We start from the raw sequence: 72,089 nt of genomic DNA, 5'->3' as shown, positions 1-72,089 counted from the left end.
GCAGGTCTTATTCGAACAGAGCTAAGAAAAGGCCATTGCTGGTATTGTACAGTATAATTCTCTCATAGAGAATTATAACATTTTCTTTGGGGGTGGGGAGTAAAGTAAAAAAAAATCACTGTCAGGAGGGGAAAGGGCCTGTATAGTATCATTTGTTCCTGTTGTTCTCATAGTAGTGGGGGTGGGGGCGGCAGCAGTGGTCTGTGCCTGTGTCTGCGTGTTTATGTATTTTGCTAGTCATTTGTCATCAAGCACTCCTTGCCCTCAAGCGACTGTTAGAATATCTGGTTTGATGAACGAAGCTAGAGATATTACCAAAGGCCTTATGGCTTCATGGTTAAAAAACACTGTCAGTAATAAAATATTTTTCTTTTATAAGGGTCTAAATTCTTGGCACCCAAGCCAGTGGATTGGACGAGTTCCAAAAAATCATTTGTTAAGCGGGTCCCTTAGATCATAGGTCTAACACCCAAGCACCTACAGAGTTTAGAATGGTACTATTATTGAATGAATCTAGCTAGATGAAGCATTGGGAGCGGTAGGAGCTGCAGAAAACTGAAAAGCACACAGGCCCCATATGAAGAAGGCAGTGACTGCTGGGCTGAATGCCCTGACTTGTGAACTCTCACTCCAGTCCTGCCTCATGCGTCTTAACTTTACTGCCTTCTGGGTTTCTGGGATTTTTGCTTGATTTTGACCTTTGAATCCGTGATTCACTGATTTAGCTTATCTTTTGGTTTAAGACAACAGCTTGCATTTTCTTTTAACTCCTCTGAGCACTATCTTAAAACCCCAGTCTCTTGAGTGAGTGAAAGAATGAGTGAATGAGTGAATGAATGAATGGTCCGCTTTTGTTCAACACTAGTATGTGTACTTATTTTCCTCCCTCCCTTTTTCTTTCCTTTGTTTCTTCTGCCTTCCTCCCTTGTGTCCTGGATATAAAGGTAAGCAAGGAATAGACTCTCCACGCTGTAGGTACTATATAACCTACATAATCTAGAGGGGGTGCAAAAACATGTCCACAAAAGATGTAACATGAGGGGAGGTGCCTAGTTGGGACACACACAGAAGCCATCGGGAGACGAAGAAGAGGTGCCCTGAGTCTTGCCAATCAGTGTTACGGAAAACCTCACAGACCATTGAGTCTGTGTTAGATTCTGTGCTGTCATTTGCCAGGTGGCAATGTTGAGAATACTCTATGTGGTTAGGACAGCTTGTGCAAGGGTGTGGGGGTGTGAGAGTATGACCGTTAGAATGTTAATAAACATAGCTGTAGAGTGAGATGCTCAAATGTGGCTTGACCCAAATGTAAAAAGTTGTCTCCCATTGGCCAGTTATCGGAGCCTAGACCAGGCTAAACCCTCTGGCCATCTTTCTGAATGATTCATTTTTCAGGGGCAGCATTTGGCTATTTAATGGACACTGATACATCTAAGGACAATGCTTATGTTTTTGTCATCTGGCAAATATTTTTTTCGAGAATGTTCAATGTCCTGCCAGTTCCAATCATTCCAGTATGCCTTACGCAACACCTACTAAGGACATGGCAGTGTGCCATGGAAGGTGGCATCACAGAGGCTGTGTGTTATCACCTCTCTTTGAAGATTTAATAATCTCTCAAGAACCTTGAAAAAGGGTTGGTGGGGGGCGCCTAGGTGGCTCGGTCAGTTGAGTGTCCAACTTCCGCTCAGGTCATTATCTCACGGTTCATGGGTTTGAGCCCCAGGTCAGGCTCTGTGCTGACCATCTACTTCGGATTCTATGTCTCCCTCTCTCTGCCCCTTCCCCGCTTGTGGTCTGTCTCTCTGTCTCTCTCTCAAAAAACAAAACAAAATAAAAACAAAAGCAAAAAACACATTTAAAAAAGAGTAGAGGGAACTTTGGGGAAAAATTCATATTTTTATTAAAAAATGCTTTCGTTTTGTGTAACTTCAAATTTAAAATCAGAGATTTTTCTTATGAACAAGTGGTTTAATGAGTATTTTCTCATTTAAAAAAACAATAAAAAGATGCAAAGTTTGGATCAAAATCGTCTTTGGGACTGCAGGGAGGAAGGGCTGGCTAGAAATTCTAGGTTAGGCTCTTTAGGCTTCATTTAGTCTTTTCAGTGTCTGGAATTGGCTATGTTTATAAATTCCATAAATTAAAGTATCACTAAGTGGCTTTGAGTATCTCAGAAATTTAATGCACAATTCTAACATAAGGCCAGCATTACAGGGGAAAAATGCTAGTTTACCACTGTGCCTGTCTTCCGAGAACTTAGATGTACTACAAATGATACAATCAAGAAAGGACTGTATTTTAAAATCTGTTATTTTCATTATTTCGTTTAAGACTGTATTTTACTTTTTTTTTTTTTTTTTTTTTACTTAAAAATATTGCTCTGTGGCTCAGTCAGTTCAGAATCAGACTCTTGGTTTCAGCTCAGGTCATGATCTTACGATTTGTGAGTTCGAGCCTCACATCAGGCTCTTTGTTGGCACTGGGGAGCCTGCTTGGGATTTTCTCTCCCTCTCTCTTTGCTCCTCCTCAGATTACTCTCTCTCTTTGTCTCTCTCAAAAAAAGAATGAGTAAACATTAAAAAATTTTTAAAAATGCTTTGAATTGTGGTAAGGTACACATAACATAAACTTTAACATTTTAACCATTTTTAAGCACATGAGAGTGATTTGCTTTTAAAGGGGGAAAAGCTTGTCTCAAATTATTCTTTGGCAGAGGTAATTTTTAAATGTGTGTATATAGTTTGGAAAATGGAAAAAGTCCTTTTTCTAATAAAATCAAAGGAGGGCAAGATTGGAACTTTACCGTACTAAATAACATATTCATTTTGAACTTCTTACTAACTAGGTCAAAACAAAGTCCAGTGGGGCGCCTAAGTGGCTCAGTCAGTTGAGTGTCGGACTTAGTTCAGGTTATTATCTCAAGGTTCGTGAGTTCGAGCCCCATGTCAGGCTCTGTGCTGACAGCTCGGTGCCAGAAGCCTGCTTTGGATTCTGTGTCTCCCTCTCTCTCTGCCCCTCCCCCCCCTTACACTCTGTCTCTTTCCCTCTCAAAATTAAAGAAACACTAAAAAAAATAAAAATAAATTGAAAAAGAAAAACAAAACGCAAGGCCCAGAAGCCAGCAGATCTTGGTCCTAGAATGTCAGCCCATCGTGGAAGGAGCACGTCAACGCCCACGGAGGAAGTGGGGACCCATGTTTGTAGCTGACTGGTTGGGTTTGTCTCTAGCTGAGCTATGGCCACGGATCTGTTTGGGTCTTTTCATGGGTGGTGGGCAATATTGGGTTATTTATTCTGACAGGAGGCTAGATGCTATTTCCATCTGCCTTGGTGTATTTGAGGAGATAAATGTCTGCCACAGCCTGATAAATGGCCTCTATGGTTTGCTGCCAGAGAAACTGAGTTATGGCTCCGAGATTTCATTTCAGAGAAAACTTCAGCCATCCGAAGTGTGCAGTGCAGCTTTCCATTTGACCAGGACAGCAGAGCATTTCTCTGTTTAAAGGACACGGTGTGTACAGTAGCTCCGTAGGGGGATTGGAGGGTAGGGGATAAATAGAAAGCACTCGGCAAGTCAGACCAGTAAATCAAGTGTAGTCAATTCAAAATATGAAAAAGAATCCAGGGACTGAAATGTAATACTTCTATGTCCTGGCCAGGTTTAAAATCATCTTTAGTTCAGCACTCACATCCTCAGGCAGTTAAAATCATTCTAGAGCACATTACCTTTATGACTAACAAAGAGAGGGTGGTGCATATGCATTTACATGCTATCTGGAGTATCACAAGATACTTGTTTTCATAAGAAATATGAAAAAAAATACAGGTTTTGCACATACACCAATTACTTGTATCAGTGGGTTGAATGAAAATTTATTCTAGATACTGATTTTCCAGTACCCAATGGCAAGGGGCTTATAATTATAAATAGGTTTGTCATGATCTATCTAGTATTATGCATATTTACAGCCTGCTTTCCCCTTACTGATATGTGGGCACCTACATATGTTGACTGGCTTGTACCGATGGGGCGGGTGTCTGTCGTACGGAAGGAGGGGAAATGCTTCAGGATAATGAAGCCAATGGAATGTGGAAAACCAGTCCCTCTAGGGCAGCATGTGGCAGTCACCATGACCTTTGGGGAAATAGACAAAACATGGAGGGAAAACTCTTTTATACATTCTTGTTAGCCACAGAGTGAGGTGAGCCAAGAACTCACTTGGGATTTGACCAAATTGAGCAGAGAGCACATTATATGCCACACTGTGTCTCTTCTAGCTGCCTGGACACTGGGGCCATGCTTTGTGAAAAAGCCATTAGGATGAGACAAAACCACACCACATGAGCAAATGCTAATTGCAGGTGCAGCCAAGTGGGGTCTTGTTACCTCCACAATGGGGCATTGTCCGGAGAGGGGTTTTGGAAAGTTTTGTGCCTCTCAGTTAGGCCTGGGGGAAAGAGATGGAGTTATGTATAAAAGATTTCTCACTGCGACTAAGAAAGCTCCTGGGCATGAAGCTCACCTATTCTTTCTCTGACTGACTTTGGTCAGTGGTGAATTCCTGTTGCCTTGCCTGATTTAAACCTACTTGATTGTTCTTGGAGGAAAACTGGCAGGAAGTAGAAGTTTGTCCCCCTGGGGCACCATGTGAGTTTGGAGCAAGTGAAGCAGACAGCTGCTCCAGCCAGGGAGAGGTGGGCCCACACAGGAGGCATGCTTAGGATGTTCCAAATAAGTCTTAAAGTTTCCCATAAATTTGACACTGCTGAGAAAAAATCCAACCTCAGAATACTTTTTCTTTCCCAAGACGATAGTACAGTATAGCCTGGCACAAATGTTGGAAAACTTACACACGGAGACACACATGGAATCAACCCTGAATCATGAACATGGTCCATGCAATAATTTGCCAAGGTAGAGAATGTCTAATTTTGAATTACATGTAACCTCCCCTAAAAAGCCTTCTCTGATACCTTCAACCACCTTTCCCCATCTTCACATGTTGAGTTGTCTGCCCTGTTTCCTGTCCTTAAAACATTCTGTTCATACCTCTATCATTAAACTTATGAACTAATTGAAAACATTTGCATTCTATAGCATTGAACATACTAAGCACATAGTAAGTGTTCAATTAATGTTGAGTGAATAGATGCCTACAAATAAATCCTAGAGCTTGAAATTAAAAAAAAAAATTGTTGTTGCTTGCCCTCCTCAAGATTGCTGTTTCCCAAATAAGTGTAAAAGGGTTATTCCAAAGCAGAGGCAAAATGAAAAAGAAATTGGATCTGAAGATGGGACAGAGTTCTAGTTGGTGAATGATAGAAAATAGTGAGGATGTGTAGAAGAGGAGTCACTGACTGTAGAGTTCTGCTAATTCTGAGAACTGTGGACTTAGAATCTGGGCTCATTCATGCATTTGGCCGAGTCAACACTCAAGGACGGGCTTAGAATGACCACAGCTCAAGCAAAGAACAGGCAATCCACATGGTTTCAGAGCAAGTAGGAGGCACGGAAGCAGCAGGTATCTCTGAGTTGAAATCTTGATATCACCACTTACTTACTCTGGGATCCTGAATAATGAAAATAAAGGGTCCAATCTTCCATGGCATTATAGATGTTCAAAAGCATAATTCATATACAGAGTATTAGTTCCCTCCTTCTATGTGTCAGAATGTGGTTTGGATGATGTCGGGTGTTCTGAGAAGAGCAAAAATTCTCCTCTTGGGCCACCAAGCTCCTGTTCTATAAAGCAGAGCCCAGCATGACCTCGCAGGGAAAGACAGTGATCCTTTGCACCAACCATGTCATTACATGAAATTCCATCTCTCCTATAGAACACATGGGATCCTTCAGTGTCCCCCTGTCCCCCGACCTCCCAGTCAATATAAACTAGCTCTATGCTGAAGGACACTCCCTTTGCAGAGAACTGAGGTACGTATTCTCTTCTTCTGATCAGCACTACTTTATTTTTATTTATTATTTTTTTATTTTTGAGAGACAGAGAGAGACAGCACAAGCAGGGGAGGGTCAGAGAGAGAGGGAGATACAGAATCTGAAGCAGGCTCCAGGCTCTGAGCTAACTGTCAGCACAGAGCCCAACACGGGGCTTGAACCCATGAACCACAAGATCATGACTAAAGCCGGATGCTTAACTGGCTGAGCCACCCAGGCGCCCCGACACCACTCTTTCAGGCTCACTGGCTAAGCTTTTCGGAGCCATCCCTATTCCAGGGAGAGAGTAGATGGGTCTCACTGAAGAGCGAGAGGTGCGTCTTTGAACTGGATTCATATTGCCCGGATTGTGGCCACGATCCCTCAGGACTGAAAGATGCAATTTGAATATTGTAACTCGAAGCCAAACGCATTAGTGGTAATGTTGCTTTACATCCATCCATTAGTACAGATTAAAAAAAAAAACCTATAAGAATGGCTCTAGAAGTAAAGCAGAGTTCACTATAACTTCTTTCATTGCTACTAGTTCGTTCCAGGAGCCAATTTGCAATGTGTTTCCCTATTCTTTTGAGTTCAGTTTTTTTGAGGCTCTTTTCTCATCGGTTATGAGATTCCAAGTATAGACATTGACCTATAATCACTTAGCTTTGCCTTCACGTTGCACATAGAAATAACCACATTAAGTCAGATAAAAACATATTCCATCATACTCCTTTAAAAGCAATAAAAAACTTTTTTTCTTATTTTGCAGGGAGGTGAGCTTAGGAGTGTTCCTGCTCCATCTCCTGTTTTTACTTTGTTATCGTTGTTGTTGTTTTTATTGGTTTTTTGGTTTTTGTTTTTTTATTTTTTATTTTTTTGCCTATCATGAGGCCAGTGATGCACCAAAAATTATAATTATTTATAAAAGGATCATAAAGGATCCATTATATTTTATGCCACTCTTGTTTGAAAGCATAGGGTTTCTCTACATCCATTTGAATTAGACTCTGCTTTAATAACTCATCATGGATTGGATAAAATTTCAGTGGAGTAATGCTAATATAAAAGTTGGAGCCAGGCCAACATGACTTCAGTGTCAGGGAACCACACCTAATTATTGTGACCCAACCAGAGATGTGATGCCTTGTCTTTTGAAACCAGATAAACTGAAGGGGATGTAAGCCCAGGAGAGGGTATGTCAGTTTGGCCTCACATGCCCTAAACTTGCTGTCTAGGTTGATTCAGTGGAAAGAACGTGAGCTTTGTAGACAAACCTCAGATTGAATTCTGGCTGTTGCACATATAACCTGGAAGCCTGGAGCATATTACTTAACCTCTCTGAATCTCAGTTTCCTCTCCCATAAAACAGGGATTATATCTCCCCTGCAGAGCTGTTTGTAAAGATGAAATGAAATACAATAACTCATGTCTGGTCTCTGGGCTAGTACACTGTGGCCACTCCAGAACTATCCGTTTCTCTGCTCTTCATTCTTTCTGAGCATGTCAGATTAATGGCGAGCCATGTTTTGGTAAGGTTTTGAAAATAGCTACTTCTCTCTAATGATGCTGACATTCACTGGATCTTTAATGTTGAGAATAGAAATGTTCATGAAAGTTCTAGAGGAAGTGTATGAATTAGAGCAAGATCCTTTCTTAGAACATTCTTCACATTTTTCTCCTTTTTAGGTCAGAGAAGGAAATATTAGTCCATGGGCAGGGGGTTGGGGGAAAGGGATGTGTTCAGATTTCCCTTTCTCTTATTTTTTATTTGAATTTATATTAAATATATATATTATATTATCAATTTATTTCAGTTTAGTTTTTGGTAGAACAGAGAACTTGAATCCGATCTTCAGAGGATACAGCAAATTCACCACCATCACGCTTTCCCCTGGAGAAGATCCCAAGGTTCATACGGGCACAGCTCCTTCTCGGGCACAGCTCCTTCTCTGTGACCACCTCTTGAAACCAGGGAGAGAACGCAGTTGCACTGGTCAGCATGTAAAATAACCTGCCGTCCATATAGGACGCGATGTGCAAAGTACCAGTGTAACTTGACATTCAGGGCACTTTAACTCCTGTTTCCATAGCTACACTGTAATCCAGACATTTGAGAGGCAGGCCTGCCTCTGCCAGGCCTGTCATTTCAGGGAAATAAATTAAGAGAGCTGATGACAAGGCCTGGATTATACAATTTTCTTTAAAGTACAAAGCAGACCTGAAACCTAACCAGGAACGAACAGAGTTCAGACAAAATGGATAAAATCCATTTCCGGTAACCTTTGTAAGAAAGTTAGAACGCAGCCTCCTTTAGACATTTTGTTCCCCAGCTCCCAGAAGCCTCATCATATGTTACACCTGGCACTGGTGTTTGTGACACCATATTTTTCATAGCTTTAAGAGGCGCTACCATATTTTTTTAACTGGAAGTTTGGAAAAAAATAAACAGATGGGAAGATACTGGTGATGGGGAGGCATGATGGAGAGAGAAAGAGAGAAAGATGAGTTAAGCACGTGCGAAAGGGCAAAGCTTCGGTACCAGACATGGAGATATTTGCATATTCACAATATGTTTCTGGCCCAGAGCACGGTTCTCGGGAGTTCTGTGTGTATTTCTAGGTCTCTATATTTATCCATGTCTCTGGCTACATATGTAAGACTAAGTTTGGAGGTGGTGTGTTTGCTGGATGCTTTGCAGTGGTACCCGAAGAGTTTCATGTTAAATACGCACTGGCGGCAGACCAGCTGCTGTCATAGAGAAGGAGACATGGGGGGAGGCAGCGACACCGGGCTCAGTTCTGCAGCACCGCGGCCAGCGGTAAAGGGGGCCTTTCAACGTTATTTTCATCCAGGGTTTCTGAACCAGTTCATTTATTTTTGGATTTCCCCTTAATGCCAAACAAAGGAGGACTGACAATAAAATCAGACTGTGCCACATGGGGACAACCACCTTTCTCTGAAAGGCCCGGGCCAAACTCCTTTTCACCTCGTGTGCTAGTGCAACTCAGGGTGGAGTAATGCCAGTGGGAAATCAGATAATGCCCACTTGCCCGAATGCTATTTATTTCCTTATTTATTTTGGTAAACGGGAGAAGGTTGTTTTGGAAGGGAAGGAGTAAGTTGAATGTGAGTTAGAAGAATGGATTATGTCACTTCGAGTAGATCTGAAACGTTCTCACCACAAAAAAGAAACAGTAATTACATGATATGATGCAGGTGTTAACTAACACCATGGTGTTAACCTTTCACAATATATGAGTTTATCAAATCAATGCATTGTACACTTTATACTTACACAATGTTATATGTCAATCATATCTCCGTAAAGATGGCGGGGGTTCGGGGGGGAAAGAGAGGTATTATTACAAGGCTATGTGCTGGCCGTCAGGGGAACATATGCATGGTTAATAAGTTGACTTCTGTGCACTTTTTTTGGTGTCCATGCCTCCCGCATCATTTAGACCCTCTGGACCAGGTGACATTGATGACTCAGTGTGTTATTATTTCTAACCTCCCCTAGAAAATTTACTTTTGGGGAAATGTATTAAAAACATTTTTATTGGATTATGTACAACGCTAAACATTCCCTTGTAGTGATGTTTTAAATTGAATATTTTATTTAAAGCTGCTTTACACAGGAAAAACGGCCTGTGGGTTTGCTTCCAATTAGGTGAATTTATCTCTTCTCCCAAATTGAGAAACAAAAGATGAAAATTAGGAAGTAAAAATATGGATACATGAAGAAATGTATAGGATATCATTGACCTGAGGGGATCCATGTGGGGATGTCTGTGTACACACACACACACACACGCGCGTACGCCGTGCACGCTCGCACACGCGAGCACGGAGAGACTTTTCAGTTTTTTGTTCACACTGAAGTCAGCTACAAAGTTTAAGCTCATATAATGTGGATCACATTATATATTATTATGCCTTAGTCCTCTACCTTTGCAAGTGCAAGCTCTCAATCCTGTCCTCCCCAAGGCATCCATGTGGCACAGGGACTATAGAGAGAGGATAGAGGATCGTCCACATGCAAACAGTAGGCAGTGAGACAAAACCTGTAAGCCAGCATGTTGAGCTGAAAGGAGTTTTTCCAGTCCAGAGTAGAGAAGACCCCTCTTTAGCCCATGACAGCCTGCTCTGGCCAAGGTCAACTTTTGATCTAGTGGGCGTGTAAGTGATGTGTCCCCCCTTTTCAGACTGGGTGAATAGTACGAAGAAGAAAAGAGAGAGGGAGAAAAAAGAGGAGTGAAGGTAAGTGGGTCCTGATTTCTACCTTTTCCAGACATTTTTCTAGCTCGTTTGGGGTGTGGGGAAAGCCATCTTGCAGGGTGACCCATGCATTCTGCGGTGTCACCTTATCAAAGTACATCATGGTGGCAGAGGATGTACCAGGGTCCCCAAGACCACCCCCAGGTCTGATAATTCCCTAGGAGGACTCATAGGATTCAGCGTGTAGTCTTAATAGATACAAAGCAATATCGGCAAAGGCAAAGGTGTCTAAGAAAGTCTGGAGGAAACCAGATGCAAGCTTCCAAGAGGCGTCCTCCGTGGAGTCACACAGCATATGCTTGAGTCACCCCAGCAGTGACTGTGACAACACGGATAAAATGTCTTCTGGGAAGCTCATTAGACAGTCAGTGCCCCAGGTTTTTACTGGGAACTGATCATGAAGGCATCCTCTTCCTGGCATATACCAAAGTTCCAGACTCTCATAGGAAAGCAGGTGTTCAGTATAAACCCCATTGCTTCCACAAACCGTGTAGAGATACCAATTCATTCTTATCAATCCGTGTGGTAGAAAGTCTCCCCAGACGCCAGGCAAGAGCCACCATTGTGAGTGAGCCTTAGGGTAGGATAGCATTCTCTCAAGGCTACTGGAACTCTCTTTTGCACAGAGGATGATCAGGTGGAGAGGATCTGAGGATAGAGTCTCTTGGAAGCCTTTAGTTCTCCAGTGGTGTAAGTGCTGCCCTAAAAGACCATGGGAAGCAACGGGGTCCACTGTGCAAGGAGGGGTGACTCTCAGGAGGGGATGGAGTGGGTGCAGTTCACTGGTCCAGAGGCAGAATTTGGCAGAGTCAGTATCTGTAACCAGCAGGAGTTAGGGGAGGCCAGGTTGTTCAGGGAACCCGGTCCAGAGCATTTCCCAAGGCAGCAAAATGGACCACAAGTACATCAGTCTCAGACTCCCCCAGAGACCAAGAGGAGGCATGACTGCCGGCAAGAGAAGGGAGATCCTTCCCGAGGGCAAGTAACCAAAGACCAGAAGAAGCCCAGAGGTTCCTTTCCCTCAATGCTGGGGGGAGCACCTGGGACATCCTCTCTCCCAGGCATTCGGATGCTGTTTGAAAGATCAACAGAGGAGCAAGGAGAGCCTGAGCATTGACTAGTGGATGCCTCAGGTTATAGATTGTTGCTCTAAGCCAGATTGCATATTGAATACATTTTTTCCCCTGTTCACCAGTGAGTAGGCATTCAAAAATCAAGCCAGATTAGTGATTGATTTTTAAAATTACAGTTTTCCTTTTGTCTGCATTGTAGTATAAGTTGAACTCTGTGTCTTTACTACACTAGTAATTTCTGTTTAGTTTGTGAGGAAGGGTATTCTTTATCACCTAAAGATGTTTATCATTTCACTGCCCAAAAGATTTGCTTTGCCCTTTTAGTTACTTTCTAAATATAAGAATATGCTGCCACTTACATGGTATTTTCCAATGTGCTCAAGATTCAAAATCCAAAATGCACCCCAAATATAAAGCCCTTAAAGCCAGGTAGAGTGAACAATATATGATGGATAGTCTTCAAAGATCACCACTAACAGTCCCTTGCCTCCCTGTTTGGGCAAGTTGATTTATCCATTAAGAGGAAGTGTCCCTCTTCTTAAATCTGGGCTGGCCAGATTGGCTTTGATCAATAGAATACAGCAAAAATCACTCATGCCAGTTTTTGGTCTAGCCTTTGTCAAGTCTGACATTGTTCTCTTTCTCTAGGGAAGCCCTCTGCCATGTAAGAAATGCAGTGCTGTGAGTATGTCCACTTAGGTATGTGGTGAGGCCACAAGAAGGAATGCTGAGAAACTTCACCAATAGTAAGAAGTGAGCCCCAGACCTGTAAGCCCAATGGAACAGTCTAACTCATTCCTAGCCAGTTAGATCATCCCAGCTAAGACCCCAGATATCATGAAACAAAGACATGCTTGCTGTCCAGATTCCTGATCTACAGATTCACGAGCAAATGAAATCGTTGTTGCTATAAGTCACTAAATTTCAGGGTAACTCTTTAGGCAGTGATAGATGGATAATCGGAATACCTTGTAAGTTACAAACAAAATTAAAAAGGTAAACAGAGCCCGAAGTGGGGTCCGAACCCACAAACCGTGAGATCATGACCTCAGTCGAAGCCGGACGCTTAACCGACTGAGCCACCCAGGCGCCCCAAACACACAATCTTTGTAACCTATATGAAATAGTTTTAAAGCAGACTTTTGGAGTCAAATTACCCTCCGAATAGCATATGATTACCAAATCTTTAAGTCATTTTGACATTAAAATTTCTTGTGGCTTTTGACAGTACACATTAAGGAGCATGAAACTGTACTGTTTTTTTCCTTTTCTTTTTTAATGCTTATTTATATATTATTTTTCAATGTTTTTTTTTTAGAGACAGAGACAGAGAAGGAGCAGGGGACAGGAAGAGAGAGAGGGAGTCACAGAATTCAAAGCAAGATCTAGGCTCTAAGCTGTCAACAGAGCCCAAAGTGGGGCTCAACCTCATAAACTGTGAGATCACGACTTGAGCCGAAGTCAGACATATTGATTTGTGAGACAGAGAGAGAGAGAGAGAGGGAGAGAGAGCGAGAGAGAGAGAGAGAGAGAGAGAGCGAGCACACGCATTAGCAGGGGAGGAGGAGACAGAGAGGTAGACACAGGATCCAATGTAGGCTCCACGCTGACAGCGGAGAGCCCGATGAAGGGGCTAAAACTCATAATGAGATCATGACCTGAACTGAAACCAAGAGTTAGATGCTTAACCGACGGAGCCATCCAGGCTCCCCATACTGGTTTTTTTTTAAGTAGAAATAGAAAACATACCATTAATTCTATTGTTCAGGTATCATTACCAGCATTAGCTGCTTTGATAAACTGATTTTTGTCCACGGGAGCATCAAAAAGTATTTTTGTTACGGAAGTTTTTAAGATCATACAAACGTAGGAAATTACGATAATGCAGCCTCCAGGTATCTTTTAGCCAGTTTCAACTGTTACCAACATTCTGCTTTTTTTTTCCTGAAGAATAAATGTTCTGACCACTTTTTTCATAAGCAAATTTATTTCTGGGCACCTGTATCTCAACCTGATGGCAGAAATTGGAAGAGAACAAGAGAGAGAAGAGGGAGGTAGGAGAAAGACAAAAGCATCCTATGGAAAACTCGAGAATCCCCCATATTCACATCCTGTTCTTGTTCTCTTTCATCAGGAAACTTATTCTCCATTTAGCAAGCTAGTTAGAACATAGAAGAGTATTGACTCCAAGCTGAGCTAAAGTGATTAGCTGTGCTGAATTCCCAGCCATGGCTGGGGTTTGGACTTTAATAAAATGCCTCTGATGTAAACACTTCCAGAACCCATATCCTAAAAGGGCGTCCTCCTGCTGAAATCTTTAAACAAAATTCAAACAAGATTTTGATCACAGGTTTACAATAGTCTCATGACAAAAGCTTTGGCTTACAGTGTCTTAGGAGCTGCTGTGGGTTTTTGACTGAGAACAGAGTGTGTGTTATACATTAGCTGTTTAATGTGTTCAGTTGTTGAATCCAACATTGCTCGGAAGGTTTAAACATTGGCAGTCCTGACAACAAACACTAGTTCACGTTCCCAGGACCTAAAAAGAAATCAAAGCAAGCCTAATGGAAGGCAGGCTTAATCATTTTTCTTCCTATGACTAATAAAGATGTGACAAACTGACCTTCAGTTTTACATTTAAGTGGTAATCTTCCTAATTACATTTGGTTACAGAATGTAATGCTATGTTTCTTCTCCATAGTTGGAAAATGAAAACTGATCTTTTACATGTTCCTTCGTCTGGCTCATGTGACCATGGTGGGCTTAATGAGAATCAGGCAGAGGGCCAAGAGGAAATTTAATAGAGAATCTCTCTCTCTTTCTTTCCGTTTTGGGAATCTGTGTCAGAGTTGTATTTGTCTTCAGGTCAGTGTTTTCTCTGTCACTTTGTGGATATGGAGAGGGACAGAATGGAAGAGCAGAAAATTGGGTGCGTGTAGGTAGGTAAGGTAGGAATTTGCTGATAGAAGGTGGTCAGCATATTGGCAGGCTTACTAATTTTGGCAAGCTTTCGGTAAGGCTGAGCAGATTTTGTTTGTTGTTAAAACTGTTAGACCCTAAGGGGAGCCTAGGTGGCTCAGTCGGTTAAGTGTCTGACTTTGGCTCAGGTCATGATCTTGCCATTCCCGAGTTCAAGCCTGCACTGGGCTCTGTGCTGACAGCTCAGAGCCTGGAGCCTGTTTCAGATCCTGTGTCTCCTTCTCTCCCTGCTCACACTGTCTCTCTCTCTCTCTCTCTCCAAAATAAATAAATGTTTAAAACATTTGAAAAAAAAACCTGTTAGATGCTGAGTATTGAGACATAGGTCATAACTGTTTTATACATATTTCTCATTGAGGTAAAGGCTTATCTTCATCATATGTTGCTTTTCAAAGGTTGTTCTCTCAAGAATTCGATTCTCTTGGACACACAAAGAAGGCCATGGGATATCAGTACCCTGTTCTCTAACTATGGTATGAAAAGGACAGTGAAGGAGGATCTGGGTGAAGGTTTTAAATAACTTTTTTACTAGCCAATCGTTAAGTAGCTAAACATATGTAGATTTATCACAAGATGTCCAATAACCTACTTGCTTTATATGCAAAGTGAAGATAATAAAATCTGTACTTCCAAATGAGAAGAACATTTTAAAACTTAAATGGCATTAGCGGGTGGCTTGAAAACATTGAAAAAGTTCAAGTAGAGTATGGAGGCCTGATTGTTGACATTAGTGTTATTTATAGGGTGCCTACCTCATGGAGAGCAGAGCCTTCGGAAGAGAAGTTTCAAAGAAACATGCCAGATATTACTGCTAATATAAACAAGATTGTAATCCATAAGTAAAGCATTTGTTCGCGAGACTAGGAAGTTAGACAAAAGTAAAATAAACACATGGATTTTATTATCACTTTTCCTTGCAATTGGCATTCACTGGTACATCAACAGGTATTTGATCTTTATTCAAAGCATGTATATGCCTGATCTGGAAACCTGCACTCTCTCATGTGTGCGCGTGCACACACACACACCAACACAGTATTTCTAGTAATAGAAATGCAGTCTGATAACCCTAAATGCAATTTAAATGGGCATCGTTGATTGTGAAGAGAAACAGAGAGTTCTATAAAAGGCTGAGCTCCACCAGGGGAAATAAACCACCTTGAGAACTTACTAACACCTTCTGTTTCTGTTTTTTATTACTACATAATGAACCACGCCCAACTTGGACAGCCTAAAACAACATACATTTTACCGCATATGAGTCTATGAATGAGGAAGAATGGCAAAGTCGGGCAGAGGATGGCCTGATCCCGTGGCACATGGGTTCATGGCGGCAGGCTCAGTAGAGCTGGAAGACCAAAGATGGTCTCCTCTACCATCCAGGAGTTGGTGCTGGCTTTGGCTGGAGCTTAGGTCTCCTCCACACTGCTTCTCTCTCCACGTGGTTTCTCACCCGCCAGTGGCTCTCTTGTCCTGTGGCCTCTTCTCCAACAGGAGACAGACATCTTTAGTTACACAACAGCTAGCCTCCAAAACAGAAGCTGCATGATCTTTTAACACCTAGGCCCGGAAACAACAGCAGCAATTACCTTCCTCCTGACTTCTCATTACCTGAGGAAAATGAACTCCTGAATGTTTGTGCCATTCTGGTGGTGTATTCTGTTCTGTGGCTGCTTAATTCCTTTTGGTGATGACACTGAAGGCTGGCTTATTGGAGGATTGAAGCTTTCTCCCTCTGTCCCTTTTATCTTTAGCGTGGAGCAAAGAGTTTTCCCAAGGCAGGCAGGGTCATCACTGTCTGGATTACTATTTTAAATAAGACGTGGGAGCATTTTGCCATTTCATTAGCTTTATTTGGGAGTTAACTCCTTGTTGATAAGGAAATTCAATGAAAGAGAATATCTCTGTTGCCTGGACAGTTAAAATTCTTTCAGGTGAATTTGGTAAGAAGGGGCTGCCCTATGAGTTTCAAAATGGATACTGCAGAGAGAAACGGTACAAGGATACAGAATTAAGTGATAACAACAAGCATTAATATTCATGAACAGCTCTCCAAAGAACCTTAAAGAAAGGGAAGACAGTCAAAGCTAATGGATTATTTTCATAAATCTTTACCTCCATAAACAGTTGTAGAGAATTAATCTGCTATCAGTACAATCCTAAGATTCTAATCACACAATCTTCCTCAAATGTCATGGCTGAGAATAGGAATAAACCATAACTTCTTGCTTGAATACATGTTGGTTAATTCACATCTTAGTTGGACTGCGTGAAATCTGATAGGTTGCGAGATAGCAGATGTGTGTACTGAAAAATCAAAAGACAGAAATCAGCTACTACTCACTGTAGACTGACTTCCCCAGCCCTCCTCCCAAGGCTTCAGAACTTTGACAGGGATGTTACTTCATTATTAGAAAATGGATCCAAAAACACGAGAACTTAAGAAAAAACAACACAATGACAACGGACCACATGAAAATGTTTATCCAGGGTTCTTGCCATGGCTTGCTGTATGTGAAGTGATCAGCTTAAGAGGAACCACAAAGGAAGACACAGTGGGGACAAGGCCAATGGCATTGAAAAGGACAGTCTAGGGAGGAGTTCTGTCCCTTTCTCTTTCTTCCTTCCTCTTCCTCCCTCTCTCCTCCTCCCCTTGCAGAAGGCAGTTGCTTTTGGTATTTGTCTTCAGGTAGACTTAAGGATGTGTCCAAGCTGTCTTGTCTCATCTAGACTGGTTCATGGATTTCCATTCATGACATCCTCTTTATTTTAAGCAATGAAATATTCCAGCTTAATTCCACGGTGATCTACTCTCAAAAAGGCCTGGAGAACTGCAAAGATAAGACAGAAATCGCTGCTGTCAACATTGTTGAGGGAAAACCCACTTTCTGTTGACCAGTCACATTTTCCATTGATGACCACAGATGCGCATACAAAGTTATTTTTCCTTTGCTTTCTGTATTGGCTTTCTACTTATCTTTGTGGCTGCTCAAATATTTTGGTGTCTATGGCATGGAATGGAGCCCTCTTGCCTTTACCATTTCCTTGGGTGAATACTTTTAGGTCTATGACTCTAAATATCTATCTCTATTCTAATAACTTTCAAATATGGATCTCGAAACCAGACTTCCCTCCTAACTCCAGCATGCTAGATCTAGGTGCTGCTGGACATCTTCTTTTAAGTATTTGATAGGCAAATGTAATTTAACATATTAAAAAAATCTCCTAATAAACAACCTGTCCCCACCCAAACACAGGCACACACTCATGCATGCACATATACAGACATGTATGTGCACAATTACTGGTGTCTCTTCCAGGCCGTCCTGTATCTGTAAAGGCTCCCTTTCACCCTCACCCACTCAGTTCAAGTATCTCGGAGTCCCTTCTTATTTTTCTTCTTAATTCACCCAAATTGATGCCATCAATGTTCCAGGAAATTCGATCTCAAAAATATAACTGGAATCCATCTTCTTCTCCACATTTTTACTATTCACATCTTAGTCTAAGTCTCTAAACCATCATTTCCAATAAAGTATTCCACTAACTTCCTAACTGTTTTTTTTACTCCTCTTGCTGTCTGCAGTCGATTTCCCCATCCAGGAGCCAAAGTGGTCTGTTTAAGAAGGTGAATCTGAGCATGCCACTCCTCTGTGTAAAATCATCCAATATCCTCTTGCCACAGAGAGAATAAAATCTTACTGCTTAAGCCCTTCATGATTTGGCCCAAACTATCACCCCCACTTCGCACAGCTCCTCCCTCGCGGCTGCTCATTATGCCCGGATCCTTCTTCCAGCACCTCAGGCACCTTGTGTTCCTGCCTTCAATCTTCTGCGTCTGCCGTCCCCTTTGCCTAGAATATTTTCCCTCCAAATCCCTTTATGGATAGATTCTTCCTGTAATTCCCTTGTCATATCATCAGATGACCTTTTGCAATGACCTATCACCCCACCCTCTTTTCTTTTCTTCAGAGCACTTCTCACTAGGTGAGACTGGTTATGGACTATCTCTCCTGGTAGCATGCAAGCTTTGGTAGAATGGGGACCTTGCCTGTTTCCTCTGTTGAGTCTCCAACACCTAGAATATGTGTGGTGCAAACTGCTTCCTCGGTACATATTTGTTTAATATAAGCTTTTTAACTAGAAGCACCTAGAAGCCCTTAGACGTTTGATGTGTGATTGTTAGAGGAATGAATATGCAATGATGAATGACGTTTGCTGGTGCTGTTCTTAGAAAGAATTCTCCTCAGTGCCTCCAACCTCACCCTACTCTATTTGGATGAATCCATCTGACCTGGTTTTTTTTGTTGTTGTTGTTGTTATTGTTGCTGTTGTTTGTTTGTTTTTAACCAATGTATGTGTTATGATCTAGCCAGATTCCGAAGCCATAAATGGGTGTTTTCTTGAAAAAATATTTTTTATGTTTTTTATTTATTTTTGAGAGACAGAGAGAGACAGATCATGAGCAGGGGAGGGTCAGAGAGAGAGGGAGACACAGAATCTGAAGCAAGCTCCAGGCTCTGAGCTGTCAGCACAGAGCCCAACGCGAGGCTGGAACCCATGAACTGTGAGATCACGACCTGAGCCAAAGCCGGACACTGAACTGACTGAGCCACCCAGGTGCCCCAAAATGGGTGTTTTCTTAATCATATATTTGCTCAAACATATCTCATTGGACCTTGGTACTCTTACTTTATTGCAGAGAATTATTATTGAAACATCAAATGTTCTTTCTAAATTTTCTCCTTGGTCTAGGATTCCATGAGTCTCTCTTCCATATATACATGGAATATATAAATTATATATATATACACACACACACACATATATATATACATATATATGTGTGTGTGTGTATATATATATATATATATATATATATAATCTAAATGTGCAGCAATTACCAGCAGCATCTGTGTAAACTCTCTTCTATATTCAATGAAGTCAAAGGCTAAAGGGGTATCTGACTTGACTCTCTTGCAAGATTTCTGCAGCCATGGAGAAACAAAGTAGTTTTCATGACCAAATTCTTTGCTATTTCTCTTAAATTGTGAAAAGGCTTTCCATACTTATTAATATTGGCCTTTAAGCATTTTGTCATTGCAAAAAGGAATTTAGTTTTATTTCTTTTTAAATTCTTGATGATAAGCCATTGAGAAATTGTGATTCTATTTTGTAAATATTCACATTTGGAAATTTGATACAAATTAAGTTCAGAGTAGTAAGACGCTTCAAGTCACCTTCCATGGTCAAACTCAAAGTTTGGTCTCATGTGTTGCTAGTCTTCAAAAGATGATCTTCGAAACTGTAAATTAATTGGTTTATCCTGCACAATGAAAAGTGATAGACAAATATGTGACAGATTGGAAAGTACTACAGAATGTTTATTTGCTTCTATTATTGACAATTTTAATGAATATATATATTTTTTTAAATCAAGAATTTATACCTATTTAAAAAAATAGGAATGGAAGGGTGCCTGAGTGGCTCAGTCAGTTAAGCCTCCAACTTCGGCTCAGGTCATGATCTCACATTCGTGGGTTCAAGCCCCATGTCAGACTCTGTGCTGACAGCTCAGAGCCTGGAGCCTGCTTCCGATTCTGTGTCTCCCTGTCTCTCTGACCTTCTCCGCTCATGCTCTGTCTCTCTCTATCTCAAAAATAAATAAAAACATTAAAAAAATAGTAATGGGAAGAGTCATAAATGTCCTTTAGATAGATAGTCACACTTACATATGCACACACATTATTTACATGTATGTGCATATGTGTATATAAAACATTATTTAGAATCATTTTATGGGTTTTTCCCTCCAATGTTGTAAGTCATTGCCAGAAATCTTCAAGACTGTTAAATTGAGCATCTCTTTGACTTTTTCATGTAAGAGTAATGATACTAGATATGAGTTCAAATTTTTACAATACAGTATAGAAATGGTTATGGTTATTGAGCATTTTGTGGGGAGGAGTGTTGTGCTCTGCTCTGAAGTAGCACAAAATATTGGAGAGAAGTATAAATTGATATTAGAACCCATGATATCATAAGAAGCAGATAGAACAGGGAATCTAAATGTTCTGAGTTCTAGTACTGTCTGTACTACTACTAGCCATATGTGTAAATAAATAATCTACAGTCTTCTATAGGTAAGTTAGTAGATAAGCCACAAGGTTCCCAACTTGTTCTTCAGGAAAGTCTTCTGAAAGATATTAATGTGCATTTCACTACAAAAAATGTCTATAACCAAAAAGTCAAGAAAATGCTTATAATTGTGTAGTCTTAGAAATTCACTAAGTGTATCATCATATTACAGGCACTGAGAAGTAACATAAGAGCAACCAAGTTGACTTTTTATAAACTTAGAATTTCTCAAGTATTTTTGCTCACAGAACTTTAGTTTTAAACCATTTAATTTTTTTTTCTCAGAACACCTATCAAATCTTGTAAACAATGTGATCTGCTATAACCTGAATTAGGCAGTGTTGTCAGCCTACAAGACTCCCGAGGGTTTCTTCACACCCTAAGAGTCCATGATTTTTCAGGTCATAAATATAAACGCTCAGAATAAAACAAAAGATTGAACTTACAGATTTTTTTTGTTCTGAAATCCTAATTTTTTTCTCATCATGTAATACAATCAGCTAATAAAATGTAGATCTTTCTCTCATTGTGACCTCAACCAAAAGCCTAAAGACCTAGAAGTCACATTTATTTAAGGTTTATTTAAAGAAAAAATATTTTAATGTTTATTTTCGAGAGAGAGAGAGAGAGAAAGACAGCATAAATGGAGTGGGGGGGGCAGAGACAGGGAGACACAGAATCTGAAGCAGGCTCTAGGCTTTGAGCTGTCAGTACAGAGCCTGATGCAGGGCTTGAACCTGTGAACCACGAGATCACGATGTGAGCTGAAGTCACATGGTCAACTGACTGAGCCACCTAGGCACCCATAGTTAAGGTTTATTTTGAAGTCTGATTATATCAAGGGTGACTGGGTGCCTCAATTTGTTGAGCATCGGGACTCTTAATTTCAGCTCAGGTCATGGTCCTGGGATTGTGGAGTTGAGCCCTGCCTTTGGGTCTGCACTGACCATGGAGCCTGCCTGGGATCCTCTCTCTCTTTCTCTCTGTCTCCCTCTGCCTTTCTCCCTGCTTGTATTCTTTCTCTCTCTAAAATAAAAATAAAATTATAGTTATATCAAACATGCAGAAAGATAGCAGTAAGTGACAAGTCTGAAAATATGTCACTATTTTTACTGACTATGTGGTGTATTATAAGTTCCCTTTGATAAGTAAGATACTAGTGAACCATCTGTATGTTCCTGGTGGTAGACCAGGCACTAGAAATGTGGATAGGAGTAAGGTATGGTCCGTGTATCCAGTGGTAAATATTGTGATAGACAAATGTGCAGGACGTTTGTTAGGAGGGCCCCAAACCCATTATGAGTTTACAAAGGCTGGAAAGAGAAAACAGAAGAGAAATAGAATACAACAAGAAACAAAGTAACCTAAGGAAAAGCCCTAACAGACACTGGAGAGAAATTGTTGACGCAAGAAGGCCATGGGCCCAGAAGATATGGAACATGGCTGCTCTGGAAAGAGAAGTCAGAAAAGCACATCACAGTAGTTAATGGATCCAATTTCAAGGACCTTTATCAGAGGATCCTACATATTGAGAGACAAGGGGTCCTTGAAGCTTACTAACCAGTCATTGTACGGATATTTACACTAAGGTCCAAAGTCACAAACCTGATTTGTGGCAGAAACAAGACCTGAATCTAAGACATCTTACTTTGAGCAAATCTTTTTCCATGGTGAAATTAGTTGGAGATCCTGTGGCTTTTACGTTTATTACTATTGTACCTGATTTGAGATAAGTAGGCCATTGTTTGTGGCTATAAAATGTTTCAGTGGTGTTTAAGTTAGCGTGATTCAAGTTACAACCTATTAAACAGCAACTTAACAAATGTCCATATCAGAAGAACAGGAGTTCCATTTGGATACAGAGACAACAGCAAGTAATTCAAGGCACAAAAGGAAGAAACAAGTGACCTGGTCTCTGGGAGTGTATAAGGGTGGTAGGTGGAAAGGAAGGAAGACCTCCAAAGTCATCCAATATTTCATTGTCAAGTGATCAGAACAATGTTGATGGCCTGGCCGGCTGCAGATGGCCTGTGGGAATGGGGAAGCCATGATGCTGTGAGGGGGAGGAAAAAGTTGACCGGAGGGATTCTCTGAAGGGAATCATACACATGCATGATGAGTCAGGGAAAATGAATTTAAAGAGCATGGTGAAGATGAGTGAAGGACATTTAGCTTGTTATAGGGATGGAGGTCAGGAACAAGCTTTAGACTTCATGATACATACAAACTGCTCTGAATAGTCATGGGATTTTTAAGCCTAGAAGGAATATGGGGAGATGATCAAGTATTTTTTTCCGCCTCCAAAAAAATTCCCTTCAGGCTTTACCAATGGATACATACAAGGTTTACGGTTTTGTTAGGTTTTTAATAACCCCACTTGATAAAATATTTGTGTATCTAATAATCATCTTGTTTATAATTGTTCCACATGTCTAATTCTAGACCCTCTTTTCTTTGTTTCATTTCCTTTTATATAGTTGAAAATTGATCATCGGGAAGCCCCATTTCTCTCCCTAAAGGTGGCTGGGAAAGAACTCCTTTTTAACCTTTTTTTTTTTTTTCTCAAATCTAAACTTTATGGCTCCATAAAGTTTTCCTTGTGGAAATTATATACCAACTTCTGTGTTATTTTGATGGTCTAACTTCAATTTCTCTCCATTCTATTTTAACTGAAGAGGCAAATAACTAGATATCGTTCTCTTGTTGAAAAAAAATCATTCAAATAATGAATGTGTCGTTTGTATTTCCTATGAGTTGTGGCCTTATTTATGTAAATAGAATCCTTTTGAACTTCTTAAAAGAGTACTATACATTTATCTTAGGTCAGTTTGATATTCAATAGATACAATCTCCCATGAATCTCCTTCCTCCCAATTAAACAAAAATGCTTCTTTCTTCCTTTGCCAGACACAGGCAGATACTTTGGAGACTATGTAAATAACTCCTTGAAATATATTTTCAAACTCCTCCCCCAGCACTGTTATTTTTTTTTTCAATTTAAAGACTCATTCCAGCACCGCAATTTCTTGGGACAAAGAAACACATTTCCCAGGTAAAACAGAAATGATAAATAGACAAGTTTCCTGCAGCTTACAAAGCCTGCTACTTAATATTATTTTTCTGAATCTACTGTAAAGAAATTGATCTATTGATAATTTTAACAGGTGTCTGAGAAAATAAAAACAGTGTATCAAATTCCTGTCACCACAATATTCTTCTCTTTGGTATCTCTCATCATAGAGACATTACAGATATTTGCAAAGGGAAATGAGAAGGTGTAAGTTACTTTATTTATAGGCAATTCAAATTCTCCCTGCAAAGAATTTATATTGTCACATAAAAAAGCTAAAATATTGGCATTCTCACTTCCAATCCCACACTTCCTTTCAAGTTACTGTCCCTAAAATCCTCATGTCCTCCCCAAACTCCTCCAAATGCTTCTTTCAATCCTTCCAACATATCTTTGTAAGCCCAGCTCTTTTCTGTCTGCGTAAAAGTAAAGAGTCTGTCCTTATTTCCTGGACTTTCAGTAATTTGCACTTTGACCTTGTTAAGAGTTTCCAAATATTTAGCTTTTGAAAAATATAAATAATGTAACTCCTTATTTGTTGATTCCAGTCTGCTAAAAAGATACCATGTGATATGCCTAAAAACTGTTGCTTATTTCTAAAACAGGAGCAGAATAAGTCATAAATACTGGTGTAAAATGATGGGGCAGAAAGACAGCTAGTTGACTTGTGATGATCTGAGGGAGCTAGACTCAAATGATTTACTATTCATGGAGTTGATGAACTTTATTACATTACTGGTGTCATGTAGTAGAGAGTCCTTTTCTTTTTTTAAATTTCTTTTAATGTTTTTTATTTATTTTTGATAGACAGAGAGACAGCAGGAGCAGGGGAGGGTCAGAGAGAGAGGGAGATACAGAATCGGAAGCAGGCTCCAGGCTCTGAGCTAGCTGTCAGCACAGAGCCCGATGCGAGGCTTGAACGCACGAACCGGGAGATCATGACCTGAGCTGAAGCTGGACACTGAACCGATTGAGCCACTCAGGCGCCCCCAAGAGTCCTTTTCATCTGGGCTATTAATTTGGTGGGTTTATAGCAGTTTTTACTAGTGTGTGTCTCAGGGCCAGATTCGGCAGTATCACCTAAGCTTTTTCAAATCACAAATTTCTATGTTCACCTGATTCTGATTGCATCAGGGATTCCCAGGGGCCTTGGGATTTGCATTTTAAACAGGCAGTTCTGGTTATTTTTCTCACATTTAAATGCTTGAGAGTCACTGGTTTATGACAAGATGTATATTCTAACCCAGATCTCCTTGTTGAACTTGCCAGTCTGCTTATAGAACTAGCTATTCGTTCTTTCTTTTGAATGTTCTAGTATTTTGTATTTTTTGGATGCTCTACCCAATAAATCTGTGTCTTCTTTACCTTGCCTTGACAGCCAAGAGCCTAGACGCGCCTGAGACTCTGTCCACTCCCTGTTGTCCATACCCAATTCATCAATAAGTGTTTCTATGTCCAGCTGAAGATCCTTATGTCTACCCCCTCTTCTCCACCCTCTCCTTCCCTCAGTGTGCCAAGTTGCAGAGACTTTTTGTATGTAAAGCGATATGACCAAGTAGAGTGAGTATCTCAGGTCCCTTATTGAGCCCCCAAGTGTCACTGTAAGGGGGAACAGTGGAAGCGGTCTGCCACATATGCAGCAAGAAGGCTTTCATCCGGTGCTATCATCTGTAGAAAGTTGAAAAACAGTGCTAAAACTATTGATCTGCTCTAATTATTATGATTGAACAATGTTCGTAATAAAATCCTCCTCATCACTGAATTTTCCCACCAATCTTAGCATTCTGTTGCCCACCTATACTTTGTATAGATTTTTATTATCTTCATGCATGCCATTTTGTGTTATAATTGTCTGTTTACACATTTTCCCTTTCCCTAAACTCTGAGCTCTTTGTGTATTTTCTATCTTCCAGCAACTAACAAAACACTCTCCATGCATTATAGATGCTTAATAAATGCAAATCTCACATACTGGAATAAATGGATTATTACTACATTACATACAAGGCATGGATCAAACTGGAGACTAGGTATGCATATCTGCATACTGATTCCCACAGAAATCTCTGTAAATTGTGATACAATAATAAGTGACTATGGAAAACAAGGAGATGTCATTAGTGGATTATGTAATTTAAAGAATAATTGAATGAAGAGGTCAAACAGGTGTGACTATTGAATAAGCCACTCCGCTAACGCTGGCTGGAGAATATATCAAATACATTAATAACATATAGCCACACAGCCCCCTATCAATGGGTAAATGTGAATATCCGATTCAAGATGAGTAAACACACACGCAAATTACTAATATTTAAGGAAAATGAACATTGTTTTATAGAAGCACCAAACAATAGAAGTGTTAATGATCTATACAGTGAAGATAGTATACAAAATGTAAAATAAATATAACTAATATACTTGGATGAAAAAGAAAGGATATTTCATTCTGAAAGAAAGAACCGTTTTTCTATTAAAAAGGGGCAATTAAAATCTAAAGAGCATCATCACGGGTATAAAGAAAAAGTCAGTTGCTGCATTCAGTAGCGGAATGGACACAGCAAAAGAGTAAATTGCTGAACAGAAATGTTGAGCCGGAGAATTGTCTCAGCAGTTAGCATTAAATGTTAAAAGAAGAAGGGCGCCTGGGTGGCTCAGTCTGTTAAGCCGCCGACTTCGGCTCAGGTCAGATCTCAAGTTTGTGGGTTCAAGCCCCGCGTCAGGCTCTGTGCTGACAGCTAGCTCAGAGCCTGGAGCCTGCTTCCGGTTCTGTGTCTCCTTCTCTCTCTGCCCCTCCCCCTCTCATGCTCTGTCTCTCTCTGTATCAAAAATAAATAAAACATTAAAAAAATTAAAAAAACATTAAAAGAAGACTTTGAAAAGTGGCTAAAAAGCATATAAAATAGATCTAGAAATTAGAATATATTTTTTAATAAGAAAGCACAATAAAATCTGTCCACCACGGAAATTAAAGACCAGATTTCCAACTAACAACTAGGCCTGAAAGTACGATACATAAAAATGTGTTGGAGCAAAGTGTTATTCAAGAAAATTCTTTTATTGGAAATCATGAAATTATTGTTAGAAAATGAGAAATCTTGGAGAAAATATTTAATCATTCTACTCAAGAAATTAGGGGGAAATAAACCTAAAGCACTAGAAAACAATTGTTAAATTAGAATAAGAAGCTAGTGAAACTTAACCAAACAATTTGATAAACATTTAACATTTAAGAGCTGAATGCTATCTTAAAAGATGAATAAAATATAAGAAGCATTAACGAGTATGGTGAAAAAACAACAACAAAAAATCACCAGGAGATACAAAAACAGTATTGAGAAATTAAAAAAAGCACAATTATACCCATGAAAGATATAAAATTTAAAAAAGTATTACATATACTTTTGCATAAAAACTTATGAAAAATTGGATGACATGGATAAAGTATTAGGAAGTTATTAAATAACAGAATTAGGGGACCTGGGTGGCTCAGTTGGTTAAGCATCCAGCTTTGGCTCAAGTCATGATCTCACAGTTCATGGGTTTGAGCCCCATGTCGGTCTCTGTGCTGACAGCTCAGAGCCTGGAGCCTGCTTCAGATTCTGTGTCTCCCTCTCTGACCCTCCCCCTCTCGTGCTATCTTTCTCTGTCTCTCGAAAATAAATAAAAAGACATTAAACAAAATTTCAATAACAAAATTAGTTTCCACACTAAGTAGAAGCCCTGCATGCCTACAGAGAACAACTATAGCATAAACTGAAAATGTAGAAATGATTTCTAGGGAGGCACCAGGCCCAGATGATTTTACTAAAAAGTCTTCTACCTTTTTAAGAAATAGATAATTTTCATATTCATAAATTTTTCTGGGGCAGAGAAAGCTTGGAAGCCTTTTCCAAATCCTTCTGCCACCCTAGCATAATCCTACTACACTAACTGTACCAGAATTTTACATATAATGTAATCATAGACCAACATTACTTAAAAATAGAAGTCAACTTCCTGAATATAATATGAGTAAGTAGAAACCAACAACGTGTTAACTGAATGATACCTTTCTAGGCCAGGAATGCAAAGATGAATCCATAGCATAAAAATCATACCATAAAAATTAGTTACTGTGTTAACAAATCAAATTAGGAAAAAATTATGTGACTGCTTCCACAAATGAAAAAGCAGCTGATGAATTTCAATTCCCAATCTCCACATTGAAAAAAAAAGTTTATTTATTTTTGAGAGAGAGAGACAGAGAGAGAGTAAGTGGGAGAGGGGCAGAGAGAGAGGGAGACAGAGGATCGGAAACAGGCTCCAGGCTCTGAGCTGTCAGCACAGAGCCTGATGCAGGGCGAAATCACAAACTGTGAGATCAGGACCTGAGTCGAAGTCAGACACTTAACTGATTGATCTACACAGGGGCCCCCCAATCTTCACTTTTTAATTGAAATTTGAAAATTTAACCCATAAGCGTGCATTGCATTTACCATTAATACATTCTAGCCTTAGATGATATTCCTAACTCCACTGTTCCCTCTATATTTACTAACTGACAGCATTCTTTTCTATTTTATGTATTTATGCATTTTGATATGTCATGTTTATCATTCAATTAGAAATATTTTTAAATTTTACAAATTTCTGTAACACCTGGATGTGATTTTAACTTCCACATATTGGAGCCTTTCGAGGTAACTTATACTTAAAAAATTTTTTTTAATTGTTTTTAGTTATTTTTACAAGAGAGAGAGACAGCATGAGCAGGGGAGGGTCAGAGAGAGAGGGAGACACAGAATCCAAAGACAGGCTCCAGGCACTGAGCTGTCAGCACAGAGCCCGATGCGGGGCTCAAATCCATGAACTGTGAGATTATGACCTGAGCCGAAGCCAGATGTTCAACCGACTGATCCACCCAGGCGCCCCAATTTATACACTTTTTGAAATTCTTTTAGTTCCAAATTAATTCTGTTATTGCCCAGTAATTTACTCTGTGAGGCTTTAATATTGGGGAATTTACAGAATCTTGTTGGTGGTTGAGCATATGCTTCATTTGTACTTAAAAAGAATGAATATTCTTCAGTTTCTAGGAGTCTTGTTTCAGAAATTAGTCAAGGTGCCTGATTACTTTGGTCAAAGTTTTCATGTGTTTTCTGGTTATTTTGTCTCATTTTGTCAGTACTGAGAAGAGTTGCTAACATCTCCAACTGTAATTGTGAGTTTTCTATTTTTTCCTTTAGTGTGTCAGTTTTTGCCTAATATTTTATGAAGTTCTGTTATTAAACACATATGGAGTTATTATATTAACTCACAAATTCTTTTATTATAATAACATATCCTTCTGTATCTTCGGTTTACTCTTTGTCTTGAAGTCTTCTGTATCTGTTTTTTTATTGAAATATTTTTTTAGTGTTTATTTTTGAGAGAGAGGGAGAGAGACAGAATGTGAGTGGAGGACGGGCAGGGAGAGTGGGAGACACAGAATCTGAAGCAGGCTCCAGGCTCCGAGCTGTCAGCACACAGCCTGATGCAGGGCTCGAACTTGGGAACAGAGAAATTATGACCTGAGCTAAAGTCAGAAGCTTAACTGACTGAGCCACCTGAAGTCTCCTGTATCTGATATTAATATTGCCACCCCAGCCTGCTTATGCTTACTCTTAGCAGGGTATATTTCTTCCATCTGTTTACTTCCCATTCATTTCTGTTTTCATGTATATAGTGTGTCTCTCATAGGTAGTATAAAGTTGGGTCATATTTATTTCATCTATTCTGACTTTTTAATTTGAATATGTAGATAATGTATATTTGATGTAATTATTGAGATGGGTGAATCCTGATGTATCATTTTGTTATTTGTTTCCTATTTGCTCCACTTGTTTTTTGATTTTTTTTTCATTTTGCCTTCTGCTCTCAGTACTTTCTAAGAATTATAATATGCATTCTTAACTTATCAAAATTGATTTAGAGTTAATGTTGCAATTTTTTCATTTAAAATATAATTGGAGCCCCTGGCTAAGTCAGCTGAGTGTCTGACTCTTGATTTTGGCTCAGGTCATGTTCCTAGGGTTGTGCTATTGAGCCCTGCCTTGAGCTCTGTGCTGAGCTTGGAGCGTGGCTACGATTCTCTGTCTCTCTGCCTTTCTCCCCCACTCACACACTCTCTCTTTAAAATTAAAAAATAAAATAAAAGGGAGCAGATTATAATTCCCCCAGCAGGAGGGGCTATTTTATTTATAAGTAAAAAAATAAAAATAAAATATAAGAAACATTTTATATTGTAGTCCCATTTTACTTTTCTTTCTTCTTGCTATTGCCATCATATGTTGCTTAAAATATTAATAGAATAAAAAATACAGCCTTTTATATCTATCTATATGTTTCTTCCTCTAGACCCTTGTTTTCATCTGGCATTATTTTTCTTTAACTTCCTATGGCTTTTTAAAAAAATTTTAAATTTAGTTTTGAGAGAGAGAGAGAGAACGCAAGAGAGAGGACCAGTGGTGGAGGGGCAGAGAAAGAGGAGATAGAGAATTCGAAGCAGGCTCCAGACAACTGTCAGTACAGAGCCTGACCCGGGGCTCAAGGCCACGAACCGTGAGATCCTGAGCTGAGCTGAAGTTGGACACCTAACCAAAAGTCAGGGAGAAGAGATTTGCTGCATATAACACTCTTCTGTCCTGGACACAGCCCTGACTTCCTCTGATAAAATTTTCCTTCCCTTTCTCAGAGACCTTCATTCAACAATGAATACTTGGGTTGCTAATCCAAACTGATGTTGCTCTTTCCCAGACAAGGGCCTGTCCTGTGTATATCCCTTTTGTCAAGTGGTATGACTTATGACATACTCCAAGGTGACCCATTATGTCCATCTACACAAAGAGCCCATGGCAGCTATTTTCCCTGAGGGGGAAAAAATGAGATATATTTGGGACACCTGACTTCCACAGCATAAAGGCATTCTTTTTGAATGCATAAGTGTCTACTTTGATTTAAGATCATTTTAAGAGAGTATGGGGATATAAAGGAGGGAGGGAGACTCTTGGATCTCTGGAGGGAAGGTGAATACCATGGGAGGAAAAAAAAGGAGTCTCAGATAGAAGTTCTCCTTATTCACTTAATACGTTTTTTTAATACTCATTTTAAACATTAGTAAGTAGACTGTCAGATATGAAGCAGAAGTCTTTTATAACGTGGCGATATTCCATGTTAATAGGAAAAAACTCACGTGAGTACTCTGAGCCTTCATTTATTTCACCTGGACAAATTTCAGAGCCTTTTCCCTCTCTCTTTTTAATACTCAGCCGAAATAGGAGAGCTATTGATTGCAAAATGTAAAATGATTCTGATTAACTTTACAGTACCGTAGCTGCAGGTTATTTAAAAACATTTAACCTTAGGAACCCATAGTTCAAGTCTCTCTCTGCACCAACCAATTTTCATTTTGTCACTCGCTCATCAATAATCTCTCTAATTTCTTTAACTTGCTCTTCTAAGCTGGTGATGTATTTAGTTACTGTCACTGACAAGCATGGTCTAAATCATGACACAAGTAAGCAGAGTGGCTTAGGAGGTAGCTTGTTGGCTTTGACACAATAGACAGAAGGCTGGTCCAACTTCTTCTTCTTAGCAAAAAAGGATGACCGAAATTCTTTCATATGCCTTTCAATTAAGTTTATTTTATGATTCTTGACATTTTGCTTTTCCCAGATTAATCAGCAAAGGACTCAAGAATAAAATGAGTTCTAAGTGTTAGGTTTAATTCTCTGCACCTCACTTCTCTCCTGGATTTTGTTTCCTCCATATCTGGCAGGCTTGGCAGACTTGAACTTCAAGTTTTGTCTTCATTGAGCTAATGAGATTGCCTGAAAATACTCTCCATGTCTTATCAACTACCCCTTGCCTTCCTAACCAGCCCATGTCCTCATGCTAGGGCTCTACAAATGTCCTAGGAAACATCAGAAGGCAGAAACTTGAGTTAGCTTCAATTATTTTTTCTTCTCTCTACAACCCGGGCCCATCAATTTTTTCTGTCACAGTAGCTCTTTGATGCCTACAAAAAGATGTTTTGTATTTTATGGGACTTCAAACTTTTTTTTCTTCAGGAACATTGGTATTCTGTAAGCTATAGAATCAACAAACAGAAATTTTCTGGTCAATCTTTTTTTTATTATTAAAAATTTTTTATGTTATTTATTTATTTATGTTTTTTATGTATTTTTGAGAGACAGAGAGAGACCGCGCGAGCAGGGGCAGGTCAGAGAGAGAGGGAGATACAGATCTGAAGCAGGCTCCAGGCTCTGAGCTGTCAGCACAGAGCCCTATGCAGGGCTCAAACCCACGAATTGTGAGATCATGACCTGAGCCGAAGCCGGATACTTAATCGAGTGAGCCACCCAGGTGCCCCTCTGGCCAACCTTTTTAACATATGATTTATTATCCAAGATTGTTTGATAATATTTATTTCCATTTTGGTATTTTAGATATGGTTGTAATTTTGTCCACCTAGATTGTTTGAAAAAGGAAACCAGAATTTTAGAATTTGTTTAAAAAAATTTTTTTAATGTTTATTTATCTTTCAAAGTGGGAGTGAAGGAGGGGCAGGCAGAGAGGGGACAGAGTCTGAAGCAGATTCCAGGCCCCGAGCTGTCAGTACTGAGCCTGACGCAGGGCTCAAACTCATGAACCACAAGAACAGGACCTGAGCCTAAGTTGGACATCTAACCAACTGAGCCACCCAGGCACCCTATAGAATTTGGGGCATTTTTTGGGATGAAATCCTCCATCTTTGTTTTCAGGCCAAAGGGGGGTATTTTGGAATTAAAAAATAAAGTATGTTGATTCATTATGTTGTTTGTGTGGTGTGTTCCATTGTTTATAAATATGATGAGTGTAAATGTATGCATACATATAAAAATTTGAGATATCAATCCAGAATTGATTTTCTCCAAATAAAGATAACATTGGAGCAGCTAGTATTCTCTAAACAAAAGAAATAATAAGCTTGGTTTTAATTTTTAATTTATTTTCATATAATTTTATGCCTTTTTAATGTTTGGTTGTTCTGTCATTAAATTCTCAGTTTTTACAGATTAGCAGTATATTCTCTGTAGTACATACATTTTATAGCTTTTCTGTAGCTACTCATTAACATTCATAACACTTATAATTAGGAAGGTGTTAGGAGGCTTTTTCAATAAGAAAGAGACCAGATTGAAAAATGTGTGGGAATAAGGAGGGAGATACTGACAATTGGGTGAAATGAATCACGTATCAAGGAGAGCAAAACTGTTTTTCCAAAATAAGAAATGATCAGAAAAGACCATGGGTTTGCAAGGTATGAAATTAATATTGCTAAAAGAAATTCTGTGTTCTCCAAGTTTAAAAATGTCTGAGAAAACAGGTGTTGTTGATAAAAGCACTGTAAAGGTCATTTTGTGTGGGTTAACTGGCTTCTTAGCTACTGACACGATTGTTTAAAAGGATTCTAAAAGTCATATAAGAGCATGTTGTATAAAAGAAAGTAAGTTTTTTTAAAGTTGTCTTTATTTTGAGAGAGAATCCCATGTAGACTCCATACTCAGCGTGGAGCCCACAGAGCCCGAGGTGGGGCTCGATCCCACGACACTGGGATCACAACCTGAGCTGAAATCAAGAATCAGATGCTCAACTGACTGAGCTACCCAGGCACCCTGAAAGTAACTTATTTTAAAAAGAATGGGTGCCCCTGGGTGGCTCCGTTGGTTAAGCGTCCGGCTTCGGCTCAGGTCATAATCTCACAGTTGTGAGTTCGAGCCCCATGTCAGGCTCTGTGCTGACAGCTAGCTCAGAGCCTGGAGCCTGCTTCCAATTCTGTATCTCCCTCTCTCTCTGACCCTCCCCTGATCACGCTGTCTCTGTCTGTCTGTGAAAAATAAATAATAAAAACATTTTAAAAAAGAAAAGAATGGTTTTTGTGTAATAGTTTTTAGTACACTAAAAGCCCAAGTCTTTCCTTTGATATACTTAAACATAGGAAGCAAAACTATTTTAAAACTTGTGTGTGATATCTCTGTTTGATTAGCATCCCTTATAGGTCATTGGGTCTGTTTCTATATTTTCTTTGTTTCTCTCAATTTTCAATCACACTGTCTCGTCTTCTCATATATTGTTGGCTTTGATTGAATACTAGACATTGTATATAACAAATTGAGGAGATAAATTGAGGAAGGTAAACTATCTTCCTTCTGACAATTACATTTGTTTCTAGAGGTACTAGCCATCCAAGGTCATATTCATCCAATCAAGAATTGAGATAATCCCCAAATTGGTTTAGACCCTCTGGTTTACCCTTGCCTATAGGGAATATGTGGCCTTCAGAATCCTAACTGAAAACTGGGAAGGGTTTCCATGGACTTATTTCCTTTATTGCTGAGCCCCCCAGTTTTAATTTGTATCTCCGTATATTGGGAGAGTTTGGTCACCCAGCTCAACAACTTAACTTTTTCGTCATCTTTTCTGAAACTGGAAGATACACTTTCTTGTTGTTTTCTTTACATGCTTATTTATTTTTGAGAGAGAGAGACAGAACATGAGCAGGGGAGGAACACAGAGAGAGGGGGACACAGAATTGAAACAGGCTCCGGGCTCCAAGCTGTCAGCATAAAGCCCAGTGCAGGGCTCAAACCCATGAACCGGAAGACCATGACATGAGCTGAAGTCCGACGTTCAACAGACTAAGCCACCCAGGCACCCTTGGAAGAAAAGCAATCTCAATGTTAATTTCAAATTTCAAGATCTTTTTTTTCTTTTCTTGGATCTTGACACCATTGTTTTTCAATGAGATATTAATTCCCCACTGCATCAAAATATTTTTAAGAAATATTTAATCCAAATTTTCAAGTTGTTCTTAATAGGAGATTTGATATGAAATGCCTAGGGTAACATTACTGCATTAGAACACCCTAAGAATAATTAAAATATGAATGAAAGTTATTTTTTCCTGTCACCCCAAAATGTGGAACTAGATTTAGCCCAAACCATTCACTGAAGAGAACTATCTGGATTGTATTCTATTCACTTTGTTACATTAGATTTAAAAATTTAGTTGTAATATGTTTAACCTAATGTGTTAAATAATACAGAAACATATTAATAAAAATTGGTAATTTCTCTCTTCACTTCCTCATGTCATTGACCAATCTCTGTCCCTTGAAATAGTCAATGCTCAGCATGTATATGTCTACACTTATCTTTATATATCTGTATAAAATTATACACACATTTGTTAAAAAATAAAAGATTATAACATATCCATTGTGCTAATTTATTTTAATAAATTTCTGTATGTTACCAAACATGCATTTTAAAATTATGTACAGAACTTTATCAATTTTTGGTAGAGATGGTAATTACGTAAAATAAGCAAAATTTGGGATTTTAGTTTTTGGCAGCAAGACGTGTTTTAGTCCTCATGTGACTTTCATTATCTTTTCTCATTAGTTTCAGAGGAGCAAAGTCCTTATAAAATTCTGACTTGAGTGACTTCTAAGTTCTTTGAGATTCCCATTCCAAAAGTTGAAGCTTTTGTGAATGAATAGCATGCAGTGCTTTTTCCTTTTAAAATTTTTGTAATGTTTTTATTTATTGTTGAAAGAGAAAGACAGATAGAGCATGAGTAGGGGAGGGGCAGAGAGAAAGGGAGACATAGAATCTGAAGCAGGCTCCAGGCTCCAAGCTGTCAGCACAGAGTCCGGAGTAGGGCTTGAACTCACAAACTACGAGATCATGACCTGAGCCGAAATGGGACACTTAATCAACTGAGCTACTCAGGTGTCCACATACAGTGTGCTTTAAGGGCTGCGGTGCCTTAGGCAAAATATGTTTCTGAGCCTTGGGGCGTTATGGACTGTAGAAGAAACTTTACACACAGACACATTCAATACATGTATGTATTAAATATATAAGTTATATAATATATATTTATAACTAATTTGAATTCTACATCACCTTTCTTATACACGCATATACTCACACAAACACATAGTATATGAAGACAAATACTATACACATATGAGATTTGTACCTAAACTCTGTTTTTTGACTGAGCTCTTGACTGTCCCCTCAATTCACTGTACTTCGATTTCTTCAATTTCATTGCATTATGTTTTCTTTTCATCTTTCAGTTTTCTCAGAATTCTGTAGTTTGTTATCTGTTTTGTCCATACTTTGGTGCACAATTCTACTCTACAATGTGCTGGAACAAGGCTGGGTAAAGCTGCCCTTTCCCAATCAATTTTCAGTTTTTTCTTTAACAGGAAAAAAGTCACTTGAGTCTCATGATTTGTCTTCATATCTCAAGAGTTTTTTGAATTTCTATCAGTTTTAGGCTGATAGCTTAAGAGGGTACAAGATGATCCTGTAGAAGTTCTATTATTAAAAATAATCATCCTAAATATTTGACCAGTTAAATAGAAATTTCATTTAAAGTATGTAATCATCCACTATGATTCATGCATTACCATATATGTATATATACACCATATTTTATACAGTGTACACACATATCTTACACATCTTATTTTACTATGAAATAGATATATGCAGAGTTTGGGCCAATCAATCAATACACTTGAGTTCTTATTTGGCACTAATCAAACTTCCTTTATTACAGTAATTGGAATTTAGCATCATCAGTTAAGAGGTTCTATACTATCTATTGAGTAAATATTCCAATAACTTGTTACGTATATTTTTCACATTTGGCTTATTTAAAGATTAATGAGAATTTAAAGATCCTCACAGTGCAGTTTAAAAGGGGAAAGCTTACAAGGTTTTCCTCACACTTAATGCGATTGCATTTTTTTTTTTTTTAGTAACTCATTTTTACTGAGGTTTTAGTAAGAATTCAACTTAGTTTTCAGGGAAATGAGAATTCTTCTTTTACTGTCCTCACATTTCATCTTTGAAAAAGAATTTATTTAAATCGTTTTGGGAACAAACACAAGTGTTCCTTATTAAGCATTTAGATCACCAAGTGATAGCAGACGTGGGTAAATGTGCTAAAGGGAGCTCATGGCCACCAGCATTGGTCACATCATATACCGCAATCCGCGCATACTCTCCAAGGAATGCAGTCTCCTTGTAAATGAATGGAGAGCCGGTTTAAAGGGGTTTCATTTTGCTGTAGTGAATACCTTTTCCCATCCATTAAATCTCCAAAATAGGACTAGGAGAGATATCTGGTATTAGAAAAATGCCTTCTCCTACTGGCCCTATGCTATGGAATGCTATTTTAATCAAGGACGGCAACAAAATAGTTTCCAGATTTTACCTAAATAATTTTTGTAAGTCTTTTCCTTTATTTACTTCTCTAGAAATTACTGAAATTGTTGATGGTCTTCCTGGAAATTGCTATGCCTTTTACATTTTCTGTTTCAAAACTGTGTTTGCATTACAGACAATATTCTAGCTACCCAAGAAATTTAATATCTTATTGTATTTTTATACTATACTAAAATATTGTAGTATACTAAAACACTATATTATATCATTTTTCTTCTTAGAAATTTTATAATTCAAAATGGTCTCTTAAAATGATTAAATTTAGCAATAAATTGACAGGTTTTTTTTTTTCTCCCTCAACCTCTTGTCTGGTAATTGAATTCAAACCAACCCGTTGTTTTGGCCTCACCTACACACCACTTAAGCAGGTTTATTTTATAGTCTGCATGGTGTCTGATTCACATAAACACACCTAGTACTCATTTGCAAATTCTCACACTCAATACTAAATTAAAGTTTGCTTTTCATAAATACATCTTATCAACCCATAAATCTCCTACATGACTATAATTCTAGAGTCCCTTAAAACCATTGTCACATAATCATCAACTTCACTGCTTTCTCCCAGCCCATTTCATGTCTGCAGGCAAAAAAATGTAAACCCATTAAAATACAACTCCCCAAACTTCCCTTGCTTCTTTGGGTTCCAGAGTGGGGTGTGATTGAAATAAGCCCTGGGTGAACTGTTGTGAACACCTTTTTAAGAAAGCCACGAAAATCACAGTGACTTAAAAATGAAACTCATGAATTCGTTTTAAAGTTCACATAAATCTGAAACTTGAGGTTAAACGTGAAGGTCACATGAAGCATTAGAATTGGAAACCCTGGGGTCTCTTAGCATGGTAGTTATTCTAGTTCTGTCAGTTGACTTCTACGTACATTAGTAAAATCTTACAATTCTTCAAGAAATGATGGATGAACATTTTGTGGCTTTTCATCTCTGATATGTGACTTTTTCTTTTTTGGTTCTAAATACGGATTCTATGATTGATTAAGGCTTTGAGAGAGCATGTTCATTGAACAGACTTCTTTACTCTTACAGAGCAAGAGTAGTCCTGGTGGGCACCCGCTTTCAATACTACGCTTTCTTTTCAAAATCCACCTGCTGGGCATCCGCTAGGGAATATCTGTGCCCCACCGAATGTGCCCTCAGGCACCCTGACATGAGGAGCCTCCAACTAACTAGTCCAAGTCCTGTGATGACAAAGGCACATGACCATCCATGGCCAAGTGGAATAAAATATTTCTCCTTTGTTGTTTGCACAGTGTTGAAAATATCACAAAGTATGATGGTTTTGCCCTGTTTAGGGTAGACTTTTGAAAAAAATTGTTATTTCAGTTTTTAATCCTTCTTACCACGTTTCTTGTTGAGTCAGGAGGCAATATGGGGTATCAGACATTATTCAGAGGACCAAAGGCTTTTTTAGTGGGTCCTTTGCTCCATGACTGCTTAACATGACTTTTCCTCCAGGAGACTCTTAATTTTGCTGCTATAACTAGTTATTTCTGATATCCCATCTCATTCCTCTGTTTCATAAGCTGAGGTTTTGGATTTGTTTCATTTTATGTATGTATATATGTATTTTTCCAGCTTTGTTGAAATCTAATTGACATGTACGATTATATAAATTGAGTGGGTGCCAGGGACTAGGAGGTGGGGGAAATGGGGAGATGTTAGTCAAAGTTATATGAACGTCTAGTTACACAATGAGTAAGTTCTAGGGACTGAATGCATAGCATGGTGACTATAGTTAACAAAACTGTACTATACTCTTGAAAGTTGTTAAGACAGATCTTAAATGTTCCCACCACAGACAAAAGTAGTGGTGATTTTGCAAGGTGATAGATGTAGTAACTAACATTTTGTATTTATATTTTTTTGTTATTTCAAGACTTCATTCCATTCTCATTTGGCATGAGTCTTTTATTCTCAAGAAATAGCGTTGGCTTTTCTGCGAAGAGATTTCAACTGTACAAGCTTCCCAGCTCACCAGACTTACCTTTGTGTATCTGAACCTGGCAATGAACTGAGAATGAGTTCTTTCATGGAAAGCTCTACTCCAGTGTGCTTATGGAAGGCTTGGCCAGCTGTTTGCTAGACATTGCAAACCATATGTGAGTACTATTAAGACTCAAATCTTAACACTTCCTTACTTTGCCACACTTCCAATAGGTGTACAGGTTATGCATTATAACCTGGATTCTACAGCTGAGCGATTGGGCTGTAAAGCATTTAAGAAACTTGTTTAGGGCCTCTTACATCCAGTGACCAATACTGAAGATTCTGAGGCCAGGCTTTTATCTACCGTATCTCACTACACTTTTAAAACTGGAATATGACATACATATCATAGCATTGCCTAGGGAAAATCATCTTAGAAGTTTCATTCAACTATTTATTAATTCATACCTCTATGCATTTATTGAACTATTACTTATTACACAGCTATACTGTATTTAAAGTGTCTAGCAATGCTTACTATTGTCTTTATTGTTTATAGTAATTCAGGAAATATACTAATGAAATAACTAGACCATTTCCCATTAGTTCAGTGTCCAGGCTGGTTCTCTGAACATCTCTTCTAAGAAAGCCAAGGTTTGTGAGTATATTGAATTGTCTATTAGAAATGAATGTTTGGGGCACCTGGGCGGCTCAGTTGGTTAAGCCTCCAACTCTTGATTTGGCTCAGGTAATCTCATAGTTTGTGAGTTTGAGCCCCACATTAGACTCTGAGCTGACAGCACAGAGTCTGCTTGGGATTCTCTCTCCTTCTCTCTGTCCCTCCTACACCCACTCTCATGCTCTCTCTCATTCTCTCTCTTGAAAGTTAATAGGTAAACTTTAAAAATAAAATAAATGAATGTTCACCTTATACCCAGCTCAAGTCAGCATTTCAAAGTAGGACCTAATACTTTCAGAAATCTATTTATACAGCATAAAATAGGTACTTACATTCTATTTAGAAGTGGAACAGTCTTTCTTTCTTTTACTGTAAATAACATTTTGTGAGGTAAGGATGCTTAATAAATGCTAAATAATATAATATATAAAAAAAGAAGACAGACTGGCAAGCCCAATTTCCTGGGTCTTATAATAATTAAAAATTTTTTATATCATTGGTATAATAGTTTTTCTTTCCTTTTCTCTTCCTTCCTTCCTTCCTTCCTTCCTTCCTTCCTTCCTTCCTTCCTTCTAATTTCCTTTCTTCCTTCTTTCTTTCCTTCCTTCCTTCTTTCCTCCTTTCCTTTTCTTTCTTTCTCTTTCTTTCTTTCTTCTTTTTTCTTGAACAGGAAAAACAAGATTGACACTGAAAATTACCATATGCAATGTTTTGTCATTCTTAGATTTCAAGCTTATAACTAAATAAAAGATGACATTATTTTGCATCAAATGGCATCCCCAAATAAATCTAGGATTTTCCACTGAGCTTTGTTTTCAGGAAACTATCACCATATCTCATTGTAGAAATATTTCCATGTGTAATTAATTTAAATATAACATAAAAGAAACAGACTTAAGATTAGAAAAAAAAGCCTTTTACCCAAACATACTTGACCACAAACCAAAGGCATATTTTGGGTTTGGTCTTGTTTTGATGATCACAGGATTTATCTTTATTTGCATTTTACTTGGGCTATTTTCAATGCCTGGGGAGACATGATGTACATCGTAAAATGATGCAATAAAATAATTGGCCATATTTCCCTGGTCTCTGGGCATCTTTATGCTTGTGTACATACACAGTCACATCGAAAGGCTGGGAAGGCAGCAATCTCAGCTGTAAATTGTTATGCTGTGTCTTCTGCTCTCATGCTGAGAAGCAGACTGGGTGTTCCAAAGGGATGGATTGCCCCGGAGTCAGCCCAGAAATCAGTGCAGCTCATAAAAGAAAGGCCTGTTGAGCTTAAAAGAAAAAGGCCTATGAAACAAAACAAACCAACATCTAATCCCTTGCCAAGTAGAAGTTTTATAGAAAGCACAAAATTAGCGACAGACTGAGGGACGTTCTTCTGGTCTAGGATCAGCGAACAAACACAACTGTCCTCATTCCACCACTTCTCAGCCAAACGAAGTTGGTTGCTAAGATTTGTTCTGACCTCTGATGTGAGAAGGGTGATTTAAAAACTGGTGATTTCAACTCCAGATAGTTGGTTAAGTGACATGAAATAGCTTTGGTATCAGAATGTTAGTCAGAAGCAAGATTAATATGATTTAAGAGTCAGAGTTTGGAATTCAAGACCTCAAATCGGAGCAGATGATTTTGAAGATAACATTGTACTTAAAATTGTACATCCGAATCTGAAGTAGGGCCTTATTCATTTTTAGGGGGAGGCAGGAGACTCCCAACTTCCTAAGGTCTCTGTACAAATTATGAAGCAACCCTGAAATCAAGTAGGGATGCTCTCTACTCCATCTGTCTGATGGCAAACAAGGTTGACCTGATTTTACTCCCTGTGAGAAGTGGCTATAAGAGCTTTCATCAAGACCTCAAAGGGCAACACTGGTTTTGAGAGAGTGCTCGAGATTTAGGGTCAAAGGACCCAAGTCTGAATGATAGCTCCTTTCCTCGTCACTTTAGATGTAATTTTGGCTATTTATCTCTTTATCTCTTCTGGTTTTCTTTTACCTAAGATTATGAGAACATTGTCTGTCTTCCCTACCTGAGGACAATGAGATATTCTATAAACTCTTGCCAAGGATTATGTTTATCTTAAAGCTGAATTCGTGTCTCAATAATAATCCTTAAAAAGCTCTTTTTTTTTTTTGCAGTTGAGTTGGAAGTGTGTTTTGGGGACCTCTGTGTCTTCCACCATTGTTGTGTTAGAAGCCACTGGAAAGGGAAAGTAGCTAGAGATATGGTCTGGGAGGCTTTTATGAGCCAGTCCTGGTAGTTGTATGTTTCCCCTTTTGCTCAATTCCCAATGACTACAATTCTGGCTCACAGTCACAGCTCTCTGCAAAGATGGTTGGAGAATGCAGTTGATTCTTGTGCCTGGGGAGAAGATGAATTGGAATTGATGAGCAGCTAGCCAGCATCTGCTAAAATTTAGGGTTCGAACAACTCACATCCTAGCTGGTCTATACTGCAGTCATGGTAATCATTTTGATTAAAGGGTCCCTTCATGAGTATAGAAAGACCACATTTTTCACAAATCCCCAGAGGACAGTAAGAGAGGCTTGTGTTCAGCAGTCGTGGCCGTGTGGTGCTCGTGAGAGGCGGGGTGACCCTGAGTCAGACATGCCATTTTTCCCCTTCAGCTTCTCCTGGGGGCTGGCTGAGGTGGCTTGGCTCTTTGCCGGAGGGAGGGCCCTGATTTCCCACTGGTCAACACAAGAATTCACCAATGACCTCTTGCGCTTGTTTTGGCTAGCAATACTTTCTGGAAAATTGTCACTCCAGGAATGTGGTGAAGAGGCTTATAAGAAAGCACAGCTCTGTCTGGGTGAACTTGACTCGTTTTTTGGGGGGAATTGTGAACCATAAAACCACGTAATGTGGACATTTCTCTCATGGTCTAACTTTCAGACCAGAGAGATTTTGTGGTCAAGGGCTAGCCTCAGAAAATAAGTCTCGTTCATGAATAAATGATTCTGTGGTTCCTGAAGGTGTGTTAGTATAAGGACTCATGATGAGAGAGGACCATGAACTGAAGGAAACTGGCCCATTGGATTGGTGGTGAGCACAAGAATGAAAGGCATTCAGCTTCTGAATTAGAGCACCCCCAAGGACCACAGCATTGCATTTTAACCAAGACTTTTATAAATAAATATAACAATGTTGACTACAGACTTCTTAGCTATAGGATCCCTCATAGTGTTATTCCTCATAACTTCCTTTTTGAAAAAAGCTACATATGCAATTGGCGAATGATTTTGTGTACTGAGAACCTTTCAGATTGTATTCATTACTCACTCTTAGTAAGTGGCCTTCACTTATCAGGCTTTCCTAAACTTCAGTGCAAATTAACGTCCATGGAAAAGTGTGTTAAAACTCCAGACCTCTGGTTCCTCAGCCCCTGCCAAAAATTCTGAATCAATGAGTCTGGGGCAAGGCCTGGGGATCTGGATTTTACACCAACCTCACACGCTATAACTCTAATGTAGCTGGTCCTCATGTTTTAGGAAATACAGGCTTAGCAATTTACCCTGACTTGCTCGTGTTTGTGTAAAAGCCCGCACAAAGTTTTTGTGACTCTTCACATAAATGAACTGTGACATGATCATGGTCAGAGGGAACATTTGCTTCTTTTCTTTCAGGAAGTCCGCAAGGGTATGATGATTTGGACTGAATGGTGCAATAATCGATGGGCACTGTGAGAAGTAACCTGACCTAACCTCAGCTAGTTGGTGCCCACTGGATTCCAGGAACGGCACCGTGCACTTAACGTGCCTAAATCTCGCAGCAACCTGGAGAGGTGGGTGTTAGATTTCATTTCAGAGTTGAGGAAACTGTAACTCAGAGAGGTTAAATAACTTGCTAAGTAAAGACAGACAGCTAGTAAACAGCAGAGTCCAGATTTGGATCCTGCTGTGTTTGACTCTCGTGTCTTATCCTCTAGTTTGATCCAGAGCAGATCATTATCAGACCATTATCTGAGCTGTCCTTGCAGAGCTTGATGCGGGGCTCAAACCCACAAGCTGTGAGATCATGATCTGAGCCGAAGTTGGACGCGCAACTGACTGAGCCACCCAGGTACCCCTCCATGTTCTGATGAATAGCATGAAGAAAAACCAGACTATAAGGTAGTCATTACTGTACTCATTTTATGGATGAAGAATCTGAGGATCAGTGCATTTAAGCTATTAACCGAGTAACATAATGAATTCACAAAAGATGAGGGATTACAGTCCAAGTTCGTTTGATCTCAGAGCCCACTCTTTCCTATTCACAACACTCTTTCCCTAACAGAATGCAACCCAGCATTTTCCAAACTAGTTTATTCTGTGAGATTAACAGGAGATAAGATTAGAGAAGACTTGCAATAAATGTTGGTGGTGGTGGTAAATTAGAGGCAGAAGTCAGAAAATCCATGTAATTGAGTATGTGAAGGAACAGGGATTTGGGGGAATGGGCTTTGTACTAGTGAAGGAAAAAAATAGTCAAGGCAAAGAAATGGACCAGGCAAGGGAAAGATGAAGGACGCCAAAGCAACATGGAGAGGAATAGAGATGATTTGTTATTTTTTGCTTTTAAACACCATCATTCTTATACATCAGAAGACTTTAAGAAGCATGACAGTAAGATTTTGGAAGGGATCATGATAAAATCTGCTTATATATACATATGTGTATATATATATATTATATTGTTTATATATATATTATATTGTTTTTATATATATATATACACACATATATATATATAAAATAAAAGTACCATCACATTTCATTGGTTCTTTCTAATGCCATAACTAGCACACACATAACAAACCAAATGGTGGGGTACCTGTGTATGAGCCTGTTGGGACCAGGTGACACTCTTTGTGCAGTTGTATCCACCTATCAATACTGAATTGAGAAAATTATCATATTAAAACTATACCTTATTTACGTGAATAAATAATGGGGACATGAAACTGTATTTATTCTGGTCCACAGAAGCTAGAAAAGAAGTCTTTTATTATGAAATAATTACTTTCTCGAGGCAGGAAGAGAATAGTAATTTGATGTGTGAATGATTTCCTGACATTCACAAATCAAATCCAAGGGGATTTCCAAAACCAAATATAGATTATGTTTGGCTTTCCTTTCACTTTGAATGGTCTGTAACCGTATTCTCTAATTAGAATTAAAAAGTCCAACGTTGATTGTAAGAGGATCTCCAGAGGCAGTATCAAATGTGGTTTTTTTCCCTGCACATCTTTGTTTTCAGAGTGTTCTGCAATTAACACAGATTAGTAAACAAATTAAAGGAGACAAGTGTTACTGAACTGGATATGCCAAGTCTCAAATTCCTAACAAGACCAATTCATTGGTAAATATGTTGATTGCAGGTTAGATCACGTTTTTAGAGAAAGATGACTATTCACATTCTATTCTAATCGGAGGTCAGCTCAAAGGACCTCTATAACTTTCATTTAGTTGAGCTTTCACATTGGTAAGGCAAACTGAAATTTGCTCTCTTTTCTCCTATTATATGATATCTGAGACTGAGAAATCAGAGTAATAGGCCCCTCAACTCTTTTTTTTTAAATTTATTTTTGAGAGACAGAGAGAGACAGCATGAGCAGGGGAGGTTCAGAGAGACAGGGAAACACAGATCTGAAACAGGCTCCAGGCTCTGAGCCAGCTGTCAGCACAGAGCCTGACGCGGGGCTTAAACCCACTAATCGTGAGATCATGACCTGAGCCAAAGCTGGCCGCTCAACCAACTGAACCACCCAGGTGCCCCCCCACCCCAACACTTCTTGGACTTTGGACAAAATAAAAACTTTATGTGACATGAATTGACTTTATTTAGTACTTTATTTATTAAACTTTGACATACAATGAAACCCACAAGTTTAAAATGTTCGATTTAAGAAGGTGTGACTTAAGGTGATTTTTAGAAAAAAATTTGATGTTTATTTATCTTTTGAGAGAGAGACAGACAAACAGAGCATGAGCAGGGAAGGGGCAGAGAAAGAGGGAGACACAGATTCTGAAGCAGGCCCCAGGCTCTGAGCTGCCATGACAGTACAGAGCCTGATGCGAGGCTTGAACTCACAGGGCGCAAGATCATGACCTGAGTCAAAGTCGGACACCTAACTGACTGAGCCACCCAGGCACCCTAAAAACATTTGAAGTAAGCCTTAAATCCTTATATCCTATTTCCATATACTGCTCCCTATGCTGCATACATTGTAGAACAACCTGTTCTGCTGTGGGTAAAATGTATGTGTGAACATGAGTCTCAAAAACTACCATTATTGATTGATAGGCTTATCTCTATAAGATATTCTAAATTCTGAAACATCGATTTACAGAAATATTTTGAACACGTCTTCCCTGTGAGATGAAAAGTAAGATTCTACCATTGCCTATGTTGGCTGTCATCCTAATGGATATTCTTAATTTTCTTTCTTATTCTGAGTATTATGTATATTCTTAATATATTTCCCTACATCAAACTTCTCCCCAAAGCCAAATTCCCTACTGCCATAGGAAGCAGTTTACTGAGGGCAGGACAGCTGGGGACGCTGTGACGCAGTGAGGAAGTGGCTCTGGAAAGTGCCCAATTCCCATCTAATGAGAGCTGCTGGGAGCTGATGTCTGAGTGGTAGATGCAAACTTCAAGTGGAGGTTTCTACTTCTCCGCCCAACTATTTGCCCCTTGGAACTTTGCTGCCTCTCTACCTGACTTCCCTCCCGCTAACTCCCGCCTGGAGGCATCCTATTCTTTTCTAAGTCAGAATCTAAAAACTGCACGGAGTAGTGAATTTTCTCATCAGAGCTACAGCAGGACTTTCCTCTTTGAAGTCCACTCTGCATTATCTCTGTTGGGAAGGAGGAGAGAAACCTGCAGGGACATCCAAAGGTCAGAGTGAAAAATACACATACGGCTTTGGGGATTCACAGGCTCCCATTCTGTGGGCCCCCTTTCGCCTTACTGTTACCCACCTGCCTTAAGATTAACATTAAATAACAATTAAAATTATCTGTTATTATTTTAATTAAAAGTTTAAGATTTTAAGCCTACAAGTGCTTTAATGCTGACAAACGGCCTTTCTTAAAAGAAGAAACAGGGGCGCCTGGGTGGCTCAGTCCGTTAAATCTCCGACTTCGGCTCAGGTCAGATCTCACGTTCGTGGGTTCGAGCCCCGCGTCAGGCTCTGTGCTGACAGCTAGCTCAGAGCCTGGGGCCTGCTTCTGGTTCTGTGTCTCCTTCTCTCTCTGCCTCTCCCCCTCTCATGCTCTGTCTCTCTCTGTATCAAAAATAAATAAAACATTAAAAAAAAAGCTTAAAAAAAAAAGAAGAAACAAATGAATGTTTAAAAATAGATTCTATAAGGACACCTGGGTGGCTCAGTCGGTTAAGTGTCAGGCTTTGGCTCAGGTCATGATCTCACGGTTCATGGGTTCAAGCCCCATGTTTGGGTCTGTGCTGACAGCTCAGAGCCTGGAGCCTCCTTCAAATTCTGTCTCCCTCTTTCTCTGACCCTCCCTTGATCACTCTCTGTCTCGTTCTTTCTCTCTCAAAACTAAAATATTTTAAAAAGTTGATTCTATAACCGCATCTCAAATGATAGGACTGATAATTTAGTTTGATAGTGACCTTGAAATATGATTGCTTCTCTTTTCATAGATATCTCTTTGAAATTGCCAAATCCCATGCTGAATTAAACACTTAGCAAGGTTTTGAATTTTTTAAACTTTTTTTCAGACACTTTCTATTAGTCACATGTATGTGTATATATACATATGTATATGTGTGTATATATATGCCCATATGTGTATGCATATATGTGTATATGTATACACGTATACACGTATGCATATATATATACTATATATATACACATATAGGCATATATGTATATAGGCATATATATACCAAGCATATATATACAGAGTGTGTGTGTGTGTGTATATATATATAGATAGATAGATAGATATATGAACTCTAAAGAAGAAAAAGGTTAAAAATGACTGCAGTGACAGATTGATTAAAGTTTGAGCTCACTGTATTTTGCCTGATAAGTTTACTTACCCCCACTGCGCGCTGGCAGCAGAATCGTCATCCTGCAGCTCTGTTTCACGAGTGGAAACCCCCTTCAGCTGTCGGTGTGTATGAGTGCACAGACATTCAAGAGCACGCACACGTGTAAGTTTGCTTCTGAGTGCATAGTCCTGAAATCTTAATATGCTACTTTTTTCCCTCCATAAACAATACAAAGAAGTTGACAGGTCTGAAAGGGGCTTATGTGAAAAGATAATTAAGAGCTTTAGAGAGTGTCAAGAGTCAATAGCTCAGCGCCGTCAGCACCGCGGAGTGTTACAGGCTATAATTAGATGGCGTGGAGGTGGAAGGCATGTTTGACAGTTGATTCCTGCATGATCTCCAACGGAAAAACAAAGAGCAGCCTCCACGAGCTATCAGGCAAAGTGGGGAACAAAGGTACTGGAGTCAAACCGCTCAAGTGTCGCTCTGTTTTCCCAGGGCGCATCATTTGGTGAAGAGCTGCTTTCTGTGTTGACTGGCATCTGCATGGGACATTTGGCCCGTGTTCCTCATCCCCACAATCCTCTTAGCTTTGAGCCTAGGTCCTCTCCACAGCCATTTCTGCAGTGCCCGTGGGCACTCCCCGCTCCACATTCCTGTACTCACTTTGGACTCTGGAAAGTTCGAACTGATTTGAGGTAGAGTTAGTTGATCCCTGATGAGAGGACATTTTCCAAAGAGCTGTGGAAAAGTCCAGTAGAGTCTTTCTCCAAGTGGAGATGAATGGTTAAAAGGCATTATAGGACTGGATGAAGACCCTCCAAACACTGAAGAGATTATGAGGAACGGCCAACCCTATGAGGTTGGAAGTGTATAAACAAAGAAAAATCTGGCTGTAAAATATGTGCTTGAAAGTATAACAGTGTTCTGATTTTCTCCCACTATGATGATCTCAACGATTTAAATATATATGATTCTTCACAGAGGATTGTGCTTTAGAGCTTTTATTTGGCTGATGTTTTAGGTGTACTCAGCCTGTCTCAGTGTGTTTTTCAGTTGAGAACAACGTACACTTGATATGACTGGTCAAACTTCACCTCTATCAGGCTAAGTGATAAACTGAGGCATGTTAAAAAATTTATGAATTTATTTGAGCAAAAATCAATTTGAATTGGGCGGTATCCAATCTGGCAGAAAGAAAGGAGCTCTGAGTTGCTGTGTAAAATGAAAGACTTTTATAGGCAGAAAAGAATGGGAACAGCAGAGTTGTACTAAGTGAAAAAGTGGGTTGGTTATCACAGTTACTTTCCTTTAGGGAATGACCGGGGGTCTATCAGGCAGATGACCTAACTAGTGTTGGTCAGCTGATTCCTAGTTGACTGGTTTACAAATCCACTTCAGCTTTCCACCGAAACTAGTTAAGTCTCGGTTTGGTGATGCTGGGTTTAGCATGGTGACTCCATTTTGGACTGTTATCCTGTTTTCAGCAACAGATAGATGCTAAACACTGTCCATATTATTGAGCTAAACTGCAAATTTCTAGGAAAACACTCTTGGCTAAAACAGATCTTCAAAGTTACTTATTGTACAGAGGTTGTAATTGATCAGCAACAATTAATCAAGAAAAGTATATTTTAATCAATACTACTTAAGTCAAACACGCAAATATAAGGACACAAATTATTAAATAAATACGAAGTCAGAAAACTTATTACACAAAGTTGGCTTGAAATCAGCCTGTACACCCTTCAAATATAACTTTTTTAAATGGGATTGAGGGGTGCCAGGATGTCACAGTTGGTTTAGACCCATGTCGGGCTTTGCACTGACAGCACAGAGCCTGCTTTGTATTCTTTGTCTCTTTCTTTCTCTCTCTCTGCCTCTCCCCCACTCACACTCTATTGCTCTCTCTCTTTCTTTCAGTCAAAACTAAATAAACATTACATTTTTTAAAAAATAGAGGGTTGAAAAATATATTTCTTATCTTTATGAATGCTGTGATCAAAGAATCATCACACACAGAGCTGCTAATTTTTTAACATTTCCTTTGTTAAATGTCTGCATGAGAGAGAATCTCTCCATACATTTGTAGAATATTAACTATACTCACTTGGGACAGTTTTCTTTTTTGTTTTATTTATTTTTGATACTGAGAGAGACACAGCATGAGAGGGGGAGGGGCAGAGAGAGAAGGAGACACAGAACTGGAAGCAGGCTCCAGGCTCTGAGCTAGCTGTCAGCACATAACCTGATGCGGGGCTCAAACCCACGACCGTGAGATCTGACCTGAGCCGAAGCCGGAGGCCCAACCGACTGAGCCACCCAGGCGCCCCTTGGGACAGTTTTCCATGTTGATGGAGCACTTTGGGCTTTTTGGTTCCCAGAGGAAAAAAGAGAAGAAATTGAAATAGTCTGATGATGTAAATAGATGCAATCAACAAAAAGCACCTGAATTCAGATCTGTTGCAATTGAATATTGTATCACTTTCTTAATGTAGTTTTCCATTGTTTATCATTGCAGTTGGGTTACTTTTCTGAACGCATACATTTTACCAATGATTCTCAGCCATCTTTATCAGATTTCTGGAGCTCAACAGTATATAGAGGCTGCAGAATTTCAGCAGTCACCCTGTCTACAAGTCCAGGGCCAGGGGCCTTTCTGAAGCTAACCTTATGGTCCAGTGACTCCAGTTTTCTCCTCACCTGGCCTGAGAATCCAATAAGTTTTTTTTTTTTTACATATTTTCTTGTGGAAAGGGAAAGAGGATGAAGATGAACTCAGGCACATTTAGGAGGGATGCAAACATATTAAAAATGAATGGGATATGCCAGCTTTTGTGACACTCTCTCCTTGCTCCCAATCAGACTTGAAAAGAGGTGTGTTAAATTGTTCACATGTCTCTAAGGGTTGTTTGCCATTGCTTACTCTTTCTTCATTTTCTCTCATTAAAATGTAATAATAAGTGTGATAAAACAGCTGAACTCAGACTATAATTGGATCTTCTGGGCAAGATGTTTTAACCCCCTTCAAAAGCAGCTCATGGATAGACAGCTGACTCAGGACCTCCTTGTGTCTCACAGGGTTGTTACATTACCTGAATTATGGCCTTCACCTGCAGTTTCACAAAGCCCTCCGCTTCCAGTCTACTTTCCTTATGGTCCCCACACTCATTCTTCTGATACTCAGATCTTGGCCTGCCATTCAATGCTTAGAGACATCTCTCCATTGTCTAGTTTCTCCCATACCGGTCACCATGGATGTGGTCTGAAGTCTATAGCGTGGCAATGGAAGACCTGCACAATCCAGTCCAAACTACCTTTCCAGGTTCATTGTTATTAATTCTTACTTCCGTAATTAGTGTTCTCCTTGAACACTCATGCCTTCGTTTTTCACAGCTCTTTGCCTTTGATGTAACTGTTATTGAAAGTCCTCAAATGACACACCATGAAATCTTGGTCAACAAGACTTGGTCTTCCTTACTTGAACTCTCATAACACTTTATAGTCACTGCGCTCCATAAACCCTTACCCACAGTTATTAACACTGATGCATGAATCTAAACCCTTCACAAAAGTCTAAACTTCCAGAAGACAAGAAAAATATTTCATTTCCTGTTGTATCTCCCCTGTATATTGCCATGCATGTAGTAGGTGTTTATTTACTGGAGTGAAAACTGGATAAGAAAAGGAGTCTTCCATCTCTTATCATCCCTCTACCTCTTGTCCTTGGAAGAGCATATAAGTGCTCATAAATATTTTGTATTATATCAAGGGCTGGTAAATTATGATCTGTGGGCCAAGTTTAACTCCACACCTGTTTTTATAAAGATTTATTAGAATACAGCCATGCCTACTCCTTTACATATGGTTTATGGATGCTTTCTTGAAAAAATGAAGTTGAGTAGTTGCAGTAGAGACTGTATGGCTCACAAAGCCTGAAATATTTACTATCTGGCCCTTTACAGAAAAAGTTCACTGACCGAATAAATGAAAATGGGCTGTACAGCAGGGAGATGCAGAGAGCAGCACAAATTGTCCCGAAAAGTATTGAATTTAGTTATTACTTAGATTCATCATTTCAAGAGATTGTTCTTTCCTCAATTCCCATCCACATGAAGATAGACATGTATGCATTTCTCGTCAGCTTTCTTGCCATTATTTGCTGGTGAGTGATGAGAGATTGCTGACCTGAATGTCTCACTCCGCACGCATGCACATGCACACACACACACACACACACACACACACACACACACACATGCATGTCTGTGTGTATAGTGTATATATTTGTTAACTGTAAGTATCACTTTGGAAAATGCTCAGAAGCATAAATAAAAATGATCACACCCTCATCCCACAGCCCAATGTTTTAAAAATCACATGGATAGTTTTAGCTGATTAATTTTCAGAGTTCAGTCAAGAAATTTCAGGTTTGTATACATATATTCATTATTAGCTGAACATCCAAGAATGACCCACATCTAATTGCATGGTGATGATATTATAATTCCATTAGAAACAGTGGTACGTATTATATGCTAACTTGTATTTATCCTGAAACTCCATCACCTGATGAATATGCAATTAACCTACTTATTACCACAGAAAACATCTCCTTAGAAATACAATGCATCCACATAATTTTTAATCTGATCTTCAAAGGCTTTCTGTGGGAGAAAATAATTTTTTTCCCAATAAGATATATTATTGGAAACACAACTGTATGTAGCCAATTCGCTACATCATCTGATTTATTTTAATTAGAGGTTAGCTGCTGAATGTGATTACAGTTATAATTATTACAATACCAGTCATCCACATTTCCATTAGCATTCCACTTGATAGTTAGCAATAAGCAGAAATAAAATATTAGGACTTTTAAGAGAAGAGATTACCAATTAGTACAATTCTCCACTGGCACAAGATAATTATTAATTATGATCATCAAGGTAATTATTCACCAAGTTAAATTTCACAGGGCTACCTGTGTGCAGGTTCTCTCTGCACTGCATTCTGACATCAGCAGTCTTCTTATCTACTCAGGAAATCCTGAAGCAATATTTGTATTAAATACACAGTCGACTGAGCACCAAATGGAAAGGCAGCTGTGAAGGCACAGAACGGATCTCCATTTCATTAAAGGATCCCTTCTCTTTGTAGGGCATAGCAAGGGGAGTATGTAAAAACATATACCTTAAGAAAGACACCTCTATTCACATAAATGTTTGTTGATCACACAGGATAAAATTGAACCCACACTAGTCTTCCCAGCACGAGCTCTTCCGATTTCCTCCTGAAGCTGCCACTCATTTCCACACCAACCCTATTCATTGCAAACAGAAGCCAACAAACACCATTTGAGGATGGTTGATCACTCAAGGACTAATACTATGGAGATAAGTTAGAAAAATATCTACAGGCATTGTGGTTTTCAACCTGCATCTTCTTCACTGTGGCAGCACTGAACCATAAAGCTGTTATTTAGCAGTATGTACATTTCTTCTATATACATGCCTTTATACAAAACCGCCATACTCTGTCCAGGTACCTGACGTGAAAAAAGTTTGAGGAGGTTCAAAGGAAAAGCCAAATGGAACTCACTCACGAAGAAAGACAATTTGCTCGAGTGCACAGCACTGGACTGGGATTCAGATGAGAATTGATACTGGTCTTGATCCTGAACTTACATGGGGACCCGCTTTAGGCAAGTTATTGAACTTCTCACAGCTTCAGCTTCTTTATTTGCATCTGGAGACAATATCTCTTCTGCCTTACTTGGGAGGCTGTTAGCAGAATCAAAGGAGATGGTATGTGAAATAATATTCATGAGATATAAACTGTTATACAAATATATGGAGAGTTTAAATAATTCAAAGGAAGCACATTTAACTAGACTCTTGCTTGTTTCTTAAAAAATAATTTAAGAGTATTCTATATCACCAAGCCTACGCTTTTACTCAGAAAACAAAGGGAAAAGGCTGGCCTTGCCAGAAATGGAATTTAGGTAAGAAATTAGAGTTTCACTAATCTCTGGATTGGGACTTGTTGAAATAAATGATAAAGCCAGATTTCATTATCTCACTTTTTGTGTGCTTAAAAGGAAAATGTGGAGGGCTGATGTTCTGGAAATGAAGGGTAGACTGGCTGGGTGAGTCGGTGGTTGAAGGAGCAGAGAACAGTTTCTGAAAATCTCTTTCATATACAAAGTCAGGTGCCCTGTGCTCCCAGGCTGCACGCCCCTACTGTGGATGCCTCTCTAGTACCTGCACCAGTCAACTCGTGCAGAGTCCAAATGGGGGAAAAATAAAGTAAATTCCAAATGACTCTTTTTCATTGCTGTTCATGTTTGCTGCCAATGTTTGCTTCCATGCTTGAAAACATGAGCAAAGATTTGTCTCTGGGAAGAGCTCTATTTCTCATGTTTAAATAGCAGGTGCCCTAAAGGGGACGGAGAAGAGGTAGGGGACATCCAGTATCTGATGGAGGGAGGGGCAGCACATTTGCTCAACAAAGCAAAAAGTGTTTAGAATAAAAAGAAAGCAGCTAACATGGAATTTTGTGATTGCTTACCTGTATTTTTTGAATTGGGGCAGAAACAAAGACAGACAGATATGGCCCAATTTGCCTTTGGGCATTTATCATTTTAAGTGTTTGGAAAGCCCAGCTTATATAAAATATCAGTGCTATTAAAGATTTATGGATATAAGAGTCATTTTCTTGTTAACTTCATTCTGTTACAATTTTTAAAAAATACTTCTCTTCTATTCTAGGCCCAATTTCTGAAACATCTGTCAGGAAGAAAATGCTATAATATGTGAATTTTTTGCCCTATGAACTGATTATTTTTAGCAGCCTTTATGAGCATAATAACAGTAATTTTAGGAGCTAATTTACCTAAAATCATTTTATTCCAAAACCTGAAAGCCCCCCAAATCAGAAGGTTCTTTTTGTCTAAAAAGTTTAATCAAAATAAATGTTTCTAGTTAGTTTTAAGAAGAGAAATTAGGGTTTCTTAATGCTCAAATATTTGGTAAGCTCTCAAGGAGGTGTAGGGGGAAGCAATCTGCCTGTCATAGGAGAGGAAAAAAAAATTAAAGAGCAGGATTTTTAAATTGTACCTCTTGACATTAATAAATAACAAGAGAGAGCTAGAACCATCTTTAACATACGTGCGTACAATACAATAAGCAAATCTGACTCATCTGCCAGCCTGATTGCTTTGTTTAGAATTCCACTGTCAGAGGTAAAGTGAGGGTGAGGGGATTTATGTAAATTAGGCCCTTCCAAGCAGGAGAAAAGTTGGATTACTGAAGTAAAAAAAAAAAAAAAAAACTTTTCCAAGTTTAGAAAGTTAAACGTGTTTTTCTTCCCACATCAGTTCTGAATAAGAGTGACTTTTAAGTTCTCAGAATCAGGTTAAAAATACGGTCTGGAAACCACAGCTATGGATTCCCAAAGATTTTTCCAAGCTTGGAAGGTAACCGATCTGATCTGTATCTTCCTGCCTTTCTGGTCTTACCAGGCGTGGGTGTTGGGATGGGTACTGGAGGGGAGTTGAGGAAGGGATAAGTGGATATTTGCATAAGGCATGTAGTCCTGGTTTCTTTAGGAGCTAAGTGGAATCGTGAGACTAATCTAAGAAAGAAACAGTCGTTTGAAGATTATATGAAGTGATGGCAGCTCCCATTTGTTTATATTCAATCAGAATTCCTAGGAAGGTAACAATAAAGACCCTCTGAGGCCAGGAAACTTCCGTCTAGTACCCTAACACTGGACATTTTTGTTTGTTTTAGAGGGCAGTAGAGGCTGGCACCTTTTCCCCTGACCTTAGGATAACTGACCCTGGGTGTTTCACATCCCAGCTGTCAGTGCTCAAATGGTGAGTTCAAGTTACTTAGAGAATTCTAGGTGCTCTATAACACTCTGCAGAGAGGGGAATGTTGCTGAGTTGACCACAGAATAGAAAGTGATGAATTCAAACCCACACCGGCTATGGGGGAGTCAGAGAGGATGCTCTTCTGGGCACATTTGGTGTTCCGCAATGCTGGAGCATGAAAGCGCGGAGATGGAGGTCCCTTCACGCGCCAGCAGCCGCCTCACTTCCCAGCCTCGGGCTAATTCCAAACAGCCTTGAGTTGACCAGTTATGGGCCTTGGAAGTCATGTGAGAATGCTCTAACCCTCATAGCAAGTGATGGAGAAGGCAAGAAGGGGAGAAGACAGGCCTGAAGATTTCCATTCCCCTCTGAACAGTGGCCAGCCTAATGGCTAGCAACAGCGCTGGGCACCTGTGGTTCTCAGGCTTTGTGGGGAACGGGGGTGGCTGGCATCCATTTGTGGTTCCAGGAACACTGGCTGATTTTCCTCATCCTGGAAAGCTAAGCGACATGGGGGTTCCCAGCCTCTGCCTGAAGTGGAACATGTCACTCTGTCCCACAGGAGACCAAGAACCATACAGGCTTGTGGTCTCCATGACTTCTGAGCAGACGCTCTATGGTCCCACAGACAGAAATGTCTCCCAGCATTCACACATTTGCTGCTAGGTAAAGCACTAACAGACTGAGTGAATTTCTGTAATTATAAAACACCAAGTTGTTAAATACTTTGTTATTTTTACATGACTTATTATCATTGTATTACTTTTTAAATGAAGGAGTTGAATTCAGCCAGACTATGCACTGAATCCTCTGCTTAGATGGCCAAGAGGAACATTTCTTGGCTGAATTGTGAGAGCTAGCTTTGAATTGAGAATTGGAGAGGTAGTATTGGGTAAGACAAACACAACTCCTCAAAAGAATGCTAACTTGGGGGACAGTAGTTTTGGAGCTGGCTGCAAAAGATTGATGTGCCACCGTGCCATGATTGTGGAGCCAATGACCCAAACGAAACTCATTTTGAAATGGAAAACGCATTGGTTATATGAACTAAAAAGCACTATCAACCCACTTAAACTGTGTTCCAGCCATTTCTCTGCATATGTTGTTTAAGTTATTTCATTTTCACTCATTTTTGAGCAGTAGTGGGATTAAGTACAGGTTTCACATTCTGTAGATTTGTATTGGCTGGTCAGTTGTAATAAATCTAAAAATTCTTAGGGCAAAAATTTAAAAGTTATGAAAATTATAAAGCAGGGTTCTTCCCAATCATGTTTACTGGTTTCATAATTATGAAACCATATTTGATGAATGTTTTACAAGTACTACATAACATTGTTCAAGAGCTTTGAATAGATGTTAAGAAGCAATTTTTGTGAGTGAAAATCTTTCACAAACCTCTGCTCTCTAAAGGGTCAAATTAGCTTTCTTTGAAATAATGTGACTCAAAAGGCACCCCATTCTCATTTTTGTCATCTTCCAATATACCTGCTGGAACTGTCATGTTAGTTACCAAATCTCAAAATGTGTTCTTTCAAAGAATCTTCTCAGGGGCAGGTATGGCCCTGAAGCGTATTAAGCCTGAGGGGAGCAGTCTGCTTTTAATGATGATAAGAATTGTCACAAAAGCAAATGATCTACCATATGGACTCTCTGAGTACCAATGGGAGCAAGAAAAATTTGTTATGTCCTCTTCATTCATTGTAACAGACATTAAAAGACACAATAAACAACATTAGAAAGACTTATGCAATAAACTAACAATTTTTAGGTGGAAGATGATCAGGTATAAGAACATTAAAAAGGAAAGACAACACTATTTGATCCATGTGTTCTCATTATGTCTCAGTTGCCAAAAACTCTCAAATAAGGTTTAACTCTCCCTTTTAATAATATATGAGTTTATATTTTAAAAACACCCATTTTCCCATTCCTCTCCAATGTTTTTGATACTTTGATATTGTTTCATTTTTAATGATACTCATAAACATGTATTATTTATTATAATCAACATCATATCATTTTTGATAACAGACCTGATGTGAGCCATAAATGACCTGTCTTAGCAAAGTCGTCATGTAGTTTATGAAATTTATGCTGATGAAGAGAACCCTAAAGAAGTAAACTTACATGAGTGATTTTTCTTTGTATAATTTAAGAGATCTCTGTCAACATTGTTGAAACATATGCTCCCTCATTTTATGACATTAAAACACAAGCTATATAGAAATTAATAGATAACTTTCATACTAGGCTTATGAAACAATGGTTTAGAATGGTGGGTGAAAGAAAGCCAAGTCTTCACTTTGGGAGACAATATCTGTGCTTAGCAATGCATCAGTAAAATATTTTAAGACCCTAAGCTCTGGGGAGACTTCCAAACAGACTGGATTTCAGGAACTCAAGTTTCAATTACCTGTAGCATTGTTGCCCATCTCAAATTGTCTCTTGAAAATTTGTGAAGCCCTTATAATATCAGAATATATTTTGGAGGTACCACCATTAATACTCCCTTTGGTACACATACTAACTTTGTAATATACCAACTTTTTTCTCACCTTTGTATTTTACCTATTTTATTTTCCCAGAATGCATGCTTGCAGACCACTAAATCTCCTGACATCACTTATCAACAAGAAATAAAAGGCAGATCCTATTGGGAGGTGATAAAATGGTAAAACTGGAAAACGAATGACTAGTATGAGAAAGGACATGCCACTTTTCAGAGGACTTGTATGCACATGTATTTGTTGGGTAGGGGTGTGTGCACTGAAGCAGGACAGGAGCCTCCTGTTAATATATCTCAAAACACTCTGGGAGGTCCTGGGGCCAGGCTCCGATGGGGGAGTCTTCAGTCAGTCGCTTTACAACTACTTAGCCAGTTGGTATTTTAGCTCTAGGTTCGGTTCTAAAATTTGATCTCGGGCAAATATTAGACTCATATGCTTTTGTTCCCCACAATTATTTAAATCATATCACTTGTATTGGTTGCAGTGGGAGGGAAAAATTCTCTGACAAAAATTCTCATCTCTTCCTCCTACAGATGTGGCCAAAAATACCATGGATCTTCACTGCTGACATGTTCCCCAGCTCTGGTGTCTAGACTAATGTTTCTCAACTTTTAATTTGCAAGTGAGTTGCCTAGGGATCTTTGTTAGCAGGGAGAGTCTCACTCAGGATAGCTGGCTGAGGGCTGGGATTCTGTATTTCCAGCAAGCTGGTGATACCAGTGCTCTCTCTTTCCACTGCATTTAGGATAGCAACTGTCTAGATTAGACTCCATTATAAACGTTGTCCGTGGTTGCTTTGAGATTTTCCATATAAAGCATGTTGGAACAGGTCTAAGGCTTTCAACAGATTTAATTACAGGTGATAACATGATGGTATGAAAATGCAAAATTTGATGAGCAGTGGGAGTGCTTCAATCTTAATAAAACTCACCTGTGATGTGAGAAGGATGTGCAAGAATGAATTTTAAGGCCCCTAAACTTCCAAATAATTTGAGTCTATCACTCTATTCCATGTGATATATATAGATATAAGGATAAATGCATTTTTTCCTTCTCCCCCAGTTTTAGCTCCTGGCTCACCATCAGATTCCCCAACGCCACCTATGTCTTAGTCCACCGATGTTCTTAATCCACCCAAACGGCCCCTGCTCTTTGGCTCCTGCAACGATGCTGTCTTCCATTCTGTGTCATCCTATCTCTCTACCATCTAAGGCTCAGTCATCTTCTTATCTGACCACCACATCCCATTTTCTACTGCCAAACCCTGCAGTCTTGGGTAACCTACCCTGATTCCCATCCCATACTTCTTGCTCTCATTTCCCTTCTTGTCAGGTTGAATTCAGTGGTCAACCATAAGACCACTCCCTAGTCCTTTTCTTGTTCATTATGCCTGGTTGGCAAAACCATATTTTGGAGGCAAAACTTCTCAAAAGTATCCAAGTCCTGATGCCAGCCATCTGTGAATGTCATCTTATATGACAAAAGAGGCTTTGCAGACATAATTAAGTGAAAGCTCTCGAGATAGGAAGATCATTGTGTGTGGTATGAATAAACTCTAAATGCAATTGCAAGTATTTTTATCCTCAGAGGACAGAGGCAGCAGGAGATCTGGCAGACAAGGTTGAGAACTATATGAAAATGGAAGCAGAAAGGCATCTGAAGGTGCCAGGTTGCTGGTTTAAAAGATGGAGGAGGGAGCCAGAAGCCAAAAAATGCCTCTCTCAAATCTGAAAATAGCCAGGAAACAGATTCTCCACTAGAGGCTCCAGACAGAGAGGGGCCTTGCTCACGCCTTGACCTTAGTCCAGTGAAACTGCCTTCAAAACTGTAAGAAAATCATCTGTGTTGTCTAAGCCACTAAGTTAGCGGGAATAGACAAGATTACATTGCTCAAATCAACTCCCTACCTACACTGTGCTTTACACCAGCACAGCTAACATGGTGAGGGTCAGTCACATGGTTATGCGGGCCAGTCACATCTTAAATGAAGGTTCTTAAGTGAGCCTTCAGCTCTGCCCTGAAAGCCTGCTCATACTCTTCCATTATTTTAGCGGATATTTCATACCTCCTTTCCCCACAACTTTCCACTGCATCTAATCTCTTCTTTCAGCTGATGAATTATTTCACTGAAAGCATAAACAAAAAACCAGAATCAATTAGAAACAAAGTTGAAGACCTTTAGCAGCCTTTGTCACCTTTCTGTGCCTCTGACCATTCACTAGGTTTCCCCTTGACTATAAATGAACTGTTTATACACCCCCATCCCCCAAGCTAAGGCCAACACCTCCATTTTTATGCATCCCCTCTGCCCATTTTCCCTCTTCTGTTCTAAACAATTTTTCTCTTTCGACTTGCTTATTGCCAACAGCCTGAAAATCCTATTACTCTTTCCACTCCACCTATAGCTCTATTTATTGCCTCCTTTTTACCATAAAATATTCCCAAAAGTATCCACTCTTGCTGTCTTTACTTCTCCTTTCATTGTCTTTTAATCCTACTAAAGTGGACTTTTACTCCAACATCTAGTAAACATGCTCTTGTAAAGGTCACCAATGTTTTTGATAACTCTGACCACAAAGGTAAATGCTTGTCCTTACTTGTCTTACAACAGATTTGACACAATTGATCACTTCCTGCTCTGTCAAGCACTTTCTTCACCAGGCTTTCAGCATGAACACTGCTGGTTTTTCTTCTATCTCATCAAACTCTCTCCCTGACCTCTTAGCCTTGGGCTGCCCCAGAGTGAAGTCCTTGAATCTCACTCCTCTATCAACAGTCACCCTTATTGATCTCCTCCAATCTCATAGCTTTAGTACCATCTCTGTACTGATGAATCCCAAAGTTTAGAACTTCTGCCTGATCCTGAGCATGTATATTTAACTGCTTGCTCATATCCCTACTTAGGTATACGGCAGAGCCCTCAAATTGAACAAATCTATTGAAAGACTTGGTCTTTCTCATAAAAACTGCTCCTTGTATGATCTGTCCTATCCCAATTGATGGTTGACTCAGTCTGCCCATCTTAGACCAAACTCATGGAGCTATTCTTGACCTCTCTTTTTCTCACATTCCACATTCACTGCATCAGCAGCTCTGCCAGCTCAATCTTGGGATTTCTTCCACAGTCTGTGGTCACTTCTCACCATGTTCACTTCTACTATAGTCATTACCACGAAGAGATGTCACCTAGATTATGGTGACATTCCCAGCTTCTTCCCATTCCCACAGTTTATTCTTGACACATTGACCAGAGTGGTCTTTTTAAGAACCTGATACAGATTATGTCACTCCTCTGCTTGAAATCCTTGACTCTGACTTTACTGACACCAGGTTAGCCAAACCAGCCTCCTTGTTGTCCCTTGAGCACCCCTGGCACACTCACACTTCAGGATCTTGCACATGTCCTTTCCTCTACACTTTCCTCAGAGATCCCAGGAATTGGCTCTCTTGTGTCCTTCAGAAATACCACTTTCTTAGTGAGTCTTCTCTAGATCACTAGTCACTAGAGATAGCCTAATATCGATTTTACCTGTTTTATTGGTTTAGTGTCCCTTTTTGCTAACTAAAACACAAATTTCCTCAGAGCAGAGGATTTTGTCTATTTTGTTTGCTGCAATATCCCCCACTGCATAGCAGAGTACCTGAGTTGTGGCACTCAATGAATAATTTTTGAGTGAATGGATAAATGTGTAAATGAATGAATGAACCAGATGAATGAATGAATGAATAAAATAAGTCACAACCACTGCCCTCAGAGAAACCAATTAAGTAAATAGATGGGACCCATGAGAGTAGAAGGAGACAAGCTAGAAATGTGCGCTGCATGTGCTCTGGGGTGACAGTGAAGAGGTCAGGTGATATTTCATTTAGATTACACTGAAGAGTCTGAGCTATTTCATGATAGCATGCCATCGGTTATTTTCTACATTCCCCTTGATCTATGTGAACGTGGAAACTTCCTTTTCCCCTGAGAAATCCAATACAGAACTGAACAGAAGATGTATGCCAATATTTGGTTTTTAGAAATGAGTGGCTTTTGCAAAATTAAAAATATTATTGCCATATAAAGACCCCCTTTTTTTTCTTTGTGTGTGTGTATTTTGGGGTTTTAATAACTATGGGCCGTATTTAGAAGAGAAAGTACTGAACTTAGCATCTTGGTTAGTCACTCTTTCCTCCACATCCCCCCTGCCATTTTTTAATATTGAAAAATTTTGAAACTACACAGAAGTTGAAAAAAAAATAGTTCAGTCAATAGTCATATCCCCTTTATCTAGATTCATTGACTGTTAATATTTAGCCATATTTGCTTATGTATTTATTTATTTCTGTATATACATGAGTCTCTGCATACATTTTTCCTCAAACCATATGAAAGTGGGTGATAAACAAAACATTTGCTCCCTTCCTATTTCAATATATGTCTCCTAAGAATAAAGACATTTATTAACCACAATACAGTTTGCAGACAAAATAATTATTGATTCAACAATATCATTTAACATAACTTTGTATAATTTCCATTTGCCTGAAGAAAAACATCATTTATAGCTACTTATATCTGATACAGTAATGAATCAAGTTTTACTGATTGCATTGATTACTATTTGTCTCTAGACCATTTTAATCTACAACATCATTCACCCCACCATTTTAATTTATTTAGTTTATTTACAGCATTAACTTTTCAAAAGAGTCCAGGTAAATTGCACTGTGGAATGTCTCAGATTGTAGTGGTTTCCTCATATTCATATTTAAATGTTTTTGGTAGGAATACTTTTTGGGTCTCCTGTGCACTTCTCACTGCTTCCCAAGGCACTTCTTACTGCTTTACTTCATTTCACGGAGACACATGACCTCATGTTGTCCCATTATTGATGTCACTAAGTTTTATCACTTAGTTAAGGTGGTGACTGCCATATCTATTTATTGTAATAATATATATTTACCTTTGAAATTAATAAGTGTTCCATGGAATAAGAGTATCATTCTTGAATAAAAGGTATTTCTGGAAAACCTTTTCTATACATTGGTAATAGTAACTGTACAACCTTCCAACCTATAAGTAACATGATAGTTATGTGAGTTGAGAAATGGAGACACTTTCTGATGCTGTGTATCTATGTCCTAGGTTTATGTCCAACTATTTTTTTAACTTTTTTAAAAAGCTCATTTATTTTGAGAGGGACAGAGGGAGCGAGCTGGGGAGGGGCAGAGAGAGAATCCCAAGCAGGCTCTGAGCCATGAGCACAGAGCCTGATATGAGGCTCAGCCTCATGAACTGCATGATCATGACCTGATCCAAAATCAAGTCAGATGCTTAACCGACAAAGCCACCCAGGTGCCCCTCAACTATTGTATTATTGTAAGAATCTTTATGCCCTAGCCAACCTGGTGGGAGTCCAGGTTTTAAAAAGCAATTATGGCAATCTGAGAGGTTAGTCATGATGATGTCCCCCTGACTCCCAGAGACATCTGTGTGAGATGTCTTGAGTTTAGAATAAAAGCATAACTTATCTATCCATGCCCTACTCATTCTGGGCCAGTGAGTGGCTGGTGAGGAGCTGTTATAAAAAGTTGCCCTTTAACCAAAGTTAGCATAGCCAGAGTTTAGTGTACAGAAGAGAATAATTTGGTTTATCTTATTTAATTGATATTAGAAAGCTGGATTTTAGAAATTACCCTTTTTAGAAAATAAACATAGGAAAATAAATCATCCGTAATAACATAACCTGGTTTCAAAGACACTAATGTTCTTGTGTGGTCAGTGTCCTCACATTAAAACACACACACACACACACACACACACACACACACACACACACACGGCATAGGAAGATCTGACTGTGTCACCCTAGGAAGCTCTGCGTTTGTATGATTATTTATTTTGTCCAGAAAACAGATAATGATGGTTACATCACAGTGCCATTATAAAAAAATTAAATGAGACAATGTGCTTAATGACATAGTACAGCGTTTGAGTATGTGCTAATAAATGCTCAATGAATGTGTTTCACTAATATTGTAGTTTTTATTATGCAATTGTACACTCATTTTTATAAAACTGTAAAACAATAAACACGTAATTCTGAGGAGATTGAATCTTTCCCCTATTTCAAATATAGGCTTATGTTTAGTTGTCAGAAAAATAAATCTGGCATTTTCCTCACCTTAACTTGACTTACTGTTTAGGTGATGTGATTTTAAGACAAAAATTTGAAACAAATTTGCACGATCATTTATCAACACATGGCCACATGCATCATTCTGTGTTCTCCTCTTTACTGTGAGATTATCAAGGTCTATTTTTTTTATACCTGTGGAAATATGAAGAGAACTAATTCTGTTTTAGAAAAAATAAGCTCCTAAGAGTTCCTAATTTTCTAAACAAATAGAAAGTTGCTATTTATTTCTTAGAAAATACAGTAAGGAATCAAAACAAACCTGGTTGTGTTCAAAGTTGCACCGTGTTAATATCTGTGTTCAAATGAGATTGGGATTTCAGGTTCTTTAAATAGTGACTAACCTTCCAAGCAAACTAGGGCTTAGGGACTCTTGATGGGTTTGAAAATATGTATTTTAGATGGCTTCCAGTAAAAAAATATATATATGAATCCAGGGTGTGTTTTATCTGAATTAATCTTTTGGAGGTGATTGCATGATATGCTGATGAGGGAGAAGGAAGATACAGGCAGAGCCAGTGTTGCCCCCATGTTGATTCAGAAGCACAGGAAGTGAGTCTTTCTTCTGTTGGGCTCATAGAACTGGATAAAAAAAAACCAAACAAAACACATTTCCTTTTTCACTCCCACCTTCTTTTCCATGCTGTCCTATGTTGACCAATGCTTACGAATATCAGGGCATAAGCATATTAAGATACAGACATAAATATTGACATCCCAATATTGTTATCTCCACCAGCCAGCAAAAGCCTGATGACATCATTTGTGTGGTTGCACCCAGAACATGTTCAGCCTTATCTCCTGAAGTCATCGGAAAGTGTCCAAACTCTTTCGATACTTCTTCTTTGAAGTAGGTCTACTAGGGAAGAAGCATATAAGTTATTCCCACCACAGTCTTGCAAATCAGTTACTAATGAAAATATTGTTGCTGTAATCTGCATGTGTACCTAGTAGTGCTTAGAAAGTTGTTGGTTTGAGAGCTCCAGGAGCATCTTCTGATAGCTACCGAGATATTCAAATGAATATGTATGGGGTATTATTCATATGATTGATAAGGATGGTGATTTTTTAAATCAAAAGTGTTTTCCTAGCACACATACTTGCAATTAAAGTAGGAAATTTCATGTGTGGGAAATGGTAGGATTTCAGATTTCATAGCAATCAGGATCATTACTGTGACTACCTTGGGATTTGTAGAAATAGGTATGATGTTCACATTTGGAGGTATGGCACAAATGTTAAAGAGGATGAAACAGTGATCCCCTAGGTGAAAAGTAACTTAGAAATTTGGGGTCTAGTTTCAAAAGTCTCTTGGATTTTGTTAGGGTTGGGTGGTTTGGGGTCTGAGGCTATACAGAAACTCCCAGCAGACCAAGTAGTAAAATTTGGGACATGATATCAAGTAGCTTTTGCTAAATAACAGACCACCTCAAAAGTTAAACTGTTATGACAGCAATATCCAGTTATTTTGGCTTGAGATTTGTGGGTAAGCAATTTGGGCTGGGTTCCACTGCGTAGTTCTGCTGGTGGAACCAGGATCCCCAGTTATATCTATGTCAGCTGTTGGGTTAGCCAAGGCTGGCTACCAGGATGGTCTTTAGCTGTGACAATTAACTTCACAGTTTCCCATTTTTTAAAAATGTTATTTATTTATTTCTGAGAAGCAGTGTAGGGGGCGTAGGGTGAGAGGGAGACAGAGAATCTCAAGCAGGCTCCACACTGTCAACATAGAGCCCAATATGGTGCTCAAACTCATGAACCCATAAGATCATTACCTGAAATGAGATCAAGAGCTGGACACCTAACCAACTGAGCCACCTAGATGCCCCTTCATCATTTCCCAGTCTGTAACAGAGTAGTTTGTGTTTGTTCACAAGGCAGCTGGACATTTTCAAGAGAGCAATGGAAATGCATAAGTAATTTTAAGGCCTGGACTCAGAATTGGCACAATTATTTGCCACATGTAATTTGCCAAAGAAAATCATAAGGTCATCCCAGATTCAGGGGGTGTGGAACTAGACTTCATCTCAAGATGGAAGGCATTGCAAAGTCACATTGTATAGTCTGTGATATAGGGAGGGGAATGTTACACCTATTGTTGCCAACCTGCTTCAGGTGACTGAGATTAGTTTGGTGGGTGATTTCTGTAGGTCTACTAACAAGACAAACATATTCTTGAGCTAACTTTCTTTCTGGGAGCTTCCAGGAATAAGGAAATACCCATGGTCCAATATCATTGTCTTGCAAAAGCCATTCATAGGTGTCAAAGTCTTGTCCTCTGAGGCAGTATAAACCAATTCCAAGGTGAGATACTTGGAAAAACCAAGAGTTTTAAGTTGGGTGAGGAATTGGAAGAGTCAAAATAAGTAGTTAAGTTATAGCTGAACCTAGCTAATGTTCTTGGCCAGTGGGGGGGGGGTAAATATGGCGAGTTGTAGTATATTCAGAAATAAGAGTTAAGTTGGAGACTGCCATGCATGATTCTGCTCTGAATCTGCAAAAAATGTTTCATGCTCATTTTTTATATTTAATTTTGCCTGTAAGCCAACTAAAATAAATAGCAGTGAAGTGTAATGTTTTGAAATAATCCCATAGTTTTCAAGTGCTCTTGAAGTAGAAAGCAACAGGGCTCTATGTGCTATTCTCTACTGACTTAACACGTACTGTTTATGCTGCCTGGAATGGTTCTTTTTAATTGATACTTGGCTTGATATCCTTTTAAATTATTAAAGATTGGAGGTGCTCATTAAATGAGAGATTAAAAGAAATGGTAGACACAGCTAATTATTAAAGGCCCAAGAAGAGACATGAAATGCATTTTATCTAAGGCTTTAGTGGATTCTTAAAGTAAATGAATGGTTTAGTGATAAACCAGTTGAAGTTAATCAATTGAGCAAAACTATAGGGAAGCTCTTTGAGTCTAGATTTGAAGGGTTTATAAGTAATCATGGTTAGAGACTTACAGCTGCTCCTTATTTCTTTAATTTTAGACCCTTGAGCTGCTAATTGGTCAGGAAATTGGGTCCAACCTCTAGAGCTAATTATGAGTGGAGGAAAGCTGCATCTTCATGGGGAAGGTCTGTGTCACTAAACATTAGCGGGTCAGAAGTTGGAGTGAATTCTTTTGTGGCACATTGTGATTTAAAGGTGGTCGTGAATCTTTCTGGAGGCAAAGCTCTGAGAAGGCGTATTTTCAACTTCCTCACTTCCTGAACTTTTAAGCCTCTCAACTGCTCCTTTAACTTCCAAATCATGGGCCGTGTATTATTTTTGCCTGCTTACTAAGAGGGAACGTTGGTTGTTGACACAGCCACCATTGGCCAGTGAGATTAGTAACATGATACAGAGATTTTCACCACTTAAAAGTCACTGGTTCAACATGGCTCAGATAGGTAATGACTTACAGTTATTCTGACCTGACAGCTGTTTAGAGGCCCATTTGAAGTAAACTATTTCTCAGTTCGCCTCCAGACGGGGGACATGTTGCTTCTCTCGATTGCAAAATGTCATCTCTGTTGGAATCTTACATAGCAGTGAGGCACGGGGTTGAGTCATCATCGCGAAGGCTAAAATAACATGTTCCCTAGAATTAGGAACATTTGGCTGGCTTTTGTGTAAAGGTTTTGAGCCCTGTGGAAAAATAATATCGAGTTAGTTTCTCCCCAGAGTCAAAGTCATTCAACTTACAAGTTTAATGCCATCAACTAGTTCAAGGCACCAGGGCAACATTTAATGGGTTACTAACAATCGATGAGAGCTTCAGATAAGATGTGTTTAATGTCCCTTTCTTGGCCCTTCAACAATTAGCCATGTCTACTGTGCTTCCTAATCACTTATATAATGAACATCTCTGATTGGAAATAAGTGCCTGCCAGCCACTTAAGAAGTGATTGAGGCCCCAGGAAGATAGGGTTCAGAGAGTTTAAATCACTGGGGACCCTGTCATTTCCAGCTTCACAGAAAAGGCACATAGTTCAAACATAGTGGCTGAAGCAGACTGCTAAGGGAAGGGAAGAATGGAATGCCAATGAGAGAAATGGACTTGGACATACTGGTTAATAGTAAAACTTTATTTAAAAACTGTACACATTTAAAGTGGTTGTGACAGGCAGACATACTCTTAATGGCAGTGTTCAGGCCATCTTCCTCTAATTGTGTGTCTGCATATACATCAAGGCCTCTGATAATCCTTTCCACCACATAACCTTCCTTTTCGCAGATTAGTGGTTGTCATTACACCCAATGTATGCTTATTGCAAGAACTGTAGTAACTGATTTCTGATTTTATATTACACTTTGTGTGATGTTAGTGCAAAGGGTGCAAAGATTTTCATCCGTGGTGTCAATTTGTTAGGTCTACTCTTTCCGAATTTTAAGGGTCAAATCTGTTATTGTGGATCTGTTATCATGTACTGGTGTCTTACCTTCATGGCTAATCTGTACTTGTGTTGAGTGCAGCAAACATTTTTTTTGTTGTTGTGACCTTTTACCTCCTCAAACTGCTGAAGATCAAGCTGACCGTGTGATTGGAAGCTGATGAATGAATTTTTTAAGTCACTTTTGAGCTCTCTTGAGAGTGGCATCAAACTGTATTGCTATTATAGTGATTTGTCACACAGCCCAAAGTTTAACGCATGAGGAAGAGCCTGTGGTTCATCTCAGTCTGCACCCATCCTAGGACTTGAGGCACGAGTATGGGAAGCTTGTGCCCCAGTGGTTTCCAGTGTGCCATGTTTTGGCAGGCCTGTCTTTCTTGAGGTTATGAGAATTTACCAGGCGGCTTAGAAATTCTATGTGAGTTAGCACTGTGCAAAAGGAGTGCTGTAAATGTAGGCTCACAGTGAAGCCAAAGGAGCCAGGAGATCCAGTCTTAATTCTACAGGCCATGTTACTATTCCCTAGAGAGCCCAGGGAATGGAATGAAGCAGAGAGTGTGTCTATTTCAAGCTTTACTCAGAACCTGTGTTCCAGCAGAAATTATGTGCCGGCCTGAAATACATAGTCCCACACACTTTGAAGCCACCCTGATCTTCCTATGCAAGGCTGTTCAATCTAGAGTTTTCTTTTTTGTATTAATGGAATGTGTTTTCAATTTCCTATCCCTGCACTTTCCTGGACTTCTATTCATCCTTCAAAACTTTTCTCATATTTTCTTTTCTTTATTATGCCTTTCCCTAGTGCTACTCAACAATCATTTACTTACTTGTGCTCTGGTTAGACTTTGGATTTACCTTTATTGCTGTATAGATGACAGTGATTTGTAAATGTGCATTTATTTCTGTTTCTCCAAGTAGTACAAGATCTATTGGAGGGTGAAGATGAGGTTTGTGATGGTCACATCAATGCTTTCTTCTCTGTCCTTCTCCTTCTCAATGGCCGGGATATATATGGGGCTACATAATACCTAAGGAGCATTGTTAAATGTACTGAACTGGGAAAAAAATAAGATTTTATTTCAAACTTTCAGAGGGACCATTGTTCAATCTTAGTATCAGAATTAACTCATTTTCTGTTGAAAATAGTCTAGCACTTAATAGGAAGTTTTACTGTGTATAATGTAGATCAAACTGCCATAATATATACAACGCCTCTAACTGTGATAGATTTGAATAAACTTCACTTGAAGATTATAGGATTAATGTTGTCCGTTTTTAAGGTGGTTGAAGAGAAGCAAAAATTATAATGGACTTGTAATTCATTAAGATGATAGTTTAGAAGCTACTCATATGATAAATCTATCATAAAGTAGTTTTGGAGGATGAATAACTAAACTAATAAAGTATATGTCTGGGGGTGCCTAGAGGGCTCAGTTGTTGAGCTATGGACTCTTGATTGTGGCTTAGATCATAATCTCGTGGTTCATGAGTTCAGGCCCCACTTGAGGCTCAGTGACGACAGTGCAGAGCTGGCTTGGGATTTTCTCTTTCTCTCTCTCTCTCTCTCTCTGCCCCTCCCCTGCCCATGCTCACTCTCTCTGTAAATAAATAAATAAACTTATAAAAAATATTTTTGAAGGATATGCCGGATAGAATGGGAGACTGGGTATTTAGGAAAAAGACCAAGAAATGGAGTGTTTTGATTGCCAGATTCACTCCATGTTGTGTTAGGAAAGCAATGCATGGAGTCGGTTGGCTTGATTCCAACAAGTCTGTGTTGTCTTAATGTGTCTTAATGACTCGTTGCTCTTCAAGGTGTGGTCCTCTGGGCCTTCAGCATTTGTATTACTTGTTGTAAATGCAGTCTTTAGGGTCCCATCCCAGACCTCTGCAACAGTATCTCCATTTTTAAAAAATGTTTATTTGTTTATTTTTGAGACACATACAGAGCCTGAGCAGAAAAGGGGCAAAGAGAGAGAGAGGGAGAGAGAAAATCCCAAGCAGGCTCCACCCTGTCAGCCCAGATCCCAATAGCAGGCTCAAACTGAGATCACGGCCAGATCCAAAATCGAGAGTCAGATGCTCAAACAACGGAGCCACCCAGGCACCCCTAGCAGCTCCATTTTAACAACAATTCCAGGTGATTCACACTCATGTTACACTGAGTGGCACTTGTATTAATATATATCATTGTGATGCATGGTGATTATGGGAGAATATGTTTATTTGAAAAAATAATTAATTTCTGTTTTCTTCCAAGAAAAGAGATGGCATAACATATTTAATACAACAACTCTCTTGATGCCTTTTACTGGAGTAGGAGTAAAATATCTGAAAATCAGCTTATAGCTTCCAAATTTATTGTGAACTGACAGAGAAGCAAAAAGAAAAAAAAAAAAAAAGAAAACCAGGTTCTCCAGTTAAGCAATTTCATTTCATTCTGGTATGAAGTGACTTTTTCCTTCTTCTTCTTCTTTTTTTTTTTTTTTTTTTTTTTTTTGGTTTATTTATTTTTGAGAGAGAGAGTGCAAGCATGGGCAGGGAAGGGGCAGAGGAAGAGGCAGAGAGAGAATCCCAAGCAGGCTCTGCACTGTCAATGTGGAGCCCTATATGGGGCTCAATCCACGAACTGTGAGATCATGACCTGAGCTGAAATCAAGAGTTGGACGCTTAACCAACTGAGCTACCCAGATGCCCCAATCAAAAGTTTGAAAAACAGAATGTTTATAAAAGTTTGCTAACATCATTAATTTAGGTATTTTAATCTGCCAAACAGTATTACAGAGCAAGCACATTAGACTTTTGCTCTTCATAAAAAACCCTGCTCAAGGAGTATTCAGTTGTATTGGATCATCTGGGAAACTGAAAGAGTTTGACACCTGAATGTCTTTGACTGACTTCCACTATGAAGCCAATGGTCCAATTACATCATGTTTTCCTTCTATGATAGGAAAGGATAGGATAAAAAAGGTAGAGAGGGAAAGAATAAGACCTGATGTCCCTGGGTGCAGAAAAACACATATTTTGGAACAATGCTGAGAGTGTCTGACCATAGCAAACTCCCTCAGGTGTAAAGTCCTCTTTAGAATGTAACAGATTCAATCTACTCCCCCTCAGGTTTCCTCTCAGGAATTTGACAAGAAACCTAAGTATAGCCATAGGCCACCCCTCATACAGTGAAAACGAGCCAATCAGGAATGGCCCACCCAGCACCTAGAGTTATCAAGCCAATAGGGTAGAACTTGAGAAGGAACAATGGGGATGGAGAGGGAGGAGCTGACCAGAACCTTATAAAACAAGGACCCTTGCCTACAGTCCTTAGGCATTCCCTTTCGAATGTCCCCTCTCTTTAAAGAGAAATTTCTTATGATTCTTCCTTTCTAATCATATATTCTAATAAACTTCTGCCTGCTGCTCATTTTGTGTCTACTTCTTCATTCTTCGAAGCCGCCAGACAACAATTTTGAGTATTGTGGTAAAAAAAAATCCTGCAACACTTCTGTTGTCCTGTTATTTTCCTTCAGATTTTTTTTGAATCCCAGATGGAAGGAGTAAGTATCCATATAGTTTCCTAGAAACAAGCCATGGACCAGTGGAGGAACCTGGGATTGTCTACCTTCTCCCGTTTTCCCTTTCATTCTGCAGTGTTTAAAACAATGGAGTTCCATGTGATGACTTTATCCACATTGTGGGCTGGGGCGGGGGGTGACATTAGGCAGTA

At 39.2% G+C, this 72,089-nt stretch overlaps 1 long non-coding RNA gene across 1 annotated transcript; it reads right to left on the bottom strand.

Moving 5' to 3' along the window:
* Positions 1 to 16,734: 16,734 nt before the first annotated feature.
* On the bottom strand, positions 16,735 to 47,793 carry LOC115276824. The gene is made up of 2 exons (XR_003902105.1): positions 47,476 to 47,793; positions 16,735 to 17,099 (listed from the first exon to the last, which is right to left on the bottom strand). It is a non-coding gene; the product is annotated as an uncharacterized LOC115276824 (long non-coding RNA).
* Positions 47,794 to 72,089: the final 24,296 nt, after the last annotated feature.

This window comes from Suricata suricatta, chromosome 13 (genome assembly GCF_006229205.1).
Source record: "Suricata suricatta isolate VVHF042 chromosome 13, meerkat_22Aug2017_6uvM2_HiC, whole genome shotgun sequence".
Classification (NCBI taxonomy): domain Eukaryota; kingdom Metazoa; phylum Chordata; class Mammalia; order Carnivora; family Herpestidae; genus Suricata; species Suricata suricatta.
Note: the sequence above shows the minus strand (reverse complement) of the source record. Positions and strands in the feature narration are given on the sequence as shown.